Source organism: Diceros bicornis, unplaced genomic scaffold (assembly GCF_020826845.1).
Source record: "Diceros bicornis minor isolate mBicDic1 unplaced genomic scaffold, mDicBic1.mat.cur scaffold_92_ctg1, whole genome shotgun sequence".
In the NCBI taxonomy this organism is placed as follows: Eukaryota; Metazoa; Chordata; class Mammalia; order Perissodactyla; family Rhinocerotidae; genus Diceros; species Diceros bicornis.
Genome location: NW_026691812.1, coordinates 1,720,917 through 1,793,005, shown reverse-complemented (window position 1 = coordinate 1,793,005; position 72,089 = coordinate 1,720,917). Strand labels below are relative to the sequence as shown.

General features: G+C 43.4%; 1 protein-coding gene and 1 long non-coding RNA gene across 2 annotated transcripts; both read left to right on the top strand.

Annotated features, from left to right (window-relative positions):
- Positions 1 to 22,223: 22,223 nt before the first annotated feature.
- LOC131403847 (ral guanine nucleotide dissociation stimulator-like) lies at positions 22,224 to 26,897 on the top strand. The gene is made up of 7 exons (XM_058538100.1): positions 22,224 to 22,266; positions 22,757 to 22,826; positions 24,348 to 24,416; positions 24,840 to 24,914; positions 25,890 to 26,011; positions 26,213 to 26,313; positions 26,602 to 26,897. The coding sequence occupies exons 2-7, from the start codon at positions 22,821 to 22,823 to the stop codon at positions 26,742 to 26,744; spliced, it is 516 nt and encodes a 171-aa protein (XP_058394083.1). The 5' UTR covers positions 22,224 to 22,266; positions 22,757 to 22,820; the 3' UTR covers positions 26,745 to 26,897.
- A 16,988-nt stretch (positions 26,898 to 43,885) lies between these two features.
- On the top strand, positions 43,886 to 70,375 carry LOC131403849 (uncharacterized). Its single transcript, XR_009219570.1, has 3 exons — positions 43,886 to 44,077; positions 47,721 to 48,044; positions 70,346 to 70,375. It is a non-coding gene; the product is annotated as an uncharacterized LOC131403849 (long non-coding RNA).
- Positions 70,376 to 72,089: the final 1,714 nt, after the last annotated feature.

Below are 72,089 nucleotides of genomic sequence, written 5' to 3'. Positions count from 1 at the left end.
GGAAAAAGATGGATGGAGTTATCTAGATTGATGTCCCTGAAGATCCTGAATCCCCAGATTCCCCTGAACCCTCTGAGCCTCCAAAGGTAGCCCACTCCTTTCCATTATGCACTAACCTCCTGTCTCCCACTTGCTTGGAGATGATGCAGAGGCTGCTTCCCCACAAGACAATGTTCACCCACCCACCTCCATCTCAGTGGGGTGTGGATATTCAGGATCTGCCCTTCCTGGCCACCAGGACTTTAATCCCTACAACTGTGATTTAATCTCAAAATTAGGATTAAGTCACAACATAACCCAGCTGCTGACACATTGAGGCTGACAAGGGAGCAAAGGGACTATGCCCCAGGGAGCTACAAAACCTACCCAGCATGGACCAGCATAAGTCAGGAGAGCGTGTGTGAGACTGGAGTCTAGGGTGCTTGATCAAGAGGACTGGAACATAAGTTGAATAAGGGAGAGTCGATCTATTTGCAAGCTCTTTCCTAGGATCCAGGATTCAACACTTACTCATCAAGAAAATGAATAGGCAAGCTACAGATTGGGGAAAATATTCTCAACACATGTATCTGACAAAAGACTTGTGTCATGAATATATAAAGAACTTCTACAACTCAATAATAAACAGACAATCCAACTTTTTTAAAAGGACAAAAAACTTGAGTAGACAGTGAACAAAGAAGAAATGGCCAGTGAACACATGAAAAAGTTCTCAACATCATAAGTCATCAGTAAAATGCAAATTAACCCCATGAGATACTTCCACACACCCATTAGGATGGTTAAAATGAAAAAGACCGACAACACCAAGTGTTGGTGAAGATGAGAAACAACTGGAACTCTCATATTTTGGTGTGTAAAATGGTACAATCACCTTAAAAAACTGTTAGGCAGTTTCTTAACTGAAACCCAGCAATTCCACTCCTAGGTATACATCCAAGAGCAACAAAAATTTAGGTCCACAAAAAGCCTTGTACAAGAATGCTTGTAGGAGTTTCATTCACAATAGTGCCAAAATTGAAAACAGCTCAGGCGTCCATCAATAAAAGAGATAAACTATGGTATGGTCATATAACAGAAAACTACTTTGCAATAAAATGGATTGAATTATTAATAATCATAATTTGCCTTTTTATTCATATATCACATAGTGATTAAATCTCAACCTCTTTGAATCCATTCCCTCATCCATAAAATGCAGCACCTTCCTTGCTCACTCTACAGGACTGTCATGAGGACCAAATTGGTTAAAGTTGGGTGAAAGCTCTTGAACTATGTGCTTCACCTTGGAAATATGGTACAGTGGTATAGTCCTAGTTCCAGAATGCTTTAGACTTGCTGTCAAGGAGTTGTTATTTGTGCACTTATCTTACAGTCACATGTCATCATGCCTTGAGGGCAGTAACTTTTACAATTGGCTTTCTTTCACTGGTATTTTGCCTTATTTAAAAAAATATCTTCCCAACAATTTATCACAAATGGTCAAGCAGATTGCACACTAAACACCCAAATACCCACCACCCACATTCTACAATTGCTAACATTTTGCTATATTGCTTTCATCACTTATTTATGCAGATATCCTTCCATCAATCACTGCATGATGGGTCAGTTTATTTTTTATGGTATTTCCTTCTCTTCTCCCTTCTTGACCACATCCTTGATTCTTACCTCTTTGAAGCGTTTCTTTGGCAACCCTGCCTGAAAGTAAGATTTCCAATCTCTGGGAAATATAGTCATTTTACACTGATTATGTCTGCCATGTATGGTTACTATTTCATGCACTTACATCTTATTTCTCCACATAAGTGGTTCTGAACCAGGGGTGATTTGTACCCGCCAGGGGACATTTGGTAATATCTGGTGATATTTTGGTTTGTCATGATGTCAGAGTGAGGTTCTGGCATCTGGATACCAGGTTTGCTGCTAATCATTTTATAATAGACAAGGCAGTCCCCACAACAATGAATGAACCAGCCCCAAATATCAGTATTGCCAAAGTCAAGAAACCATGCACTAGATGAGTTATAAGTCCTCCAGCTTAGCAGCTGAAGGACAAGTGCCCATTGAAATACAAACCTGGAAAATACCCAAAAAGAATGTTAAATATGTGGTTAGACTGAGAGTGACCAGTCGCAATCTTTCCACCCATGATTTCATTATTCTAGGACACAAGTTACTTTATTCAATAACACTCTGTGGAAACTTCATGACTCCTGGCCTGTGTAGGTTCTGAAAGGGTCTTATTTTCATTGTGGTCCATGAATTTTTTTTGCAGAGACAACCCATTTTGAAACACATTCATCCAAGCAGATGCCTTGTGAGGAAGAGTGACCGGTGTGGGCTTACCCATAAACTGTGTCTCTACCCTCCGTTTCTGCTCTGTGGTTTGTTTCTGAGCTGCACCGTATGCTGCTGATTGAACACCCTGAAGACGCAGAGTTAGCACCACAGCCGTTTCTTCTTTGTCTCCAGCAGTTCCATAGGCAGTAACGTTTGCGAGGAGATCAAAAGAATTAGCTATCCCCTGCCATAAAATATAGAAAATGTCACTAAGGAAAATGGAAAGAGATGCCTGAAACTGAATATTCTGTGCCCAAGACCTTTCTCTAGAGATTTGGAACTAAAGAAACACCTTCCTTGGGGATGCTTGTCTTCCTACATATCGAGATGATGGGTGCATTGCAACAGAATGCTTGGGAAATCAACGCAATTGTTCAAACCTAGTAGGAAGTAACTGTTCTCCTGTTATCGGGTCGCTTCTCGAAAAACTATGGATGAATACAGCTCTGCCTTCCTGTCCCACATTCTGTCCTTTCTGTCATTATTTTTCATGTATGTGTTGCTTTTCGTGTTCACGGTCTCCCTGTTCTGCTGTCTGCTATTCTCTTACCAAAAATATTCATTGTTAACCAATTGAGTAAAACAACAACTATATTAAAAACTAGTAAAATGAATAGAGTTAATCAATATGGTAAAAGAATCTGGTGAAATATCAGAGACTTCATGTATTGGGCCAGAAAAGAACATCTGTTTTCACCTGTTTACCTACTGAATTAAGCCAAATACTTATACATCTGTGGGCTTCTAGATTGAGGAACTTTTAGGGGGTGGGTGGAAGGAGAGAGAAGCATAGTATCCTCAGTGCAGACTCACAGGCCCTCTTTTGGAAATAGTTTTAACTATTAAAATCTCTCCGAACCTCCCGTTCTCCTAGTGATTTGGATACTTATTCTGTATGTGCTCCCTTTTCCTTCGAAAATGAACTAGGATTCCAGTGATCTGGCCTGCTAGCCAGATGATTGAGAGGAAACCCTGGGAGCCATTTGTGATGGTTCTCAACCACCCTTGTATATTAGAATCATTTGACAAGTTAAACTATATAGACAATAGGGCTCTAACCTCAGAGATTCTGATTCATCAGAGACCCAGGTATAAGTACATTTTGTACAGCCTTCCAAGTGTTTCTAATGTATGGTCAAGTTTGAGAATCACCAAGCATGAAAAGATATTAAAATATTAGAAAGGATTTCAAACCTTTAAAGAGAGTGTTGCATTCCCATTTCCACACCTGTTTGAGAGCCTCACTAAGTCAGAGCAAATCCATTTACTGTTATTCCGATAATTTGTGAAATTCAGCTAGTAAAACACACACTAGAATGGCGATTTGGACATTTTCTTTATACCACAGAGATCTGGGCTTCATAGAAATATGTGTATTTAACTTGGGCAGCCAAGACTTTGAGTGGCTGATAGTTCATGTGACCATGATGTTGACTTAAAGCTAATTATGCATTTATAGATGGTTAGTACAATTTGCCAGTAGTTTTCTCAGAACAAGTCAATATGTAAAAATCAAAATCAGTTATAAGAGATTTAGTATCTGAATTGACCACTTGAGGGATATTTTCTGGCATTCAACACATTTAGTATTAAAGAAAGGCATGCTCAACTGAGATTCAGAAAAAAAGGAAAATTTTTAATGCCATGACCTATGAGTTATTAAAAGATATAAAGCTGCATTAATTAAAAATGTTGTTCCTGTTAGGGAAATATGAAAATAGGTGAAACGAAGAGAGCAGAGAGTGTAAGAACTAAAGTCATGTGTGTGGGATGCCCAGCTCCAGGGCTGCAATAGGGCTAATGGTCAGTTCCCCACCCAATTCACAAAAAAATTGCAAAATAGTACACAGAATTTCTATACACACCGCACCATGTTTTAGTTATCACATTGCATTTTGAAAAGTAGCATTTTACATTAGCGGGTATCTAACGAATAAATAGAGCTGGTACATTTAGGTTCGTATTTGGAAAAATATCTACCACACAACATATTGAAAAATGTTGCGAGAGTCTTAAGTATATTCTATGTCTGCCCCTTCTCATGCCCAGTTCACAAGATGATGACGGTATGAAACTCACTTGGACTTCACAGTCTCTGGAAAATTTATTTTTGCCAAGTTGAGAAGAATTAGGGTTGATTTCTAAGAATGAAAAATAGAAGAGAAGCTGGAGAGAGTTACTTCCTCAAGGTCAGGAACTATTTGACCTTACAAGATGAAAAAACGTCTCCCCATTTTTCTTCTCAGATTCCTGTCGCATCAAGTATCTAAACGTGAGACAGGATCAAGTTTTCTAAAAAAAAAAAAAAAATGTTTTGGAGACCCAGGGAAACAGAGTAACATTAATGAAGAATGTTTACCTTCAAATGTTCCTGAATATTTCTCTCAAACTCCTTATACCATCTCTATAGACTATTCCCTATACTAGCCACGGTCCCTGTTTTATTATATAAAACAGTGTAACCTATCACCAGCATTGGTGGGCAAGAATTCTTGACATGATTTTTATGGCGTGTCCCCTGCCACCTTTTTTGACTACTGTTGTAGGTTGGGCTAAGGCAGTGCTTCTCAAACTCTGGTGTGCATCAGCACTGCCTGGAGGGCTTGTTCAAACACGCTGCTGGGTCCCATCCCCACAGATTTCAATTCAGTAGGTCTGGGGTGGGGCCTGAAAATTTGCATTCCTGACAAATTCCCAAACATTCCACTCTCCTGGCTGACAGGGATGCTTCTGCTTCTGAAGCAAAGGCAACTCTTACCCAACTTCATTAGTCTCTTCTCCTACCTGAAAGTGAAAATATCCAGTTATCAACTTGCACTCATTTCCTGACAGGACCGTTTACAGAAGAAACCCTTGCTTCCTTAGCTTTCCTCAAAGCCACGTGGCATAAGGCCAGACACTTCAATAAGCCCCTTCTAGCATCTTCTTACTGAGACACTGAAGCTTCCCAATGGGAGGTTCACTTTGCTGCAGCACATTAATAAACCTAACACTTTGGACATCATATGCATTCCTGGTGGTCCGCAGGCACTGGGATTTATTAATACTTACCCGTGCATTCTTCCTCTTCACGTGTGAAGTTTGACTTTCCCTTACTTGGAGCCAAACCAGGTTGAGGGGTACGAAGGTAGCTTCCAATTGGATAGGTCCAATAATTTTGGGGTGGTCAGTCAGTGGCATTCATCCTCATCTGTGGAATGGAGCAAACAGTTCATAATCAAACCAGCTGAATGTATACGCTCCACCTATCCATTGGTAGTGGTGCCCAAGACGTTTCTGTGGACTCACAGCATCAGAAATATTTAGAGATAATTGTTGAAAATATAAATCCCAAAGTAAATCTCAGACCCAGTAAAATGAATTTCAGAGAAGTTGGGACTCAGAATCTGATGTTTTCAGAAAAACGCTGGGTGATTTCATTCAGCATACAGGTTTGGGAGCCACTGATAAGGACAGCTGGACTGAAGAGATAAGAGATTTTCCTAAGATATTAAGAGCTTAAAAATTATCCGAGTGTATGTTCTTTGGGAGAATTCTTAGCAGTAACAGCCTGCTGTGCACAGAGGCAATAATTCTCCAGTATCATAGAGAGAATCAAAATGGGAATAGAAGACTAACCTGTTCATACAATGTCCACATCTAGGACAGGGACTGGATAAATGGGAAAAGTCAACTGTTATGCTGTTACAATTCCCATTTGTTTCCTGGGTTTTAATTTGATAATGTGCACAGGCTTCTCTATCTGCTTAGTAACGTTTCCAACTATGGATGGCCTTGGGCTTTGATTGAAAACCCTGGTCTATTAGGCTGTTATTGCAGAATGAGTTAAGACTCTAAGGTGTGGACTACTTTCAACATTCACTGTTATTTTTTTAAAGCAACCAATAAAAGAGAAAAATCAATTGTAGGCCTGGTGTCACGTTTCGGTTCTATGACCTGTTTTCTTCCTGGCATCTTTGCTCACTTCGGTAGGTTTTCTCTAGAATTTCACGTCATATTCTAAGGAACTGGTTCAATTTTGCTGCAACTACCTCTGTTCTGATTTTCGAAGGCTGTTACTCTATTTGGACTTACCATTGCAATCTTCTGTGCCATTTGTAAAATTCTCCCTTCCAGGACATGATATAAATCCTGTGTCAGTGGTAGATTCATAACCCTTTGTGATGTTATTGCACGTTGCATTTGGGGGACAAGTAGTGGAGACATTTTCACAGTCACAACAACCGTTAGAGTGGAGGAGAGGATAGGAACTCTGTTTAGACCCTGGGCTGCCTCAAGTCAACTTGAGTCTTGGTTACTTGAATCCTTTTATGTGCTGAGTGTGACACTCGGCAAGTGGTACTCACTTTGTAAACATTTGTTCAATGGATGATCAATGAACATGATTGGTGTTGCCAGCTTATGTTACTAGAAAAAAAAATTTTTCTTTCAGCAGGGACTCAAACTCTTTTGGAAAACATTGGAGCAATCCTCTTGAACTGTCCTACTCAAGGTGTGGTCTCTGGACCAGCAGCATCAGCATCACCCGGGAGCTTGTTACAAATGCAAATTTCCTGGCTCCACCCCAGCCCTACTGAATCTAAGTCTGGGTCCTGGGCTAGGAATCTGTTTGAACAAGCTCCCCAGGGGATGACGATGATGCTCAGGCTTGAGAACCTCTGCATCTCAGCTGCTTCTAGAATAAAAGAGTTCTCTGATGAAAACCCTAAGAATTTTTAATAAGACTTGATTTAGAATTTCTTGACCTTTATTTCATTCTTTTACATCAACTCAGTGAGGTGTCATGAGTCACCCTGTCACTATTTAAAGCCATGGTTTTCCATCAGCCAAAATTCCCAGGTTTATATTGGACTTCTTACACCTCAGATTGTTTTCAACACCAGTTCTATTTCTAGTTCTTCCTTCTTTATCACCTCACCAAACCTATGACTCATTTTCTCTCTCCTCATGAAGCTTTCTCTCTAATCCCCTCCATCTCCTCTCCTTTTCCCAAGATCCAAGTCCCTTTCATATCTTCTTATCCATTGTCCTATCTCACACCCTTTCTCCATGATGTCTGGAAGCAGATGGCTATGATTCAGGGGGCAGATTTATTTGTATAAGATTTAATTTTTAAATTATTTTTAATTTCATTAGTTGTGATATTGAAACTTTTGTATTTAATCCAAATGAGATAAAATTATAAAGAAAGAGATTCATCCTCTAACATATGATAAAGTAAATACAAATTTTTAAAAATGTGTGCCAAAACATGCATCTAAATTGTTCACCTGGGAGATTATGTACTCATTTAAATAAAATCACTCCATCTAATATCTTTTAATTCTTTTCTCTTCATTTTATTTTCCTTTTTATTTTTCTGGTCTTCTTCCTTTTTTCCTCCCTCTTCACACCTATACAATTTGTCCTTGGACTTTATTACTGAGAAAGACAAGAAAATTCACTTCATTTTCACTTTTTCTTCCAAATAGTATTTTTGAAAAGAAATAAAAGACATATCATCTTCAACTGAAGAAGAAACAACACTTTGAATACCATTTTGTATGATTTCTGACATTTCACTTTGACCAACCACCTGGGGAAAGGATGAAATGATCTGAATCCATTGAGCCCCTATGTAAGCCCTGAGTCCTGAACTCACTAATGCATTGCTTCTGCAGGCCTCTGAAGAAGTGTTCTTCATTGCTGGTGTGCAATAGAGAAGTCATCTTATTTCCAACATTATGATCAGTGTTTGAGTCGGAGGAAATAGAAACAACACTTATTGTGCACTTATTCTGCCGAGTACTGAAATAGGCAGTTTACTGGAGTTATCTTACTTAATCATTGAAGCTGGCCTCTTCATACAGTAACTCTTAAAGCCATTTTAGTGACCAGGAAAATGAGGTTCAAAGAAGGGAAGTCACTTGCCCCTGGTCTCCCAGCTGGTAGATTGCAGGACGGATAGAGTCTGGCATACTAGGGAAAAACCTTCATGGAGGCTATTACAGCACCATGTTTCAATGTGCACGCGCATGATTGTGGACACACAACAGCAGTTGTAATGGGGTCTCATTTTAGGTTTTCCCAGGAGAAACTACTGATGGATAATTCTGGTCTTTAGATTCCATGTAATTTTCAAATTATATACAAATATTTTGCACCCTCTTATCTTCCTTAACAGCTATAAATCCATATCCTTTCTGAATCTAAATCAGCTTCCATTTTAGCGAGTAATGGAATACTCAAATGCAAATACCGTAGATTTACTTTCCAATGAAAACCTATACATGCTCATTTGATTAAGGTGTTATTTTTAGGGAAAAAAGAAGTATATTCAAGTAGACAAAAGAGCCATATATATTCTGCGAAATATTGCAAAAATGTTACCTATTGTAGCTGCCCCTCTATGGCCGCAGGAAGTGAGGAAACAGTGAGATTCCTCTCTTCTGGTTATAAAGAGTGAGTATCAGAAGCATTTGAAGGGTCATGATTTTTACATAATGGAAACAATGGACAAAATGCCATTTTGCATTATTTTGTAATAAAGTTACTTATTAATAAAGGAGTGAAGCAATGTGCCTTCTCTCATTTTGCCATTAAGAATCTAGTTAAATGAAGCTTTGATTAAAATAACGCCTATCACTACTAAGCGTTTATCACACATAAGGCATCCCACAAAATGACATTCAGGTGTTCTATTTATTTTATTGCATTTCCTCAAAATAGCCATAGCATGTAAATATTATCATTCCCATATCAAGTTGAGGAAGAAGCAACCTAGAGAGGTTCTATATTCTCCCCAGGTCATCTCTTGGTATCTATGGGAGCAGAGGTTCAAACTCACGATTGTCTACCTGTAGATCAAATAGCGTTGGCCTCCATTCTCTGTGTGATATTCTCTTCATTACTTAAGAAGCTCACTTACCATCTCTATGCCACACTTTCTCCATCGGAAACAGGTTGAGGACAAGGTTTGTCTTTCTTACCTCCAAATGGTTGTAGGATAATATAAAATCACACACAGGGACGGTGTTGAAAACCCAATGCTGTAGAACTGCAAGAGGTACTAACCACTTCCTTCACCATCAACAAACCTTGGGTTGAACACTTTTGAATCTCAACGAAAGCAAGAAAGCAGTAGAGTCCTGAGAGAGAACAAAGATAATTTAGGTTAATAGCTGGCATCCACAAATGCCTTCTGGGTCTTGGAGTCGGCCTGGGGCTGACCTTTTTTGCCATCCTGCACATTGCAGAGTTCAGTACTGTTTCTTAGTTTCCGCCAAACCAGGTGCAGAAGTTCAATTAGGGAAATACAGTGTGCCACTGGCATAACTCCAACATTTCCACTCTAGCCAACGGTCTTTCACATTTTTGATCGTGGAGAGACCATTATAAGAGTGGATAATTGGCCCTTGGGAATCAGATTCGATGTTTATTAAGGGACTGTTTCCTAGGAGTTTCATTCTTTAGAAAATAAAGTATTGCCAAAAAAAAGGCAAAACACGAAAGTTGGACAGAAACTCAAGAGTGAAACAGAGTCAACAATTAGAGGTGTATTCTTATTTAGTTGGGATTGTCACCAATGTCACATTTTAATGACACAGGATTTTAAGGTGCATGTCAGATTAAGTCTGGTGGCTAGTACTTGTGAAGTCTCAATTTTATGATGCCATCTTTGCCATTATTATTTCCTTGACCTTTTCCCTCCCCTCACCTTTACCTCGACACAAACACATACACACACACACAACCACCACCACCATCAACAACAGGGGCGCATGGATGACACAGGATGGATAAGGCGATGCTGCAGCTTAGCAGACTAAAAGAAGACGAGATGATAACAGTGATCTGAAGACAACTGTCTTTTAGGTGCAGCAGTTTATCTGCAGGCTTGAACTGCACGTTAGATCATTTTCTGTTTGGAGTGGGAATAAGCTGCTTAAGCCCTTACCCCAGAAAAGCAGCACTCCTCTTGTAGCCAGAGGTTTGAGCGCTGTTTCCTGACAAAAGTCAGAGACACACCTGATCCCTTATTTCTCCCACCTGTTTCATAGAATCTTCAGCGATGATGGTCTAGTCATGTAAAACAATACACAATTTTCCTTATTACCAAAATTGCATGATCATTTTAGCAGAAAATCAGGTAAGCAAAGAGAAAAAAAATGAAAACTGAGTCAACTGTAAGTTCATCTTTCAAAGATATTCCCTATTAATATTTTGGTGCTTTGTCTTCCAGCCAATTTTCCTCTTATGTAGATAAACATAAAAATTTCATTTCACAACGTTGGTATCCTATAATAGCTAAACTTAGTTTTTGCTCAAAAAATAGACTCCGATTTGATTTTTAATGTCTAGAGTACTTAATTTGAATTTATTATAATAGCTTTAACCAGCATCCTATCAACAGACACTTAAGAGTTTGGAAAATTTTCAATATTATAAATCAGCTTACATGGAAGGTCTTCTTTGGTTCATCATGCATTGGACAAGGTCCCATTTTTCTCAGACATCAGTGGGGAAGGGCAAGTCGGACCTGATTCCAATAACCTTGTGACGGCCTTTTCCCCGGTTAAGGACTCTTGAATCACAAATATCTCCAAAATTTCCAGCATAATAGTTAGAGCTCCGCATACCACTATCTCTGTCTCCTCAAACAGCCCAACATCTTCACCAGCTCCTGTGGCCCCAGAAAAACCACAGTGACACCAGGGACCTCTGCTACAGCAACCAGTTTTTCTGGAAACCACTCCAACCTGGAAGGAAGAGAATAAATCCCTCTTTTTCTGCCTCTGTTTTATGTTTCCTGTGTGACACGACCTCTGCCATTTATACTTGTATGACTTTCCAGGGCTGCTGTAACAAAATAGCACAAAGCGGGTGACTTAAAACAAAAGAAATTCAATCTCTCCCAGTTCTGAGGCCTAGAAATCTGATATCAAAGTAGCAGCAGGCGCTTCCTTGACTCCCCCAGCTTGCGGTGGTGGCCGCTAATCATTGGTTTCATTGGCTGCAGCTGCAACAGTCCAATCTCTGCCTCTGTCATGAAATGCTGTTTCCTCTCCAACCAGTCATATTGGATTAGAGTCCACACTAATGACCTCATCTTAACTTGATCACATCTGCAAAGACCCTCTTTCCAAATAAGGTCACATTCATAGCTTCCAGGGATTAGAACATCAACATATCTTTTGGGAGACACAATTCAACCCATAGCAATAGCCTTGCTCCAAGTCAGGAGAGGTGGGTTTGAGTGTGGGAGACCATAAGTTTATGAGGTGGTTGCAAAACCTAGAAGACTCTGCCTCAGCCAGAGTCTCGTGTGTGTGTGTAGTTGTGCATCTTGCAATTCCCAAGTCAGTAGCCATGTAAGCCTTTCATTTTTTTATCTTAATATATTTTATTTAACCCAACATCTCCCAAGAATTATCATCTCAACATGTAGTTAATATATAATTATCATTGAGGTATTATACATTCATATTTTTATATAAAAGCTTTGAAACCCATTGTGTATTTTACACTTACAGCACATCTCAATTTGGACTAGCCCCATTTTAAATGCTCAATGGTGACATGCAGCTAGAGTCTACCAGATAGGAAAATATGGTTTAAAAAAATAGATTTTATTTCTTATAACGTTTTACAGTTATAGGTTTATCGTTTTAGGTTTACAGAAAAATTAAGTGGAAATTGTAGAGAGTTCCTATATATACCCTAATTCCCCCCAACATAGTTTCCCTATTATTAACATCTCATTAGTAATCTATATAATTTATATAACATTATTACTGTAACATTATTAACTACAAAGTATTAACTTTAGTGTGGTACATTTGTTATAATTCCTGAACCAGTCCAGATACCTTATAATTAATGAAAGTCCATAGTTGGAATTAGGGTCACTCTTTGTGTTGTACATTCTATGGGTTTTGACAAATGCATAGTAATATGTATCCGCCATTACAGAATCATATAGAACTATGGTTTCACTGCCCTAAAATCCCCTTTGCTCCAGGGCCATAGAGGTGTGTAAGTGTGACCTTTGTCTTAGTCATAGATGTTTGGGGTGATGGGGAATACAGGGGCTCCTTCCAGCTAGTATCCTCTGCTTTAGGGTGAGGCAAGGGAGGAATTTCTCACAACAGCATTAATAATGGAGGAAACCAATGTTGAGGGTGCAGAAGTGGATCATCACAACATATTGATCCCGGAATTAACATGGTTAAAAGAACTGAGGAAAAGGAAAGGAGGTCAATTTTTAGAAAATCAAAATGCAACTTTATTTCTGCATTGATCTTGAGTTACTGATTTGGAATCTTATAAATTCAGCATGACTATTGATTCCCCAGGCAGGGACTCATGGGTTTGTGGTGTTTCTGCACTCATGATTGGTGTGCAGCCATGCATGGGTCACACACAGAATGTTCTGTGGCTGCCCTGGGCCCTGGGTGTGTGAGTCTGTCCCTCCCTATCTTGCACTTTGGAGGCATTGATGCTGGATTGTTCTTGTCTGAGCCCTGAGTGGCATGGGCCCTGTCTGTCACCTTCACCTTACACCTGACATCGCCTCCTCTGATGCAGTTCATTTGCATCACTGCAGAGGTTGTTCATGCAAATGGCTTGTTGACTCAGGCTTGGGACCCAATCTAGCCAAGAGCAGATGGTCCCTGGAACCTTGTTATCAATGGACATGGATGAAATCATAGAGTTTAGGGATACCAAATAAAGGAAATGTGCATACCTCACTAAGACTCTATACACTCGTCCTTGGAGATTACATCCTGTGAGAGATGCATAAACACAGTCTCCTCCTTTCTTCCTTTTCAGGCACCTGAGAATGGCATCAAAGTAGACATGGTTTCATGTCTCCCCATCCCACACAGCCAAACCTGTGGAAATTTGTACAGTTCCAGCAGTGTTCCAATCTGGGCAGAAATTGCACATGTTGTTCCAGTAAGGGCTGCTAGAGACTTGCTCTCTCTCCTACAGGTATAATTTGGGATGTCGTTGCCCAGCCCTGAGAGCCAAGTGAGTGAACTCTCCAGTGTCCTCTGTTCATAGTGCAGGACATTATAGAGATCAACTCCCAAAGATATGTTGGGTAAAAAATGGTGGTTTCTGTTGATTTCCTCAATGGCAAAAACCAAGGCCACAACATACTTATAGTTCTTGTACTGAAACCTGCTGAGACGGATGGGGCTCCTTAGGGAAAAGACTCAAACCACAATTATCTTCAAATCCAATGTAATCACTTAATTAAGGAAGAATGCCAAGCCAACTCATTCCATCTGTGGTAACAGCTCTCCTGAAGCCTTAGAATTTATAGCTAAATCAAGTAACATCACCTGGGCTCTGGAACATCCTTACTGAATTCCACACACGTGGAGAAAAGTGATTAAGTTTATGAGAAAAGTTTAATGAATGGAAAAGCAGATCACATTCAGAGTGCGTTTTGCAAATGGTTCTTTGGTTCAGGATCCAAAATGCTTGTTCATTTGAACACATCATCAAATGCTTCAGAGAACAGCAATAATATCAACATGAGATTGGAGGTAGCCCTGGGGAGGAAGAGTAATAACTGAAGGCTCTGGGACAAGCAGAGAAGCACGGCATCTGTGGGTTGAGAATGGTGCAGCAGAAGGCTGGCAATCAAACTGCCTAACCTTCTGCCCCATGAAACTCGTGTATCTGCCACTGTCAACAACCAGGCAGCTAGGAAGAGCTTCAGAGCTCCCATGAAGAAGGAATCACCGTAAGGCAGGAACATCTGGGAGAAGTTTGAAGGAGTTAAAACTGAAAACACTTAGGAGTCTAAGAGACACAGCCTTGTACAGTTTAAAAATTGAAAATGTGATTACCAAAACTGACTCAAATAGAAAATAAAGAGAGAATATTATACAAATGTGGCCATGTGGTTTCAAGAGAACATTTGAGAAAAAAATTCCAAATATCCACCAGGCCTGGAAGAATTTACATGGGGCATTGCCTGCACACCAACTTGGCCAGGAACAAGGTCTCCTGAGCTGGTGTGAATGGAGAGCAGAGGGCGAAAAGAAAAGCATTCAGCCTCTCATCCTGCAATGTGGAACAAGCTCTCCCTCCAGCATCCAGGTGCCTGAAGCTGCGGGGACACATGAGTTGAGCTTGACTTCTGCCCCCAGGAGACTCACACCAGACCTTCCCTGACAACACACCTGTCATTATAAATAACATGTCAATACATTTGAACATTTAGATGAAATTCACAAATTGCCAGGAAAATGAAAGTTACCAAAACTGTCTCAAGAAGAAATGAGAAATCTGAATAGTCCCATATCTAAAGAAGAAACTGAATCTATAGTTTAAAACATTCCCACATTTCATCGTGGCCAACACCGCTGCTGGCAAATTCCACCAAACATTCAGGAGAGAAATAATACACATTGACTCTAGCTTTTCCACAGAACAGGAAAAATGGGAAAACCTTTTTGATTCATTTTATGAGAATAGCTTAACTTTGCTACAAAAATCTTACAAGGTCATTACAGGAAAGGAAATTTACAAGCCTCTTTTTTTCTGGAACTAAACTCATGTATTCGTAAAAAAAATTAACCTTCCAAATCCAGCTACATATTTGAAGCAGGCCACAACATGACCAAATTTGCTTTAAGCATTGCCATTCAGTGTGCTACTTCCTGAAAAAGGAGAAATCATAATCTGGGTAACTGCGGTTAATATCTATTATATATATCATGTATAATCTACTATAAACAGAACTGGTCATGTTCTGTTTGTTGGCCTGGGTGGTGTTAACACATGTGTACACTTTTTGATAACTTATCAATCTTTACACTTGGGTTTGTGCTCTATTCTGATTGTATGTCATATTTCAACAAATATGTTTATTAAAAAGAGAAAATGAAAGCACAACAACGAATGAAAAACACAACAGTTATCCAATTGAGAAGTGCCCAGAGGACTAACCAGAAAGTTTGGGGAAAACAAACCGAAACAGACCTAACAAGTTAAAATGCAGAGTTATTTAGCGTCAATACAAACCGTAAATTTACCTTATTGAAGGTGAAATTGTAGAGATATACACATATGCATGTGAGTATTCTATCATGTATACATACACGTATATGATATACATAGGTACATGCATTATATATATGTATGAGCGTTTGTGGAGACACACGCACATGTTTCTCTCTCTATATAGAACTTATAGGGGTATATATATGTGTGTGTGTGTATCTATACATATACATACGGCTGCTCTGGAGAGGGAGGGAGGGACAGATGTTTACTGACCACCTACAAGGTTTCTCAAACTTAATTTTTCCAACATTTGAAATGTCATTTTTTTAAACTTAATATATGTTTCAATAATACATTTGTATTTTAATGTGTTATACCAGTATAATCCCAGCATTTTTAATTTGTTCACTAATGGCAGAATTCTCCAGCTTGTATGCATTCTCTTGATGCTGTGATGTAATAGGCTGGGCGCTGACAGCCTCCCTTTTGTATTCCACAAACCTCAAGTTTGTGGTCTCTCTCTGGCCTGCAGATTTGGACCAAGTTTCTGCACGTGCTCACTAGCTGTCCTCCAAAATTCACTCTAACCACCACTGTTGGGAGCATACACAGGGAAGAAGCCCTAGGGTGGAGGCGCGTGTATGTGAGGCACGCAGAGCACTGGGGGTGCCTAAGGGCCTGCTGGGGAGATCCATGCATGAGGCATAGCCCACAAGTCGTGGGAGACTTCTTGATGGAGTGCTCAGTGCAGTTACAGGATCCACATCCTTTAAAGCCCTCTAAGAGTACCTATCTGCCAATGCCCCCAAACTCTTCAGCCCATCCACACTCATATTTTTGTGCTCCAACAGAGGGCTGGGACTTCTCTTCTTGAAACCTGGACTTCCACAAAGGCCCTCTCCTGTGTGTCATGATCTAAGACAGTGTTTTCAGGGGTTTCCATGCAGCAGCTGAAAGGAGCTTGAGCTGGTTCACAGGCCACTGTAGGGTCCGGAGCTGGGACCGAGGTCTGTCTGCCTATTACCAGATGCATGGGTGGGTGAGACTCCCTCTGTGTCGCCTGCCATATGGTGCTGGATCCCACTTCTCCCACAAAGGCACTTTTGTCTATGGATGGATGCCAAAGCATTGTTAGTGCAGGAGTAGAAAAACAGGAGGTGTCTTCTTCCACCATGATGCTGATATCACTCTCCTTCTTTGAATTACAGAGATTCCAATTTGACTCAGTTTTTCAGGAGCCTGTTATTTGCCTACAATTCTCTACAACGTCAGACCCTCCCAGGCCCACTCTATGAAGGACATAGAAAGAATGTTCTCAGATCTACTTACAAGGGCCAGGCAAATAAAAGCCAACAAATTGGTTCTGGTCATTCTGCTGGGAACAGAGGGCAGTGGTAGTCTCATACATTCTGGTTTGGAAGAAGGCTTCTTGTTCTCTGTGGATGAATAAACAACAAGAAAAGAGAGCCTGTGGTAGGTAAATACATGCTTGATTCATCTGAAAAGCTCATCTCCTCCCCTTCAACTTGAAGGTTAGTGTAGGGAGAGAGCACGGGTTGTTTCCAATGTTCACCTTCTCCCTTAATATTCAGAACAGAGAATCAGTTTTATTTTGGGTGGCAATTCAACAAACTAAAAGATAAAATTCCTAAGCCCTCTTGCATATAAGAGTGACCAGACCAAATTCAGGCCAATGATGTGTGACAAGAAGTATGGAGTGGGGGTTTGTGGAGGCTGCACAGGTGGAACTGACATAGATGGAAGGGCCAGCATTAGACACATGTGACACCAATCCACAGGTGTTGTAGGTATTATCTCATATACACCTGACGATGTTCCTAGAAAGCTGTTTTTAGCACCACCCCCATTGTGCAGGTTGGGAGACTGGGGAGATCTTGAGAGGCACAGTGGCTTTTCCAGGACACAGAACTGGTAGGATAAAAGAGGTGTGACTTCAGCTCTGTCTCCTCAAAGCTGGCCACTGGTTCCCCTCCCAAGGAGCTGTGGGGAGGGTGGTCATGGATATCTGTGTACAGTGATGGAGATGACATGGGCAAGGAGGGAGAGCAGCCAACAGTCTACCGGGGGCTTTGAGTGGGTCTGATTGAAGGAAGGGGCCAAGTAATAGAACCTTGAAGAAGTGACCTCACTTCCTTGGTGACAGCCCCCAACAGAACTTAGAACTCTGGTTACCAGGCACCCACACTGTAACCACAGCCTCCTGTCCAGTTCATTTGAGTGGAGACACTCGACACAGCAGGATGTTCTCGTGTTGTCCCGTGACTTTCCGAGGTTCTGGCCCCCGGAAAGCCAAGAATGAGAGCATGTTAAGTCGCTTTAGACATTGGCTCAGCCCTCACCTCGAATGCCTGTGGCCTTTTAGCAGGAGGAACCATCAGGTAACAGCGTAGCCCAGGGCAGCCCACTCTAGGTCAGGACACAACTGTGATCCCAAATGGACAGCCCCACACCCTTTGACCCTCAGTGTGTGTGTGTGTGTGTATGTGGGAGGTGGAGTTAGAGAAGGTAGTATGAGGAGGAACCACCCTGAGCAGGAGCAGGTAGCTAAATGGTGGAGATCTGGTGGTGTGTCATGTTCATACTGAAGATCTTGGCTTCAGGAGAGGAAGGTGAGTGCTGGGGACCAAGCTCTTCTACCAACATGTGAATCCCAGGCCGTCGAGGTTTCATCACATTCCTTCCTTGATGGAGACTATGCAGATGCCCCTCTGTGTCTGAACTGTGGTGGGGTTTCCCTCTGTGGCGAAGTCTAGGCAGGCCCCTGATGCCTCCTGGCCTGACTTCTGGGCACTGTCGCTGCAGAGCTGCACCCAAGTGATGGTTGAGGAGCTGGTAGATGGTTTCCAGTTCACCATCTCCCTGGAGAGGACACAGGCGCACCAGCCCATCAATGAAGAGGGCCGGTCTGAGGTGAGTGTGGGTGCAGAAGGGTCTTCATACCCAGGACTCTGAGATGACCAAGGCACTACTAGAATGCAGACTCAAATCTGAGTCTCCCCTGGAACCCCCTAGGGTTTTCTCATTAGAGTGCTCCACAGTCCCACTCCCAAAGGAATCTGGACCTCCACTCCTTCCCACCAGCTACACAGGAGGGTAGAAAGTCACCTCAATCCTCCCGCTGGTTCACCATGATGTCATTGAGTGTATGTACCTCCTCCTCTCCCTCAGTGTGAGGATGAGTACACCGTGAATTTAAATGAGGCCTGCAGGATGCGGGCCCTCCAGACAGGCATGATGAAGAAGCTGACAGAGTCCATCACACCAGCTTTCCTGAGGAGGAACATCTCTAGCTTCACCACCTTCGTGGTCAACTACTTGGCCTTAGACACATCCCACCAGGTCCTGGACCAGCTGTTTACTAGGTGAGTGGCCACTCCCTCCTCAGCACAGTGGTGACTCTGCCCCCTGCCAGCTGCGTGTCCTGGGAGTGTCAGCAAATCTCTCTGAGCCTCAGTTTGCTCCTCTGAAAAGTAGGGTGGGAGAGGATAAATTTCATGGGGATATTGTAGGAACTAATGGGATCAGCCATGGCGGGTGCTTACCTGGTGCCTGGCTCTGCAGAGAGGGCTGTGGACGTGCTGTGGTTGTTCATGGTGTTTATTTCTCTCTTCCCCGTGAAAAGTAGTCTGCCTCAGCCATCTCTGAGATGCGGCCTTTCTGAGTTTGGAAAAGCACATGGAAACCACCCTGTCAAGGAGTTGGAGATTCCATCCAGCTGGTCCTGGTCCTTTTCCTTGGGGTAGCCAGTCAAGGATCTCTGGGGCAGCAGAGAGGCCCTAGGCCCACTCAGGTGTCTGGGATGGTTCTGGGTGGACTACATTCAATAAACCATGTAGATTAAGCATCTACTGCATGCAGGACATTTGGAGACAGTAAACCCAGTGAATGAAGGAGACACAATGCGTGGCCTCAATTTCCGTCTGAGAGTCAGACATTGACATTAGACATCATTCGCAGGTCTTGTCATCCACCTTCCATCCCAAGGGATGCCCTCATAGCCTCCTTTACATCTGGAGGCATCTCCCCTTATTCCAGCCAGGAGGGCAGAGCGCAGGACCACCTAAAAAAGTGAGTGGTCTTTGGGTGCAGAAGGACGGCCTCCTGTCTCTAAAGAACAAGCTGTGGGGGGAGAGATGGAGGCTGTGGCTGAGGGGAGCCTGTCAGAAGCCGCATTTCACGCATCTTTTGATTCCCATGGGAAGGCAGAGGCCCGGTGGCTTCCACTCCAGGAGGACAGGAGTCAAAGAGCTATGGATGGGTGCCAGGACCCCTGGGAACCAGAGGGGTGGCTGGGCTGAGTTCTCCCCTAGAAACCCATTCCCACCACAGACCCATTTGAATCTGCCTCCCCTTCTCCACATCTACCGCTTCTGACCACCGCCTCCAGGCCCAGAACAGGAGGCGTGTGAGCAACCTGGTCACAAATCTGTCTCAGTGCTCAATCCAGTTGCACAAGTGCATGGAGTGCTGGGGTGGGCTGTGTCCCAGACCTTCAGGGGAAGAGTGTCAGTGGGAAGAGAGTCACAACAGACTCTGTGTCAACCTGCTGGATAAGCAGGCCTGCCACTGCCAGGACAGCCTCACAGGGGTCAGGGCTGCCCTGTGGCTCTCACCTGGATGGAGAGGGGCAGGCATAGGGCCCAGCCCCAAGCCAGGGTGCCTTGGGTGAGAAGTGTGGAGGGAAAGGCCAGGCCTCTGACTCTGTTGCCCAATTGCCTCCCCCAGTGCCATCTCTTCTCTGGTGGGAACCTGCCTGGACCCAGGGCAGGATTTCTGGGAGCCCCTGCACTATCCCTGCTTCAGCATGAAGCTGGCCTCTCTGCATCTCAGCTTGCCTGGCTCGGGGCTGCAGGGCCACGCCTACCTTCTCCAGGTCCAGCTGGAGCATCCACGGCCCATTGAGGCAGAGCTGGAAGGTGAGGCGACTGCAGTCTGGGATGACAATTTGCAGAGTGTTCAGAGGCTTGGTTCACTTCAAGGCAGTGGGGTCTTTCCTGGCTTTGACAGGCACAGGGGAAGTCAGCTACTTGAGTGAAACTGTTTCTTTCTCTTGCTGCAGTACCATCTCCAGAGTTGCCTCCAGCTCCAGAGCCAGAGCAAGGGCCAGCTCCACGGCTAGATCCAGCTCCAGCTCTAGTTCCACCACCTGTGCTAGAGCTGGAGCCAGTGTCACCTCCATCAGTCCCTCCAGGGCCAGAGACACCACCGACGTCAGCTCCAGCCCCAGTGCCAGCTCCTGAGCTGGAGCCAGCTGGACCATTGGCTCCAGGGAGAATCCTCCCTCCACCTGGAGAGATAACAGCAGAGCCAGATCCAGCCCTGGAGCCCACCTGCCCCTCGGACCTGAGCACCAAGAAGCTGCTGAGAGAGGAGAAGCCTGACTTCTTGGAGTTCCCTCCCCGGCTGGTGGCAGAGCAGTTGACACTGATGGATGTGGTGAGCAGCGGGGCTCTCAGGGCAGGTGGGGCCGGCCTTCCCCTGTGCCATCAGCTGCCCCAGACCTGCCATTTCCTGATCTAGAATCCCATGATCTCGGTCCAACCTCTTGCTTTCCCACTTACCCTCATGTGACCTGAGCAGCCTTCTTAACTCTCGAGCCTTTGCTGTCCTCATGTGGACAGGAGAGATGGACACTGAGAGCATCTGCCATGCAGAGTGGCTGTGCAGATGGATGAGGTGGAGCAGAGAGGAAGTTGGGCAGAGTCTGCTCTTTGCTGGGGGTGGGGAGCTCACTGAAGTGCTATCAGGTCCTCGGGTAGAATACTCATTTGCCCGAGAGGCCTCAAGAGCCTCAGCACTTATTAGGCACCTCATATGTCCATGACTACATGGCAGACAATCAAAGCCCGTGGTTGTTGCTGCCTTGGGGGAATGTGCATCTGAAAGAGGAGTCAGACCCCAGGATAATCAGAATGGTTGGAAGATTCCCCTTGAGATGGTCAAGCAGGAGCCGAGTTCTGGTGCTTGGAGGAAGTGAGACTGGGCTGGGAGCAAATGTCACTATCCTGCACCACAGTATCGGGTCCTGAGTCATCCTGTGCTGGGTGCTCTCAGGGGACACAGGCAACACCCAGGGACTCCCACAAGTCTCAGGCCACATTCTCAGCTTCCTGAGCTCCAGCTCTCACCACTGACCCGGCCTGGGACTGGGGGCTGTGGACACTGAGCTGGGATGTGGCAGGGTTGGGTAACACTCCCTGTCCTCCCCAGGAGCTGTTCATGAAATTGATGCCCCGCCACTTCCTGGACTCCATCTGGTCCCAGTGGGACAACAGGGCCAATGAGTTCCTGGCACCCACCATTCGTGCCACCATGACCCACTTTATCAGAGTGGTCAAATGTGTCATCACCACCTGCCTCGGGGACCCGACCGTGACAGCCCAGGACAGGGCCAGGTTGGTGGAGCTCTGGATCCAGGTGGCCAAGGTAAGATGTGGGAGGCCCTCTGAGCCCCTCTCTGGAGTCGTGGGAACTGCCCCTTCTCCTTTTCCAGCTGTCAGGATTGAAGTTTGTGGTCTGAGCCTTTGCACAGTCCTTAGGCCCCTCCTGCCAGTGTCTCAATGACCTGACTCCTGGTCCCAGTGGTGGGATGCTCACCCCTTCCTGGGCTCCTTCCTTGGCTTGAGCTAAAATCCTCCTCCCTGAGAGTGTTCCTCATCAGGGTCTAGCTGTGCTCTTCTCAGGTTTCCAGAGCCTCTGTCTCATCCAGGACAGGGGACGTCCATGAGGTGACCAAAGCCAGAGGAAGCAGGGCTCCAGCTCCCCTCACAGCTCATTCCCTTCCCTTCCCCAGGAGTGCAAAGGCCTGAGGAACCTTTCATCACTCCATGCCATCCTCTGGGCCCTGCAGAGCCCCTCCATTCAGCGTTTAAAAAAGACGTGGGGACGGGTGTCCAGGTGCGTAGGCCTCTCTCCATGCGTCACCACCTGGGTGAACCAGACACCCCCCACAGGGCTGCCACTGCCCTTCAGTAAGCTGGGACATCCTGGGAGACAGTGAACCCTGGGGACAGGGTCTGACCTGGTTGGGAGGCTTGGAGTCTTTCTGGAAACTTAGGCCAGTGGTTCTGCTTTAGGAATCAGTTTCCCTAAGTGCCAGACCCTGGCTCGAACTAAATTGAACATTTTCAAGGGTTTGCTTTGCAGCAACAGAACTCTCTGTCCACCTGAAATCAAGACTGTTTAAAACAGATTTGTTCAGTAGATAAGAGAACGAAGGCCCCAGGTGACAACAGGAGAGCTCCCTCCCCAGTCCCAGAGACCTCAGGGCTCAGAGCACACATTGAAAACGCTCATCCAGGCTGTCTGGATAATTCTGGGTTTTCAAACAAAAGGGATTTACCCTTAAACCACCCCACAGTGTTTCTTTCCTTTTTTCCCTCCTCAGGAGGAACTGCCAAAAATTTAAAACCTTGTGCAAAACGGACCAGCGGGAGAGCAGGAAGCTGCTCATGGAGGTGCGTGGAGGCTGGAGATCTGGAAGGAGGGGAGGGGAGGGGGGAGGAGGGACCAGGCAGAGTGTGCTTTGGCTAGTTTTTCACTGAAAGTTTCTCTGAGACATAACGGTCTGTTTTGTCCAGATTGACAGGAAGCAGGTGGTGTGAGCTGCAAGGGCAGGTGGGGACTGTTTGGGGCAGGAGGCCTTGGTCACGGGATAGAGTGGTGTTTTTTGGACTGTTCCAGGAGGTGAGGAGCTGGCAGAATGAGCAGGTCTCTAGCTTCCATGCGGGCCCATCAGCTGGCCCTCATCTTCCTCCAGGCTGGCGGGTGGATGGAGTGGGTGGGGGTTCCTTTCCTCCTAAAGCAGCCCGGTCTGTCCTCAGGAAGCCAGGTCCCTGCTGCTCCTTCTATCTGCACTGCACCTCTCAGGGAAGGGCACTCTGCCTGCCCCAGGGACGGGCACTGTGTGGTCACACAGGCCAGGTGGACACAGGGGCTGCCCAGCCTTGGAACGAATGGTGGATCTGGCACAGAACTGTGTGCTCTCTGGGACTCTGCACTCTATCCCGATAGTGGTTACTGCTGAAAACTCAGTGAGAGTCTCCCCAGGTGACTTGTTGATAAGGATACACCCCAGATGGCAATGAGAATTATCGGGGAACCTACAGATTCTTAATGGACCTTCCTGGCAGGACATTAGAAGGTTCCAAGTAAAAAAGGATGCAAATGTCACCATCACCCAACGCCCTGGTCACCCCCTACACTGTCACTCAGATGTGGCACAAGGGGGTCCCCTTCCTGAGTGAATGAAGGAGGAGTTCTGTGCAGGGACCATCCTGAGGGGATCCTAGGGAGCTGAGGCCTTTGGCATGGCCTCAGGTCCAGCTGGAGTCAGAAAACCCCAGGGGTTGGGACAGGCAGAAGCCAGTTGGATATGCCCCCTGAGACACCTTGTGCCTCCCGATCCATGGCTCAGGCTGACTGAGGGCCTCAACACACCCCGAGAGTCCAGAGGACAGGGCCTTGGTCAGAGGTGTGTCTGGAGGAGGAGTGAAGGCCGGGGGCCAGGGCCTCTGGCTGGGAGGGGGAGTGGTCTCTCCTCTGTGGCCCCTGAGCAAGTCACCACCCCTCTGTGGGCCTCGGTCTCCTCATCTGGGAAATGGAGGGAGATGATCTGTGGTGCAGGCCTCACAGGGGTGATGAGGTACAAGGGGGAGAGGAATGTGCAGCGGCTTTGTGCTCCTCCTCCTCGAGGGGGGAGGGGAGAGCACTGGTGACAGTCAGATGACACAGTCCTCAGGGGACCCTGGGAGGCATGGGAGTCCTCCTCACACTTTCTTGAGGAGGAGAGAGGCTTAGGGGCCTAGGCAGGCCTGAGGGCACAGAGGAGGGAGTGTTGGAGCTGGGAGTGATCTAGAATCAGATCACTCTGGAATGGGAGCCGCCATAGACATCAGATGTCCAGGGTCCAGGATCAGGGGCCTGGGAGACACGGGGAAGGTAGCATGGCCTCCCTGAGCCTGTCCTTGACCCTGCAGGAGGTGAACTCTGTGTGGGCCACCCAAGAGATGGACCCCCAGGGAGCCCAGGAGAGGCAGCAGCAGCAGGTGAGGGGGCCTGAGGGGGAGGGTCCAGGTGTCAGAGGAGGGGGTCTCACCCCTCACGGCTGGAGGCCTCCCCAAGAGAGGGGTCCCTCCTCCTCCAGCCCAGCTCCTGGAGCCCCAGAGCCTGAAATGCCTGCCCTGGAAGTGACCAGGAGGAGGCCTGGAATGGCTGGGCGCAAGATGGATTTGCGGGGGGAGTGGCAGGGACCGCACACCCTGGGATTTGCCAAAAGCCGCCCCTGGTAGCTGACGGGGGACGTTGGGTGGTCCTGGAGGGTGCAACAGGGGGGAGGCTGCTGAGGGTCCTAGGCTGCTCTCTGTGGGAGTCTGCGGTGGGCAGGAGGCTGGGGTGAAGGGATTTGGGGGAGGGTCCATGGGGGCACCTGAGAGCTGGGACTCATCCCCACTCCCACCCTGATTTCACAGGGTGTCGTCCCCTTCCTGGGCACGTTCCTCAATCACCTGAAACTGCTGGACATTGGGATGGAGGATGATCTACAAGTGAGTGAGCCTGGAGGTGGGGCCAGGGAGCAGGATCCTGTGGTTTGGGAGGCGAGAGCCTTGCACTGGGCCCTGAGCTCTCTGTACCTGGCAAACCTCCTCTCATGAGAGCATCATGGCCACCCCTGGGAGCTAGGGAGTCAGAGTCAGGCCCGTCTTAGTGATGCGTGAATGGAGGCTCCGCGTAAGCCCCCTACCAGGCTCTCAGGACTAGTGAAGCTCATAGCTGCCTGCCTGCAAAGCTGCAGGAGGCTGTGTCTGAGCTGGATTCAGCCTCCCCCTTGGGCCCTGCCCCTGGGGGAGTGCCATCAGCCCCTGCAAGTGAGGAAGCACATCTGTGGTCCAGCTGTCCCTTTTTGCCTGAGGCCTCAGTCTTCCCGTCTGTCATCAGAAATGGGTGGGCTGCAAGGTCTCTGGCTTCAGCTCCCCTGTCCCTCCTGCTCTGGAGCCCAGAGCCTGGCCCAGTGTCAAGTTCTCTTTGTGGAAGGTCTGCCCTCTGCTGGGCCCTGACATTCCTGCAGCCTGAGAAGGGGTGGGATGGGGGCTGGTTATGGGCTTAGGGGGCCGTTACTGATGGACATTGGCTGTCTCCCTTCCAGGGAAATCTGGTCAACTTCCAGAAATGGCGTGAGGTCAGCAGCTGTGGGGAGGGTGGGGAAGTGGAAATCACAGACCTCCCGTGGCAAGATGTCACGTGTCCTCATCCCTCGGGTCTTATATTTGTTGGGACAGTTAGATGCTACAAAGCTGGGAATCCCATCACGTTGGCGGGTGCGGGAGGGGCTGGCATCAAGGACACCTTCCTGGATGAGGAACTAATTCAAGCCAACTGTGAGGACAGGCAAGTCCTGAATGGAGTGGGAAGGAAGGAGGGTTCCCGAGTGAGCACAGACCCCAGACCAGATCCTCACTCCGCACAAGTCCCTGGCAGGGTTCCCCACCCGGGACCTGTCTGCATCCTGTCCTTCCTCCCAGAAATACAAAGTCATTAGGAAGATCCAGCTGCTCCAGCAGGCTGCAAGTGAATATGACCTGAATCCCGAGGAGCGATTTGGGGCCTGGTTCCAGGCGATGGAGCCCCTCAGTGTTGATGAGAGGTGAGGGGCACAGGAGTTGGGTGAGGGCAGGCCAGACTCTCTCGGCCGGCCGGCTGCAGAGCGTGGGGCCTGGCTCCCTGATCAGCCCCAGACCTCATTGCGTGGTGACCCATGGGGCACCGGGACTCAGCTGCTGGCAGGCTCTGGGAGGGACACCTGAGGTGCGGCTCCTGGTAGCTCACAGGCCACTCTGTCCTGTAGCTACTGCCTCTCCTGCCGGCTGGAGCCCACACACCAGAAGACGAGCAAAATGCGGCTCTTCAGGAGAAAGAGGAACCGGACATCCTCCAGTTCAGGGCCGAGTGAGTGTCAGGAGCAGCAGCGACTGAATCCAGGGGCTCAGTACAGCTTCGGGCTAAGCATGGGCCTGGATCCCAGCTCCAGTGCTGGCCAGGCCTGGGACAGGCCGCTCCCCTCTCCTCTCTGGGACTCGGTTGCCTCCTCTTAAATGAGTGATGCTAAATGATGCCTCCCCCATCAGGGACAAACGAGGTGCTGTTGATGGACTGAGCACTCGGCACAGGGTTTGGATAAGAGTGTTGTGGGGCAGGGAGGTGTGCCGTGAATCTCAGGAAGGTTCCCCAAAATAGTCTGTTTCTTCTCTTCAGCCACCGTGCCCTTGGCAAGGAGCCATAACCCTCTGGAGACCACAAGTGCAGCTCCTCCTGAGCAGCAGGGCCACTGGGACCCTCGGGGTGCACCGGGTCAGCTCTTCCCCCCCCACCCCAAGTGAAGGAGGACATCTGAAGACTTTCCCTGGTTTCCCCTAAAGCCCCAGGCGGAGGGCACGACCCCCCTCCAAATCCCTGACATCTGCACCCCAGGGACTGTTTATCCATTGAGGAGGAGCATTAGTATATGTTTAAGAGTAAATATCAGATTTGAATGTTGCAGTAAGTTCTGTTTCTGTCACAGCCTGGGTGTTGTGGTGTGGTTCTTTCACTGCTTATGCTCATGTAAATGAGACACAGAATCTCACATTCCGCCTTGAATTAAGAACTCATGTATGGTCAGAGCTTATGGTATGTGGGAGAAGGGAGGACGGCCAGTCCCCTCCCTGGCTACTGAATGACACCCTCAAGTCCCCCTTCCTCAGAGGACAGGTGCATTTCAGTGTGGTTCACCTGGGCCAGGAGCAGAGACAGCCCCTCAGATCTCCCTGGATGTAGAGGTTGGAGGGACTTTCCCAGGCAGAGCAACAACCACTGAAATGTAGATGTCTTTCAAATACCACTTGCCAGGACCATGTCCTTCCCCAGGGCAGCGGCTGTCTTTCTACAGCTTTCCAGGAAGAAGGATGTTTTCTGCTTCTCCCATTGAGGTTTCTTTTGACCAACTATTGGAAGTTACCGTTTTCTAATCAGTCTCTAGATTTGCATCAACACTAAATGAGGAAAAAATGTAAAAAGATAAAAGTTTGCATGTGGAAAAGACAAGGCCAGAGGAAGACCATGTGCTGATGGACTAAGGGCCGACAGGACATCCCCATCAGGCCGCCTCTAGGGCTCCCTGTTCACCCTTCGCCTAGATTGGAATCCTCCTGGGATCCTGGCCCATGCCATGGAAGTCCTTTTCCCACTTGTTTCATATCCAGAGGAAAAGATTCGTGAGGCAGCTTTTAAACCTACAACAGGACTTTCTTCCATAAACCTCGCCACTCCCTGTGAACTAGGATTTCCAGCAACCCCGCATTTCCTTATATGATTCTTTTTGGGCAGAAATTCCGTAGAAGGCCCCCAGCCTCTCTGTCAGGTACATCGTGGCCATTCCTCCCTGGCTGGGCCTGATGGATCGGGGTGACCTCTGGTTTGCCAAGATAATAGACCTTAATCCTGGCCACTGAATGACCCACACTGTCCATTGCTGCCTAGGGTGACATCTGGGACCTTGGTGTTCTGAGGTCCATGGTCTCAGACAGTCACTAGTTTACACACTCAGTCGTGTTGTTACTGACTTGTCCCAAAGGGGCAGCTGGGCCTGAGCGCATAGAGCACGTAGCCCCTGGGATGACTGTGTTCTTTTCCCCAGTCTGTGCTGTGGTTATGTGGATGTGTGTTACAGGGATGTGAAACTTGCCTGTTGGGAGTTTTGAAAGATGAGGCACGAGAGGGGCAGGTATAGGAGTGGGTCCAGCAGGGGAATGCAACCCATCTTAGACAACACAGACACAACAGACACAAACTTACCAATTAAAATACTGAAACGCTTCCCACATGGGTGGTAAACAGACACTACTCTGAGCTCACACCCAGAATCCACCCTACGACTAGGAGCTAAAGGGTTACCACCTGGCATTTTGAACATCATGCCCTGGAAACACCCTGTAAGACAAGGGCCATTGTCTTGAATTCCTTGGTACTTCTTCCCCCTCCTTTCTGAAGGCTGCAAGTGTCACCCAGGGACGCCTTTTCAGTTCAGCCAGATGCAGAGTAGAAATCCTGGTTCCCACAGCACAGGCCCTTCCTGCCAGGGCACTGCCATCCAGGAAAGAAAGAATTCACAGCTCGGTGTAGACATGTAAACACACACAGGCATATCCCACCCAAACATCAAGATGCATGAACTAGTAAGAGAGTAAAAGCCACTTCAGAAACACATCAAGCAATTGCAAAAAAAGGGTTTTTTAAAGATCCTGACTCCAATAAAATGCAAAACCAGGAAATCATCTTGAGAAAACTGGGGGACTTTGGATACTGACCAGATAGTTGATTATAGGAATGACACTTTTATTTTTGTGTGTGATAACATTAGTGTGTTTGTGTTCAAAAAATCCCTCATCTGTAAGAGAAACTGAAAATATTTATAGCTGAAATGATGTGCTCTCAGTCATCTCAGCTGGTTAACTCTAGCGGGGTGGGTGTGAGGATAAACGAAGCCAGATGGTATACGAGTTGATAATTTTTGAAGCAAGTGACAGGTTCACAGAGGTTGATTTTCCTCTACTCTGAGATTTAGAGATTTTTGAAAACTTTCAGAACACAATTTTGATACAAATAGTATACTCGGTGTTCACGTTACAATGTTACAAATTAAAACATTGATTGAAAATATAAAGGAATGCTTCTCCTTCATGACCTAAGGAAGCTCTCTCTCAGTCTCGTTCTGTGAATGACCTGATGATGCCACCAACTGTTCACTTACCACATGTTTGTGGAGTAATTCCTATGTGCTCTGTGCTGTGTGCAAGGCGAACACATTTCCACGACTCTGGATCTAGTGTGGGAAGGAAGGCAATGAGTCTGCTGCCAAGGTTCTCTACGGGGAAAATAATGCCCCCAGGGGGTATGCTCATTTTTAAGATTCCAAAATCAAAGCTACACAGGTTTGCCAGGTAACAAACAAGAGATACTTAATTCATGATACAGAAATGACCTATGTCTGAATTAACACGTGACAAAGAAGAGAAAGATTGATGGATTTTATGTTAAAATTAGATGCAAAATCATAGTTCTGGCCCCTGGCCTAGTGGTTAAGTTTGGCAAGCTCTGCTTTGGCAGCCCACGTTCTGTTCACAGGTGTGGACCTACAACACTCAGCAGCTATGCTGTGGCGGTGACCCACATACTAAGTAGAGGAAGATTGGCAACAAATGTTAGCTCAGGGTGAATCTCCCTCAGCTAAAAAAAAAAAAAAATTACATGCAAAATCAGAATAATTTATGGAATCAGATTTAATATATATTAAAAGATAAATCTCATTCAAGTAGGTATCATCTCTTCATTGAGTTAACACTCAATGAAAAAACAGATATAAGTTCAAAACACTAATTCCTCAGCATCGATTATCCTATCAATTTTAATATAAAAAGGAAGAAAAATCATGGTAAATAAAAATTGATGTTATCATGAAAGGTAAAGATCACGACGGACGTTACAAAGAGATGCTGTGAGAGTCAAGCCTGTCTCATGGGGAATTTCTCAACCACATCACTCTCTTTTTCTTCAGCACCCATGTTGCTTTTCTCACTGTGTTTTCAGGATGCCTTTCTTGGCTCCTTGCTCTCTCTGCCTCCCGGGCAATCTCGTCTGTCCTCGAGGCCACAGTCACTCCCTCCCATGCTTTTCTTCACTTTCTGTGTCTGTCTCCTGATATCTCCAAAAGATGCTCGTTGCCTGCAGAGGGGCTATGAGAGACCCAGACCCAAACCAGGACTCATCTCTGCCCAATATGGACACTGGCCAGGGGTGGGCTCAGGGCTGGTGTGCAGACCCCTCAGCTCCAGCCACGGCCCAGGGATTCACCTGGACCCCCCAGTGCTACTGTTTTTAAGGTATTTGTGAATCCAAAGGACTTAAGAGTTCTCCTTCACTGCTGCAGGCCTGGAGTCCCTGCAGTCTCCTGTATCCACAGACTTGCTGGGGATTCTCCAAGGTCTCCTCCCATTGACTGCACATGACCTCACTGCCAGGATGGGAAGTGATTCTAGTAACTGACCTCTGGAATATACAGCTGCTCAGCCTTCAGACTGTATAGAACTTCAGTTTTCTACTTGGTTTTAGTTTCATGGTCTCATTGTTTCTACTATGAAGTTAGGACATATTTTTTGAGCTTTCTCTTTAAAAACAGAATAAAATGCAAAATTGGAACAAAGAGGAGGATGAAGACTACCATCCATGGAGAATGTTCGCAGCTCATTTGGATATTGCACCCTCTTTCTCTCCCTGGAGAAATGTGTCTCAAATCATACTGTCCATTACAATCATTGCAGAGTTTTTATAACTCAGATTGCTGGAACTCAACCCAAGTAGGTCTGGGGAGGCAACGGAGAATTTTCATTTCTAAGACGTTCCCAGCTGATGTTGATGCTGCTGATATAGGCATCAGACATTGAGAACGGGATTCTGGGACACTATCAAGCTGATGTGTCACTATCAGTGCAAATCCAGACCAACTTGCCTCCTCCGTCTTGCTTAAGGATGTTATTCTCTTCCCTTCTCTATCATTGACAACTATACACATGCTGGTACCCTGTAACCTACGTTATTGGGACACAGAGATCCAAGGACTCCATAACTCCTTTGAGTGTCCCATCTCTAATGAAATCACGCACTCTTCCACCCTTAGATACTCACTTCCACACCCAGAGCCTGTTTTCACCCAAAATTCTCCTGCTTGTAAATCAGTAACTCAGAAACACCACATTCCCACCACAAATTTCCACATTTCTAGTTTTTACACAAAGAACTCTACCGTATACAACCATTCTTTAAGAAAATAGATTACTCCAGTTAGAGTATCTTAACAAGGCTCTCTTCCTTCTCTCTTCCTACTCCTCCCTATTAATCTTGGATTCTGTGGTCCATCATTTCAATAACCCACTGACAACGCTCCCTAATTCTTTACTCTCATCATATCTGCCCTGCAAGCCTCTGACTTTGGATGATTCCAAATTCCTGCCATGCCATGTTGACACCTGCACTGAGGATCACCGCTGAAGAGAGAGCACACGAGGAGCCTGGGGGTCCCAACAGAGAATCAGCAGCAACCAATGGGCCTCCATGCATTCTCTAACGCTTCCTGAATGCTCTGTTAATTTCTTTCCATTTCTTGAGTTCCATAAAACTGTTTTCTCTTGACCTACTTCATATCTCACAGACAAATTGTTAACCACCACACAAGAACTATTTCACACTCTAGTCATCAGATCTAGAAATTTTCCGCATAAGCAATTCATTTATCACACCATTTCTGTTGTTTTATACAGATATATTTCTTTCTTAGCTAAAACCATTCTGATTTTCATCTCATCTTTCCATTTCAATGACCTCATGCTTTCAATATTCGCAGTACTTTCAATCACCTCCCTACTGGGATCATGCCTCATGTTTCAAATATGCACAAATCTCTACCATCTACAAACCAATCCCTCATCCATTGTTCCTAATGCCCCTCACCCTCGATGTCCTCCCTCTCCTCCTCCTGCCAGGGACTCATTGTGAAAAGTTCACTTACATCCCAATGCCTCTGTTTCCACACTGGCAACCGATCCCATGTCCCCCTTCTGTGGATGCTTCTCTTGCTTAGCTCACAGGTCACGGCTCTTACTATTCCAATGTGGCCTTTTCATTATTTGTCTGACATGTCCTGCAGTAGCATGTGACTTTGTGGCCTTCAAGTTCCTTTAGAAAGCTCATTTGTCCTTGGGATCCACCAGTGCTACACTGTCCTTCTCCTGCTCCAAACTTCCTGAGTCACTTGTTGGCTTCTCTTTATAACCAACCCACAATGCCTGATGCTTCCCAGAAGTCAGCCCTGCTCTGACATCTGCTGTCCACCTGCACCCTCCTACTAGGCAATCATATCCATTTCACTGGCTTCAAATACCACTAATGAGCTAAAAATGTTCAAAGAATCAGCACAGATCTGACTCTGCCCCCCAGACCCAAATATGTACCTGCCCACTCAGCCCATCAGTGATGACTCGACTCACAGTGTCCAGGTTCCAAATTGAAAAAAACACTTTCCCAAATAATTCACTTCTCTCTCAGTGTTCCCAAATTCACCTGTTTGTGCTAATATCCTGTCTGTCCCTGAGTGTCATTCTGGACACTCTGCCACCCCACATTCATATCAATGACCCATCCATCCACCCTCCTGAATCCTCCTACAGATTCTTCACTTTTGAATCATTTCTAATCACCTTTCAGAAATGACACAAAATACCATTCCCACACAGTGACCTCTCCTGCTCTAGCAACCTAAATTACAAAACTCCATTTTTCCTCTTTGTTGATATTTTGTTCTACTTTACTTATATGTGCATCATCTCTTTCTTTCAATATTCAGTTCTCACTAAATGGGATACTCCATATAGACATGACTAATGTAGATTTTCTAGATGTTTCCCTCAACAGTGTTCTCATATGGCTTGGCACACAAAAAGAGCTCGTATATTATATCTGTCTATCTATCTATCTACCTACCTACCTACCTATCTAATTCAAATACTAAAAGTTCACTTCCTGAAATATTTTAAACCCATCCACTTAACTACATTTATGCAAAGATATCAAGTTTTTCTGGTATACTGCAATAAATTGGCAATTACAGCTTAAGATTTCCAAATCCTCTCTCCCTGTAATCAGCCTACGAGATTCTACTTACAGTGATCTGTTTAAAATGTAAAACTGATCAGTTCACCTTACCTTTTAAATCCTCAATTTCTGTCTTCAGCAGATATTTTTCCTGTTGTCCTATCATAATTATTAATACTACCCTTTTCATTCCTCAATATGTTCCAGTTTGGAGAGAAAACTATTTGGTCATTCTATTTATAGAGCACCTACTACATGCAAAACTCTGGTGTAAAACCTGTGATCTACAAAAAAGCTAAACAGACTCACCGCCCCTGTTTGACCTAGTCTTAACACGAGGAAAGACATAATAAACTGCAAAGAATTTATAACATGCCATGTGGAAATAACCACTGTGATGACCTATAGGGCAGAGAGAGAGAGTTTGAGCTTGAGTACATTTCTAAAGTTAGCTGTGTTTGTGTGTGTGTGTGTGCGCGCGTGCATGTGCTGATCCATGCTGCCAGGATAGGATGAGTTGCTTTCTCCTGTGGGGTGGGGGAGCCTCCTTTGCTTTGCGAAAGTTCCTCTCTGTGCACCTACTATGGACTTTGTCATCCACGTGTATTAGTCACGGTTGTCTAGAGAAATAGAAATAGAATATATATATAAACATAGAGATGTGGAGATGTATTACAGGAATTGGTTCACGAGGTTATGGAGGCAGAGAAGTCCCACAATCTGCCATCTGCAAGCTGGAGAACCAGAAAAGCTGGTGGTATAACTCAGCTGAAGTCTGAAGGCCTGAGAACCAGCACCTCTAATGTCCAAGGGCAGGAAACAATGGGTGTCCCAGGTCAGGAGGAGAGAGTGGACTCACCCTTTCTTTTCCTTTGTGTTTAAACTAATTCTTGCTCATATAACAGTATTTTTGATGTTTCATATAGGAATTACAGCTTCCTTTCACATTACTCAACTTATTTACCAGTTGTAAACTTTATAAGTTATGTCCCACTCAAATAATAGATTTTCTCTTCTTCTCTAATATTATTTACCTCTTATTCTTTTGATTCTCATTTTTTCATGACTGCGCTCTCCAGTGCCACACCGAATCACAATAATGTTTGCCAGGAGCATTTTCCTCTTCTTAAGTGTAGCGTAAACATCAGATAAATTCCTTGTCAGGGCAGAGCAGGCATCTAAGAGAGAGAAAGTAAAAACGTGCAGGGGAATCACTTCTACCTAGAAATCAACAGACTTGCTTCTCTTGGCTGTTTGGAGCTGGAGATGCTATGACAATGTGGCCAGCTGAGAATCAGAGGATCTCTCTCTAGTCCCAGGAATTAGTCCTGGTCAAATCTCTTAACATCTTTAGACCTCATTTTCTTCACCTGTAACATGAAGAGTTGGATGAGTCTTTTTGAGGTCTGAAATCCAGTCATTCCAAGATACCCTTCACCCAGATACACTTAACAAAGATCAGAGAGAATTTTTAGTTGTCTTCTTCTGCATCAACATTATTATCCATATCACCACTTAAAGACATATCAAATGTCTACTTTTGCATGACACTGATAAAACAGGTTCCATACCAAATTGCTGTTCATTGGGATAATAAACCTATAGTTAATTGTTTAGAGGTAAGTATAGAGATGGGCCCTGCTGGAACCAGCAATCAATGGGCCAAAAAGTCTTGCTTTATTTTACAGCAAGGCTGTGGAAACATTCCCTAATACACCAGAATTCTTCTGTACTTCGAAAGTATGAAATAAATGGGAGCCTTGAATCCATGGTTACGAGTTAATGAGGACATGATTTTTAAAATTATACTAATGATGCCATTTGCCTAGTATGGGGCTGTTCTCTGGTGAGTCAAGAGCAGATGTATTCAAGGCCACTTTCATTCCTTTAATAAATATTTACTCAGTCCCTACCATTTGCTGCAAGATAGCAGTGATCTACCCTAAGAGCATTTATATTCTAGTAGGGTGACACAGACCATAAACAAAAAGAGAATCTTGAGGTGATCAATAAAGTTACATATACGTCAAACATTTTTCATTCTGGACTATTTTTCACCCTTTCCCTTCTTTTACTCTTTCCCAGAACTCTAAGTATGGACTTGAAAACCCAGAAAGCATGGGTCCCATGTTTCTTCTCGCAACACCCCTGTTTCAAAGACATAGTGTTTATCATCTGAGAGTATGTCTCTTTAAGACTAAGTTCCTATGAATCAGCATTATTTCATCGCTTTCTTGAGAAGACGGATGATATTATGAAGGGAAAACAAAATATCATATGGGATTTATACTCGAAATGATGTTTCCACTCTAATTGTGTTATTTAATGTGGTGTGATTTGGGGCAAGTCAGTTACTCCTTCAGAGTCAGTGGTAATAATACCCTGAAAAGCATTCTCTAGAGATTAAATGAAACAAAGTATGAGAAACTGCTTTGTAAATTGCAAAGCAATCTATTTCAGCTTATTTTTTCTAATAATATTTTCATTTATCCGATCCTTTTTGACTCTACGCAACCTGCCTAGACTGAGTTTTATCATTTATTCAACAATAATAATGGGTCAAAATGGTTGAATATTAGAAATTTCATATTGTTCAACTTAATTAACAGGCCATCACAATATTTAATTTGGTTATATTTACAGTTAAATTTTTCATGTTGCCTTACCATGTGCCAGGCACATTCTAGGCATCTGACACGTATTCACTCATTTAATCCTCACAACAATGCTATGGAGACAATACTATTAACCTCTATTGTATGGATGAGGAATATTAGAGGTTATATAATTGTCCAAGGTCACACAGCTGGTACCCAGGAAGTCTACCTCCAAAATCTCTTTTAGGGATCCATTAGAGGTCGTGGCGCTTACATTGTGAAAGGATCACCCTGGTTTCTGGTTGGTGAATGGACCAGAGGGGGCTAAGCAAGAAAGCACATGACTACTGAAATGATCCAGGCAAGCAATTCTGAATACAGGATTTCTTTCCTTTTTAAGGCTGAATAATATTCCATTGTATAGATGCCCCAGATTTTCTTAATCTTTTCACCCACAGATGCACAATTAGGTAGTTTCCATCTCTTGGCTATTCTGAATAATATTGCAGCGCCTTTGTCAAACGTTTTCCTGGCACTTAATGAGTTTGAAAATTTTCTTCTTATACACATTAGTTACTGTAATGAACTACCTTTCTAAATGTCTAAAGTTTAAATATTTGTCATTCTACAGAAATACCTTGCCTAATCATGTTTTGTGTTGTTATCAGTTCATGAATGATCTAAGATTTTTGTACAAAAACTTGTTATAATGGCTTTTTTTGCATGTATTCAGGAACCTTGCATAATATGGGTATTCCCTGATTCTTGATTTTTAGTAGAGTTTTCTAGTAAGCCTTTAGGATAGGAAATATCTTCCTAGATGTGAGGCAGAGAGGAGAAAAATAATAAAGTGATTGTTCTATTTAATTATATCAAAAGGAAACTGTCATTTTGCTAAATTGTTTTTACACGCCCTTTGCTTATTTGTAAGAATGGCATATATCGTTTTATTAATGAAAAGAAAATTCAATAAACAATTTTAACATAAAACAATATCTATTGAGAACTTATATGAAAATTTTAGCAATATGCTGTCACCAATTTCCTCATCTGCAAAATGGAGATAGATAATACCATCTTCCTATGGGTTGCTGTGAAAATACTCAAGAGTAATATATGTAAAATGCTTATCACCATGTCGGTTGGAAAGTGATGCCCCATTCATTTTTCCACCGGGATGATGAGAGCTTTTTTTTTGGCTTGAAGTCTGTAGTTTTCAAAATATGTTCTACTGTTGTAAAGTGAATCCTTGTAACAAATTATTTGTAGAGTTACAGGATCCCTTTGGAATACAAATTCAGGCTCCCGTGTGTGTGCGTGTGTGTGTGTCTATACGCACATCTCTCAAATAATACTTCAAGCCTTATAATGAAAAGCTACCTTCCCCACTCTTGACTCTGGTTCCAAAAACAACTTTTTAAATTTTCTGGTTGAAAATCTGTATTTCTATATTAGCTACTCATACACTTTTTCATTTTTCATCTTTTGACTATTTATAGTTTCTTTCTTCTCTGAAAAAATCAGCATGAAGAGTTCTTACATACATTAAAAACATAATTCCCCTTGCCCAATATAACTATTTAATGAATTAGGATAAATCAAAATTCAATGTCTACTGTTTTATGACATAAGTGTTTACCATTTTATAGCATACGAATCTTATCCAGAGATGTGCTACATCAGATATTATGAACACATTTTCTTTCTCACTTTTTCCTTTGACCTTTTAAATGGTAAAATTCCCTTATTTCTTTCTTGTCTTCCTATGGATTCATCACTAGTTCATCTCCTTCCACCAGAAATTTAAATCTCTTTTCAGTAACTTCTGACACATGAGACAATTCATGGGCTTCAGGTTTTGCTTGGGGACCTCACTCTTGGGCTTGAACATATACACAGGCCCACATATACACAGTATGTCTGGAAGGATAGAGGAGAAAAGGATGTTTATCTCTGTGCAAAAGGACTGGGAGACAGTGATAGAGTGAGAATATTTTACTGACTTTGCACCACTCTTTGAAGTTTTCCTATACGTGCATCTACGACGTAGTGGCCTCCCTCCCCCCAGATTTTTAAATTAAAATTAAAATAGCATTATATCCTTATCTACTGTCTTGGGACAGTAAGTTGTAGAGAAATGTGAATATATGACCCAATTTTTTAATGAAATTAAGAAGAGCAAACACGCACAAAAAATTTATAATTCTAAATATGGGCACATCATTCTATGAGGCTGTATAAACGTGAGGAAAGGAATGAAGAAAAGCTGTTCAACATCCAGCTACCTGTACAGTCTAGGGGTCCACGTAAAGCCCCGCCTCCAGCCCCGCCCCTGGAGCTGATTTCCTCCCACTGTGAAGTCGGCCAGACTTATTCCAGCCCCACCCCCGCCTCTTCCCGCCCCTGGAACTGGTCTCTGCACAGCACTCGGGCCTGGCTCCGCCCACAGCCTGGTCCCCGCCCCTTGCCCCGCCGCCCTTTGTCCCCGCCCACAGCCCCGCCTCTAGAGCTGGTTTCCACCCACAGCCCCGCCCCTAGGCCTGGTCCCTGTCCCTGGTGCTGACCCAGCCCGCGGGCCCGGCCTCACATTAACTCTAGAAACTAGACACCTCCCCCGAGGCTGGGGTGCGCGGCCCCGCCCTGCCCCGCCCCCTGCCCCGCCCCCCACGCCGCCTCAACCCAGAGCCCCCAAACGTCCGTCCTCCCCGAAACTCCGTCCTCCCAGAACGCCCGCCCGAGACCGGAAGCGGAAGCGCGGGCGGCGCCGTGGATGGAGCGGGAGTTCTGCGCGGTGTGTCCAGTCTTCTCGGCGCGGACCGCATTCCCGTGGACGTTTGGCCGAAGGGGCGAGGCGCGGTGAGTGGCGGGCGGTCCCGTCTCCGGTCGCGGTCGAGGGAGGGGCCTGGGCCGCGGGCAGCCCCGTCAGGGCCCGGCGTCCCTCCGTCCCCCCGGAGCCCCGTTTCCCCGGGCTGTTCGTCAGGGCGCCCGAGGCTGCTGTTCCTCCCGGCTCCGGGCGCCGCCGGCCCCTCCTCAGAGTCCCCGTCACCGTCCTCCGTGTGATTTTGTCCCCAGGGGGCTTATCCGCGTCTGGAGGCCGTGTTTGGGTTGTTACTAATGGGGGCGCTCCTGGCCTCTAGAGGGGGAGGCAGGGATGCTGCTCAGCATCCTCCGGGGCCCAGGACGGCCTGACAGAGAATCATCCGGCCCCAGATGTCAATGGTGCCGAGGGTGGGAAACCTGCTCCAGGGCCTGAAAATCTCCCGAGCCCTGAATGAAGTGTGGGAAATGTTTATAAGTCAGCGAGTCACTTACAGGGTCCCTAAATGACAAACTTGTTTAAAGGGTCTGGGGTCACCAAAAAGTCTCTGTCCAGCCAAGTGAGTTGAGCGACACAAGTGCACACAGCACGAAGCTGCTTCCTCCCATCTTGGGGAGCAGGTGACTGGATAGGAATCGGGAAAATCCAGTCTCAGCCAACAGTTACAGTTAAATCAGTTAATACAAAAAAGAAAAGTGAATTGGGTGGCCTTTCCATCCAACACCCTATAAAAGGCCTCAAAAGCTTGTTTCCGTTTTTTTCCCCCCTCAGACACGGAAAGCATCCGTGGAGCTCAAGTTTGAGGTGAAAGCAGGCTCAGAGTCCACCTGTCCTCGCTGATCCATGGATTTCTGTGTGACCAGGTGAGTACCCTGTCGACCTGGTACCAGCAGGTTCCGGCAGCCTCCGCTGTGCAGAAGACCTGCTAGTGGGCTTTCCTGGGCTCAGGTTGTCACCACATGGACACTGAGAGTGAGGGTATCTTGAGAAAAATTATTGATGTTTGATGGATTATATTCAAGTGAAAGATGGTAAGCTGTGTGTGGTTCTGTGTGGTAAATATTTCAGTAAGTACAGTTATATGCAAATAAAAACACATAAAACAAGTATAAATAACTGCAAATGTGTATTATAGTAGAAAATATAGATTTACCGGCATTGCATAATACTCAAAAGTCAGGATTTATATATAATATAAATACAGAAATGTTTTGCATGTGTATGTAGTATTAGAAGACGTCCCATTAAATATTAGCAGGGATACTCAGCAACATTCCTTAGACCCATTCAACTTGACTTCTAAAGTCCTATAAATCCTCTACAAAAATTTGAAATATAGGAGCATTGAGGGAAAAAGATGATTGGAACTTCTTTGTATTAATAACAAATTTAACATTGAATTTGCCAGTAGCCAGATTTATTTTGAGCATTTTTTTCTTTATGACATTTCCAATCATTTCGAGGAGTACTAAGCAACACTGTAGATTACAGTGCAGGGCACTAGTCTCTAAAAAGACTGTCCTCACCACCTTGCCTTCTAAAGGGAATTAACTTTGTTTCTTGAAATTTTTCTGAAATAACGGTCTGGTGATTCACGTTGCAGAGAATCTTGTTAAGTAATTTTGTATTTAGTTGTTGGCCTCTACTAATTGTGTGTGTGTGTGTGTGCCTTTTTCATTCTAGCTTTCCTGTGATGTTCTTGAGGGGAATGTGTGCTTGTCATGCAATAGATAGTCTTTGAGTGTATAATTTATGGTGACCCACCATCCTTGTTTACTCAGGACAGAGGGGTTTTCCAGGACACAGGACGTTTAGTGTTCAAACCAGGGCAGTCCTAGACAAACCGGGATGGTTCCTCATCTGATGAGCCAGGCCCTGGGCCACATGCATGGGGACCTGGAGAACCAGAGAGACCATGTCCCACCTCCGTGGAATTTATATTGTATTTGGGAATTTGGATTTTAGACAGTTAATGATGAGAGTGATGTGGGAGATTGGCACAAGGTGACTCAACCTGAGGGGACAGGGAAGCCCTCTTGAGAAGGACTGATATTTAGCTTGAGAGCTAGAGATGGGACTGGATTTAGCTAGTTGGAAGGTTAGACTGGAGTGAGGGTGTGGGAGTGTGTTCAAGAGAGCGTTTCAGACAGAGGGACCCGCATGAGGACACCCCTGAAGCAGAGAGCCTGGTGTGTCCATGAACTGAGAAGAGGGATGGCTGAGCCGAGTCAACACAGGGTGAGGGGTGTGAGCCACGCCAGCGAGGGGGGACAGGCAGGACCAGATCAGGGGTGACTTGGGACTCTGTTCTAAGACCAGTGGGAAGACTCTGGAGAGATGCGAGTAGAAGGAGGATGTGATTAGCGTTTGGTCTAAGCACGTGGGTTCAGATGGACTTCATGTTTAAGAATGTAGACTTAAGAGGCGAGATGGGAGGTGCTGGGAATAAGATGAGGAATAAGGTGACTGTTCCCTAGGCCTGGGTGATGGCTGTGGAGCAGGAAAGAAGTAGAAAGAAAAGACCTTGGAGTGTAGAACCGAGAGAAGGTAACGGTACTTTCTTGCCTGCATGTGTCAGATGGCACAGGGCACTGACTGTTCTCCTCGCTGCTGTCCGTGCAGACCTGCAGGCGCCCCCTCACCCAGGTCTGTGTGTTCACCCTTCTTTGTCACTCACAGGCCCCCCTCCACATCCTAAAGGAAGTCAGGCCTTACTTGTGAGGGGGTTGTCTCACATGGGAGACACCGAGGAGAGCCCCTCCAGACATCAGAGCAGCCCCTTCAGCCTCTCCCTCAGCCTCCTCCCTTCCCCTCTCTCGCTTTCCACACCGAGAAGGACCCCTGCTCAGTATTCCATGTCCCCAGGTTCTCCCTCCCCCAGGCTTGAGAAGGGTGGGGCAGCCACTGGGGTGGACATCATCTGCACCTTCCACTCTGACCCCCGCTGGTCCAGGGCTGGACAGAGAGCGACTCTACTGGGAGCTGAGCCATGAGACCCAGGGCGTCACCCACCTGGGCTCCCTCACCCTGGACGGGGACAGCCTCTACGTCAGTGGTGAGGGGCTGTGCTACAGCCACACTGTCTCTCCCAGTCAGAGTTCTGTGTTGCCTCCGTTGCTCTAAAGTGAGCTATGATCCATCTCTCTATGCTCCTGGTCTGGGATCAGTCTTCTCATCACTGTGTGATCACTGGGTCCAGCCACCTTCCATCTCGTTGCCTACCCCCTGATCACCCCTCCCCTCTTCCCCTCTGCTTTCCCCACAAAGCTCCCTACATCCTCCCTCTCCCTTAATCCTTTATGTTCACCCCAGCTCTTGTTCAGCTCCTCTTGCCTCCTCTCCACAGATTACACCTATGGAGCCGCAGCCCCGACTACCACCAGTGAGTATTCCTGGCCCTAACATCCTGGGTCCCGTCCGCATTTGGGGTTGGGGAGCACTTGTTCTCCTTCACCCGCTGTCCTTGATGAGGGAAGCACCTGGAAGGGCCCTAATTCATCTCTTCTCTCCCTCCCGGGTTCTGGTGGAGAGTTCCAGCCCAGTGTGAGAAAGCCTTAGACACAGACATGTTCTCCACCACATTCTGACCCCACGTGGTTTTCACTTTAATTCTCCTAAAGCCCCGCCCTTGGTCCTCCTTTTCCAGGTATCCCATCCGTCTGTCCAGTTTTCTGCCCATCCATCTGTCTCTCCTCCGAGTTCAGTCTCTCTTGTTCACATATCTCTCTCTCTTGGGCTCCTCTCATCCACAGGCTTGCTCATCCCTCTACTCACACAGTCACCCCTCCCCTCACTCTCATGTATGCTTCACCTGTGAATGGTGGTCCTGGGACAGCCACTGCTGGAGCCCGGGTGAGCCTGGGGGCTCCTCCCACTCTGTCCCTCCCTGATGACAGCCCTCGCCACAGCTCCCGAGCCAGCCACCACGTCCCTGCATACTTCATCATCACCTGTGCCACCAGAAGCCACCACAGGTGTCTGGGGGCCCCTTTTCCTTCCCAAGAGAAGCTCTCCGGCCCCACTCCTCCACCAGCCAGTTGTGATCCAGGAGCTGCGAAGCCAGGGTGTGAAATTCTGGTTTTAGGGCAATCATGCTGATCACAAAGATTATACCGACGGTTCAGTCTAAGGCCAGCCCTCAGAGAGCCCCGAGTCTTGTGAAATTAACACACCATTATAGTACAATGTGGGAGGTTTCGGGGAGAGGCGCCTGGCGTAATTTGGAGGGGAAGAGCTTGCTAGAGAAAGTTTCACCAGAATGGAGTCTTTGAGAATAAGTAGGAGGGACCCTGGCAACTAGAGGATGAAGGGTTTTCCTGGCCCAGAGGATTCCATGATCAAAGGCTCCGGCCAGAAACAACATGCCCTATGGGGAGAATTGAAACGAATTTGGGTTGCGTGAAGCATGAAGTTTAACCCGCAGTAGATGGATAAAATGAGACTGAAAGGTCAGCAGGAGCCAGATTGAGTAGAGCCTTGAGTGCCAGGTCAAGAAGGTTGAACTAAACACTGAAGGCCATAGGGAGCCATGGGTGGTACTAGAGCAGTGGTGGCCCTAGTGAGGTATTCATTTCAGAAAGATTCTTCTAGTGGTGCATGTAGAACATCCTTTAGACAGAGCATCCAGTGAGCCTGCTGGGGTGTTGATCCGGGTGAAGGAAGTTAAGACCTGAGCTGGGACAGGGATGGAGAGGGAGTGTATGTGAGGACCGGTGCGCAACTGGAATTGGTGTTACTGGGAGGGAGGAGGAGCTGAGCAGATGTGCTGGTTCTGACTTGGGTGACCACACGGGTGGGTGGTGGTGCCCCTGGGAGAGAAGACGACAGATGATAATGAGTGCAGGACTCTGGTGTGGTCTCAGGCCAGATTTCAGTGATGGCCATCGCTCTCCCTCTCGTCTTACAGCTTTGGGGCACAACCTGAAGACCCTCACAGTCACCTTCCCCATCTCTACCCTCTGGTATTCATCAGACAGGAGCAACGGCTCAGCCACGTTCAACTCCACTGAGAGGGTCCTGCAGAGCCTGGGGAGACCCTGGTTCCAGCAGCTCCTGTTGGGTTAAATCCCACCCAGCCCCTCCCCCAATCCCTGTCCCTCCTGCTTCTCCTCCTCCTCCTTCCTCCCCAGCTGGATCCTTGTTCAAGAAGAGCAGCCTGGGCCTCTTCTCCTTGAGTTGCAGACTGTTCTCCCTCAGGTGAGACCCTCCCCTGAGTATTTGCCCCTAATGACCACTTTTGTGACCACCCCTCTCTCAGTCTCCCCCCGTCCTCCCATTTCCTCCTTCCTGTTCTGGCCCCCAGCCCAGAGGTTTCAGGACCTCTCTCTAGAGTCCCCACATCCCTCTCTCCCCAGGCCTGAAAAGGATGGGGATGCCAGCAGTGTGGACACCGTCTGCACCTACCATCCTGACCCCGTGGGCAACCAAGCCTCTGTGCTGGGAGCGGAGAGTCTCCACCTGTCTGCTCTTCCTCTCGGTGGCTCCAGGCTCTGCAGCCCAGAGTTTATCCATCCAGAGAGAGCACCAGCTACATTTCCACATCATCAGCTGGAACCTCAGCAACCCGGAGCCCACATCCTCGGAGTACACCGCCCTGCTGAGGGACACCCAGGACCAGGTGGGATCTCCCCTCTCGCATCGCTCCTTGCCCTGAGGGCACCGTCATTCCTCCGTCTGACTTACATCTGTTAAATGATTGTTTCAACCCTTCACTTTCCCTGCGTGCCTGGGTTCTCTCAGTGTCCAGAGGTGATGTCCTAGCTGCCTGCCCCATTTCTCACATGGGTAAACTGAATCTCAGAAAGGGGATTATTGTGCCTAAGGTCACACAGTGAGTTAGGGGCAGAGCCAGGATTTGAAGTCAGGTCTCCCTTGCCCCAAGGTCTGTGATCTTTCACTGGCTCCAGTGGCCCCCTGCGTCTCCAGGAGACCTCCATCTCACCCACTCTCCCTCGCGTTTGTTCTACGTCACCAAGCTCTACAGAGGCAGCCAGCTGTGAGACATATTCCACTCCTGCCTGGTCACTGACTTGATGTGGGTTGAGGAGATTGGAAACATTGGCTGAGCTGGTGGCTGATGGCTCTGAGCTCCTGTGACACATCCTTGATCTGGAAGTCACTGACATGGTGCCCATTCTGCCCCACATCCCTGTCAGCTAATCCTAGCATCTCCTTCCATAGGTTTTCGGGGGTTGAGAAAAGCATTAACATTTGAGGCCACCAACCTCCAGCATCCTCCTCCTCCTCCTCTTCTGGAAAGGTTCAACAAATATTAGCGGTCTAACTGTGCTCTCCAATATTGGAGCCACTAACCAGATGGGGCAATTAAAATTTTTTATACACCTATTGGGATACGATGCACATATTGTGTGTGTGTGGGGTGTATTTTTTAGGTTTTTCTAGATACAATATCTTCTCATCTGCAAAACAAATAGTTTTACATCTTCCCTTCCAATCTGGGTCTCTTTTATTCCTTTTTCTTGCCTAATTGCCCTCATCAGAGCCTCTGGTGCCTGTGATTAACATGCGAGATGAGGGAAGACATCAATGTCTTGTCCCTGGTCTTAGGGGGAAATTTTCAGTCTTTCACCATTGAATATGGTGTTATCCATGGGTTTTTCATCGATGCTGTTTATAGGTTGAGAAAGTTTTTTCTATTCCTAATTTGTTCAGTGTTTTCTTTTTTAGACATGAAGGGTGCTGTATTTTGTGAAATTCTTTTCTGTATATGTGGTTGAGATTGTGTGGTATTGGCCGTTATTCTATTAATATGGTGTATTACATAATCAAGTTTTCAGATATTAACCCAACCCTTCAACTAGAGGTGAGAGATTAAGATGTTCTCAAGTCTTTCCTGGGCGTGCCACACGCCTGAGCCCTTGTGGTCTTCTAGATGTCCGCAAATACCCTGGAGCTTTTCAAAGCCCCCTGTGGACATCTCATTCCCCCAATTTTTCTTCTAAGTTGTTGGCTCACCTCTTGCCTGCCTCAGCTGGTATCACTCCCTCAGGCAGCTACAATATAAAACAATTAGCCCTGATTGTTTTTAGCAAGTGCCCTGGGGACAGACTTTTCTCCCTGGGCAAGCTCTGAGTCTAGTAACGACAAGCCCTGAACATGGGGCGTTTTCGGGGAGCTGCCAGGCAGGTCAGCTAGTTGCAGTTGGGTGGGAAGGGGTCTTTTCAGAGCTCCACACCCATTATGGCTGCTGTGCTGCGGGTTGTCTCAGCCACCATGGTTCTGAGACTGACGGTTTTCACAGTTATGGAAGATGTTGTGAGAGCAGGATGGGAATAGCGCAAGTTATAGTGCCACGAAGTTTGCTCCCTTTATCAAGATTCCACCGTGTGTCTTCACTAAACCCTCCTCAGATTCTTACAAGCCTTTGATTAATTTCTAGACTTCTGAAAAGTTGATTTTGACCATTTTTACCAGTGTTCTCATTGTTTGTATGCATTTGCAGAAGTCCTTACTCCAAAGTTTCAAAAATGTTCTCCCTGTGGTTATTTATTTATGAATTAATTACTTTAAATGAAATTACATGAGAAATTCAGTTCCTCACTCACACACACTAGCCACATTTTAAGTGCTTGATAACAACATGGGGCTAATAATGAGTGTATTTGGTAGTGCAGACAAATGTTTACATTATTGCAGAAAGTTCTCTTGAACAGGACCCAGAAGCAGGGAATCTAGATTCAGGGTAGAATTCCAGACACTCTTGTTCATCCTTTGTGCCCTTCCAGGTCTGTCCCCGACAGTAACCACACTGAAGTGGACTCCCTGTGTACCTTGCCGCCTTGGCACAGAGACTGGACAGAGTTGCCATCTATGAGGAATTCCTGCAGCTGAGCCAGATGGTACCCAGCTGCAGAACTTGACCCTGGACAGGAAGAGTGTCCTTGGGGATGGTAAGGCTCCCTGCTCATTGGGAAAGGAAGTGAGGCCTTTCTGGGGACTCTGGATGCCTGGGGCTGAGAGAGCATTGAACCTTCTCAGGCTGGCAGGAGGTGGCATAGTCCCCCAGTCTTTACCCACCGTTGAGAGAGAGAAAAGGACACCAGTGTAATATAGGAGGCCCTCACCTTCTCCTAGACAGTCTGTGACCTCATACTAGTCACCTCCCCTCTCTGGACTTTTGTTTCCTTATCTCTGCACTGAAAGCCACTGGGCCAGATGGTCAGTGAGGGCCTCCAGCTGTGTGTGAAGCAGACTTACAGGTTTGGGGGTCATGTGGTTAGTGATCCACAGGCTATAGTTTGCCAAGTCCCACTCTAGATGAGCACCAATGCGCTAGAACTTTCTGCAGTGGTGGAATGTTCTGTATCTGTGCTGTCCAGTGCATAGCCACATATTGCTGTTGAGTGCTCGAAGGACGGTATTGGGACTGGTCTTTATTGTTACTGAGTTTTAATATTACTGAGGTACCAGAATTTTTATTTTATTTAACTAAAATTAATTTTAATTCAAAAAGAGACTTGTTGCTGCTCCATATCAGACAACACACCTCTAAGAGGTTGTCTCGGTAGAGGTACAAGAAGGGGGACATGCACCCTCCCCCCAAGCCCACTGGGTGCTGTGTGTCCTACCCTCCTGGAGTTTATGTTGTAGCTGGCAATAACAAGAATAGAGAATTGAAAATTATCAATTAATTGATGTGAACAAACTCATACTTGCAGGCGGAAATCAGAGAAGACTTCCTGCAGGATATTACATTGTAGGTTAATCCTAGAAAATGAATATTAAGCAAATAGATAAAGGAGAAGGGGATGAATGTGTTTCTAGGCAGAGAAGAACACTTCTGAGTGGGAATTTACAAATTTAGAGAGATCCCATAGGCTTGCCAACTGTGATGACCCATTCTCCCCCCGGCCGTCATAAGAAAGTCCAGCTCAAATTCAATCCTCTGTGCCCAGAGTTATGAATTTGGTTTAATTTACTAAACTTTTGTTCTGTGATAATGGTCTTGGATTTTGTAGGAATGTGTGCTCACGTTTTAGAGATGGAAACTAAAATGGGGTGAAACATGATGATGTCTACTTGACTTTAATATTTCATTGAAAACATGGGATGAATCAAGGTTGGCAAGTGTTAATAATTTATACATTGATAAAATATTGTTTTAATTGGATGGAATATACATGGTTAAATCAGATGATGGATGTTTATGAGACTGTTCCCTTTATTTTTCTGTGTCTAAAAAGTTCTGTTAAAAAGAGTGAACCACACTCACATGCATTCTCCATTTGATTCACTTCCAGAATATTCTCCCAACAGAGATGACACCTTGACTGAGAAGCCTGGTAAACCTGCAGGAAGCCCCAGCCCACAGTAGGGGGCGAGTATCTTGATGCTGTGCCTCATTGAAGAGAACCATGCGCACAGGGTCTTGGATGATGAGGAAAGTTGGCCAACCCTTGTCAAGGACAGTTGAGGCACAGTGGGGTCAGCAGGAGCCCTGGGGCGATGACAGGAGGTGGCTCACCCCACCATTTGTCTCCCCAGACCTCCCCTTCTGGGCCCTCATCCTCATCTGCTTGGCGGGAATCCTGGTGCTCATCACAGGCCTGATCTGCTGTCTCCTGGTAAGCCATGATGTATTGCTTGTCTTCTTACTATTGGGTTATAAGAGCTCTTTATATATTATAAATACACGTCCTTTTCTAGGGATATGTATTGCAGATGTTTTCTCCCAGTCTGTGTGTGGCTCGCCTTCTCCTTCACAACATGAGTCATTGGGTAAATGAAAGTGACAGTCATCATGAGATTCCACCACACTTGAGGATGGCTAAAAGTAAAAAGACTGACTATAGCAAGTGTTGAAGATGTCAAGTCACTGAAACTCTCATCGAGTGCTGGTGAAAAATAGCTTGGATGCGTCTTTAATAATTACATACGTCTATCCAGCCATTCCTCTCCTAGGAATCCATCCAAGGGAAATAAACTCATATGTCTATACACAGACTTCTACATACATGTTGATAACAACCTATTTATTCTAGACAAAAACGGAAAACAACCGAAATGTCCATCTACTGGTGAACAGATACACAAAGTGTGGTATATCCCCACGGTGGAATACTGTTCAACCATAAAAAAGAATGAATTATTTTTTTTCTTTTTTAATTATTTTATTGAAATTATAAAGGGTGTTAACATTGTGTAATATCGGGTGTTCATTATTATTTGTGAATTTCTGTATAGACTGCATCATGCTCACCACCAGTAGTCTAACTATTATCCATCACCATGCATATGTGCCCCTTTAACTCTTTCACTCAATGCCCAGCCCCCGTCCCCTCTGGTAACCACTAATCTGTTCTCTTTATCCCTGTGTATGTTTATCTTCTGCGTATGAGTGAAATCATGCATATTTGATTTTGTCTGGCTTATTTCATTTAACATCCTACCCTCAAGGTCCATCCAGGTTGTTGCAAACATGATGATCTTGTCTTTTTTTTCTGGCTGAGTAGTATTCCATTGTATATAATACATACCACGTCTTCTTTAAGCATTCATCTGTAGCAGGGCGCTTGGATTGCTTCCATGTTTTGGCTATTGTGAATAATGCCGCAGTGAACACAGGGGTGCATAAATCTCTTTGAATTGTTGATTTCAATTTCTTTGGATAAATACCCAGTGGTGGGATAACTGGAAGGTATGCTATTTCTATTTTTAATTTTTTGAGAAATCTCCATAGTGTTTTCCCTGGTGGCTGCGCCAGTTTGCATTCCCACCAGCAATGTGTGAGCGTGCCCTTTTCTCCTTATCCTCTCCAACATTTGGTACTTTTTGTCTTGGGAATTTTAGTTATTGTGACAGGTATAAGGTGATCTCTCATTGTAGTTTTGATTTGAATATCCCTAATAATTAGTGATGTTTTACATCTTTTCATTTGTCTGTTGGCCTTCTGTATATCTTCTTTGGAAAAGTATCTGTTTGTATCCTCTGCCCATTTTTAGATTGGATTATCTGTTTTTTTTTGTTGTTGGGTTGTATGAGTTGTTTATATATTTTGGAGATTAACCCCTTGTCAGATATATGATTTGCAAATATTTTCTCCCAGTTGGTGGGTTGTCTTTCCTTTTTTTTTTTTTTTGGTGAAGAAGATCAGCCCTGAGCTAACATCCATGGTAATCCTCCTCTTTTTTTCTGAGGAAGACTGGCTCTGAGCTAACATCTATTGCCAATCCTCCTCCTTTTTTTTCCCCCCAACATACCAGTTGACAGTTGTATGTCATAGTTGCACATCCTTCTAGTTGCTGTATGTGGGACGCGGCCGCAGCATGGTGGGAAAAGTGGTGCGTTTGTGCGCGTCTGGGATCCGAACCTGGGCCGCCAGTAGCAGAGCGCGCACACTTAACCACTAAAGCTCGGGGCCGGCCCTGTCTTTTCGTTTTGTTCATCGTTTCCTTTGCCTTGCAGAAGCTTTTTAGTCTCATGTAGTCCCATTTGTATATTTTTTCTTTTCTTTCCCTTGCGTGAGTAGACATGGTATTGGAAAAGATGCTGCTAAGATCGATGTCAAAGACTGTACTGCGTATATTTTCTTCTAGGAGTTTTATGGTTTCAAGTGTTAGATTCAAGTCTTTTATCCATTTCGAGTTAATTTTTGTGTATGGTGGAAGATAATGATCTACTTTCATTGTTTTGCCTGTGGCTGTCCAGTTTTCCCAACAGCATTTATTGAAGAGACTTGCCTTTCTCCATTGTATGATCTTGGCTCCTTCGTCAGAGGTTAACTGACCACAGATGTCTGGTTTTCTTTCTGGGCTTTCAGTTCTGCTCCATTGATCTATGAGTCTGCTTTTGTGCCAGTACCATGCCATTTTGATTACTATAGCTATGTAATATATTTTCAAGTTAGGATTGTGATGCCTCCAGCTTTGTTCTTTCTTCTCAGGATTGCTTTGGCTGTTCGAGGTCTTTTGTTATTCCATATATATTTTAGGATTCTGTGTTCTATTTCTGTGAAGAATGTCATTGGAATTCTGATTGGCATTGCATTGAATCTGTAGATTACTTTAGGTAATATGGACTTTTTAACTGTGTTTATTTTTCCAATCCATGTGCATGGAATATCTTCCCATTACTTCAGGTCATCATTGATTTCTTTCACTAATGTCTTATAGTTTTCATTGTATAGGTCTTTAACCTCTTTGGTTAAATTTATCCCTAGAGACTTTTTTCTTTTTGTTGCAATTGTAAATGGGATTGTATTCTTGAGTTCTCTTTCTGTTAGTTCATTATTAGAGTAGAAATGCAACTGATTGTGGTAAGTTGATTTTGTACGCTGCAACTTTGCTGTAGTAGTTGATTATTTCTAATAGTTTTCTGATGGATTCTTTATGGTTTTTTCTATTTACAATCATGTCATCTGCAAACAGCAAGAGTTTCATTTCTTCCTTTCCAATTGGGATTCCTTTTATTTCTTTTTCCATCCTAATTGCTCTGGACAAAACCTCCAGTACTATGTTGAATGGGATATGTCCTCTTGGTGGAAAGTCCCCTTTATCATTATATACTGCCCCTCTTTGTCTCTCATAGTCTTTTTTATCTTGAAGTCTGCTTTGTCTGATATAAGTATGGCAACACCTACTTTCCTTTATTTGCCATTTTCTTGGAGTATTGTCTCCCATCCATTCATTCTGAGCCTGTTTGTTTTTAGAGCTGATATGTGTTTCCTGGCAGCAGCATATCGTTGGGTCTTCTTTTCTAATCCACCCCACCACTCTGTGTCTGTTGATTGGAGAATTCAATCGATTTACATTTAGAGTGATTATTGATACATGAGGGCTTAATCCCACCTAATCTATATTTCCATTGTTCCTCTTCCTTTGTGTTTCTGACTACCATTTCATTTTGGGGGTTTTCTGTGGCAGTTTTCTCTATTTTTATGATCCAAGGCTCTGCTCTGATTTTTTGTTTGCTGGTTACTCTGAGATTTGTATGAAGATCTCATAGATGAGACAGTCCATCTTCTGATAGCCTCTTATCTCCATTAGCCTAAGCAGGTTCCATCCCTTTCCTCTTCTCCTTCTGAGTTATTGTTGTCACAAGTTATTCATTTTTGTGTTGTGCATTTGTGACTAAGTTGAAGTGTTTATAGTTACTTTTGATGCCTTCCTTCCCTTCTTCTTTTAAGTTATAATTAAGTATTTGCTACCCTGTTGTGAAACAGAGCTGTAGCTTTCTGATTCTGTCTATTTATCTCTTTGCTCAAAGCTTTGTAGACATTTGCCTTCTTTTTGTTTCAGGTATGAGGGCATTCTTGATCATTGCTTGTATGGGAGATCTCGTGGCGATGAACTCCCTCAGCCTTTGTTTATCTGGGAAAACTTTTATTTCTCCATTGTATCATAAGGATCATTTCACTGGATAGAGTATTCTTGGCTGAAAGTTTTTTTCTTTCAGTATTTTTAATATATCATTCCATTCTTTCCTTGCCTGTAAAGTTTCTGCCAAGAAATATGCTGAAAGCCTGATAGGGGTTCCTTTGTAGGTTATTTTCTTCTGTCTTGCTTCCCTTCACATTTTTTCTTTGTCATTGTCTTTTGCCAATTTTACTATTATACGCCTTGGAGAAGGTCTTTAAGCATTGATGTAATTAGGCGTTCTGTTGGCTTCATGTATTTGTAAGTCCGGTTCTTGCCCAGGGTTGGGAAGTTCTCAGCTATTATTTCTCTGAACAAGCTCTCTGCTCCTTTCTCCCTCTTTTCTCCCTCTGGAATACGTATAATTCTTAGGTTGCTTTTATAATTGCGTCATATATTTCTCCAAGAATTCCTTCATTTTCTAAAAATCTGAGTCCTTTCTCCTCGTCCACTGGAAGCATTTCTATATTTCTATCCTCTAAATCACTTATTCTTTCAACCATGATATCAGCTCTATTTTGTAAGGATTCTAGATTCTTTTTTATCTCATTAATTATGTTCTTTATATCCAGAATTTCTGCTTGTTTTTTTTTTAATAGTTTCAGTCTCTTTGATGAAGTATTCTTTTTCCTCATTAATTTTATTCCTGAGTTCATTGAACTGTCTGAACATTCTTGTAACTTGGTGAGTTTCTTTATGACAGTTATTTTGAATTCTCTGTCATTTAGATTCTAAATTTCTGTGACTTCAAGGTTGGTTTCTGGAGATTTGTCATTTCCTTCTGCTCTGAATTGTTACTGTAGTTTCTTATGGTGTTTGATGAACTTATCTTTTGCCTGCGTATTTGTGCTAGTATCAGGTCGCAGACTGGTGAGGGTGGGCCTCTTTACATAGTCTATGGAATTGAATGCTAATCTCTTCCACAAACAGCCGTGTGAACACATCCAGAAATAATGCTTAACTAGCTTTCTGGGCATCCCTTAGCTCTGTCAAGTTGACACCTGAAATTAACCAAAAAGGGTCAAGTTACAGAAGTGAGATGGGGGGATCTTTCACTGGGTCAGGAAGGGAAAGGACTGAGGTGGTTTTGGAAGGATCTGGAATTTTCTGGACTTTCTTGAAGAGCTTTGATAGAGCAGTCTTAGCAGTCATGGGGAAGGAAGCCTATTTCAGAGGGTCAAAGAGTGACTGAGAAACAGAAGGGCAGAGAGGGAGTGGAGGTGCACAGCTGTGCCTTGTGCCTCCTGACAATGGCCTCTGGATTTAACACAGTGATGGCTCCCTCCCGGATCCCACAGCTTTGGTGTGGGGCTGACTCCTCCCTAGGACTAGGGTGTTCTAATTCCGCAGTGTGAGCTAATCTGCATATTCCAAATCCCCAATGTCCTAGGAATGGGGTGTCAAATGGCCCTCTCTGGTCCAACAGGATCCAGGCACAGGACCCTTTATGGGACAGGAGGAGGAGCCGGGTGTACACGGGCTTCTTACCTGCCAGACCTGGAGTTCTGGGGAGCGGAGCTGAGCTAAGGGAGTGGTCTCCCTTAGTGCTGTAATATTCCAGCTGAATCAGGTGAGCCATGAAAAGCAGAGTGCCCATCTCTAAACTGCTCACATTTCCAATAAAAGGAGCATCCATTTGAGTTGGCTTTTTTGGAGAGAAGAAATACCTTCAAGCTCCACTGAAGAAAACTTCAAGCAAGAAGACAGATGTGTGCCTAGTGTGCAGTGGCTTTGGCTGTGGATTTGAGCCATGTCAGGAGAGGTGGTGGAGCTGTGAGCGGAAGAAGCCCCACGGCAGGAGAGGCACCAGACGAAGACACCCCAGCGTTACACGGTGGGAAGAGTTCCATCCTGAGAGGACAGCCTGCAGCTCCCAGGATCTGAGTAGTATTCATAAGACCAAGGCAGCCACTGTAGAGCCCAGGCTTATCTCCAAGGGGTGAAGTGACCCGTGTTCTGGAGGGGACACCTGGTTAAAATAAACATCCTGGCAAGGGGAAAGGAGTCATAAGACTATCCTGAAGTGCCCATATTTAAAGAGGAGATGACTTAGGTTGGAATTGCCAGGAAGCAGATCCTGAGACAAGGATTTGAGTATAAGTAGTTTATGTAGGAGGTGGTCCCAAAAATCCCAGATAGAGGAGAGAGGAAAGTGACAGGGCCGATAAAGAGTGTGACTGAGTAGGTTACCTCTGTGAGCAGCTGGAGCTCAGTCCCCTTGGAAGACTGTAGAACATGCCTCAGAGTTATTGCACACGGGGGTGGGAAAGGGAGGCGTTTACCGTTCCCCTCCCGTCTGTCACTGACTGAGTGTTGTGCCTGGCTCCACTTCTGGCAGCTGCACAGCAGCGAGGGAAGTGCTCCGGCCAGGAGGCATGGGTGCTTGTAGGAGGACACTGTGGGCATGTACTGGGGTGGTGAGGGCCTCAGGGATATGGGCCTGGCCCTGTCATACTCGCTACAGGAAAGAACAGTAGGGGAAGGGGGTGAAGGAGTTGGGTTCTTACTTAAAGTTGTCTGTATAAGCCTCAGTTTCTTACCCTTGCTAGCCCACAGTGCTTCCTTCACCAACAGTCCCCTTGAATCACTGCTCAGTTATACACAGTGCACAAGAATCTCCCTAATGTGGGGCTCTGAGCGGTTGCCCAGGTTTCTAATACCAAGCCATTGTGCCTTCATGGGGATGGTGACCCCTCAGCTCTGCCATCCTCAAAGATGTGACTTCATTTGACCCAGAGCGACGACAAGTCGAAAGGTAGTCTCTCTGTGTTCAGCTGGACCTCTTTTATCTTAATAGCTTTTAATTCATGTGTGTTTCTATTCAGAAAACAATTAGAAATTAAACTGAATACACAACCAGTTTTTCAAGTCCTGGCCCTAAAACTAGATCTGCAGGCCTGTTTTCAGGAGAGGGTAGTAACTGCTCTTCTCTCCAGGCTCGCTAGACCATGAGCTCCCGTGGGGCAGGGCCCAGGGCCCCTTCCCCTGCTACACCTGGTGAGTGAGAATGGCCCGCTGACTTCAAAGAGGGAGAGGAGACAGCTGTTCTCTTTGAGCCAGGTGTGCATGCCTCCCATTTCACATGGAGTTAGAGGGCAAATGAAGTTTGAACTCTCCACATCCTGCTTCCTTTTAGGGGTGCCTTCCAGGTGGGTAGTGGGGAATGTGGCTCAGATTTACAGCTAACACTTACATTGGTCTTACTGTGTTTCAGGTACTAAGGTCTTTATATATGTGTGTATATAAATATTTATAAATATACACACAAACATAAACATATACACACTCTCATTGCAACAACCTTACAAAGTAAGAACTATTTTTGTACCCATTTTACAGATTAAGAAACAGAGGCCAAAGAAGTTAGGTAACTTGTTCCCAGGTCACACAACTGGTCGGTAGAAGAGCAGATCTCAGCAGACTGGTTCAGAGCCTTAATTAATAAATATATCTACTCACTTTTCAGTTACTGGAAGAAAGATTTCACTTAGGAAAATGATGAGAGGGAGCCTTTCTTTAAGGGATTTAGCTTCTCTCGTAGTCAAGAAAGAAAATAACAATAAAGTCTTACCTTTTGTGGAAATGTTTGGCTACCCAACTATCGTTCCTTTCGCCTTCTCTGTGGTGAAATTATGGGACAAGTGTGTTAGGTGTCAAGGCTCTTACAAGCGAGAAAGCTGTGTTCATACATATAGGTGCACATCTTACAGTGGAGTGATGGGGAAGAGAGGAAAAGTGAACGAGAATGGGAAAAGGAAACATAAGTCGATTTTGCATGAGGCAGATAAATTTTGTGAGTAACAGTTTCTTTTCTCCTTTTGATAGTACAAGGGATTACAGAAGCCTCCACAGGAGAACAAATATTGATTTCTTGTTCTTTAGAAGACTTTCCAAACTTTGTGTACTTATGTTCTATGAAATACTGTATTAGTAGAAAAGGACAGCCTGCTTCATATAGTCTGAAAAAAAATGTTAGTGCCTAGAACTTTTTTTGGAAAGGAATCTAGCAATAACCATCACAGTTAATAGCCATATATACTTTATCCCAGCAATCCAACTTTTGGTAATCTATGCTCTAGGAATAGAAGCTCTAGTTAATTTAATAATGTTAATATAGTGAAAAAAAATTAAATATATGAGGAAGGAATGGACAGGTGGTTAATCCATTTTAGGAAAAAGGAGCCTGCCTGTGGATGAGATTGCTTTTTTAATTGTGGTAGAGTATGAGTTGCTTTTATCTTTACTCAGGTCTCTCAGAATTAGAAAATGGAGTTGGTCTTCTGTCTCTCTGTGGTAATTCTTTAGTGAACAGGGAACTCTAAGAGACATAGTTATATCCTGAGTCACCCTATTTGGGAATTTCCGAGCAGATACAGGGCATATTAAACTGTATTATAAAAGAATGAGCAGTTACCTTGATATTCTCAGACACTTGTTAAGCTTCTGTTCTTTACTTGAAACCAAGACTTAACTTGTATTGTTTTGATGAAGGCAGTTGCTTTGGCCTAGAGGTATTGGGGAAAATGTTGAACAAAAAATGTTCCATCATTTTTTGAAAATCACCTACTGGTACAATTTAGGAATGCTGAATTTCTCCTGAAGCTTCTGTCTGCTTTTCTACTCTTCCCATTTACCCTACAGGGACTTGGTTTTATTTATCAGGTACAAGTTCCATTTAGAGTCTATTTTAGTAGATCTGGTTTTGTACTGGTTGTATTTAGTAAGAAATTAGACATAGACTTCAGATTCATTATTAGGGATTTTTATTTATTTTTTCAAAAAAGCTATGGTTCAGTAACACAATTTGAGTTTAAATGATTCAGTTTTGAGAATTGTAGCATAAGAAATGGGCACTGGAGTGCTTGTGTCTGGGTTTGAATCCTGTGACAGAGAGCAAATTGTTCAACCTTGCTAAATCTTGTAAGAGTGGGGATAATAATAATGGTTGTTTTGAAGATTAAAAAAGGTAATAGATATCTGCTTGACATCTGGTAAGTGCTTGACAAATGTTCACTGATCTTGTCACCACCACTCTTACCACTGTCACCATCATCACCATCTTTGTTCTCCACTAGGTTAGCCATACTTTGGTCCTGGCTTCTTGCCGCTGATCTAGGATAGTGGAGAGGCCAGCTCTGGGGATAGAGAGGCTAGCTATGAATTAAAGAAATGGGAGGTAAAGCCCCCTGGTGGTAACAACTCGTAATATATTGATTTTATAGTGATTTATCCTACAAAATAACTTAGAATACATCCTTTGAAGCCTAAATTTAATGGATCCATTTTAAAATTTAGATAGTTCCAATGACTATTGGATTTAATGGCCAGAGACATCTCTTTGTGGCCTCAGTTGAGAAAATTTGGTTGTGTCTATAATCTATCACAGTGGCAAAAAGGAAAGAACAGTTACAAATCACATTGGTGTGGTGTCTTAGTTGGCTCAGGCTGCCATAACAAAATACTACAAACTGGGTGGCTTAAACAACAGAAATGTATTTTCTCCCTCTTCTGGAGGCTGAAAGTCCAAGAGCACGGTGCCAGCAGGGTTGGTTTCTGGTGAGGCCTCTCTCCTTGTGTTGCATGTGGCCACCCTCCTCTGTGTCCTCATATGGCCTCTCCTCTGTGCCTGTGCGTGGAGAGAGAGCGATCTCTGCTGTCTCTTCCTCTTCTAAGGACACCAGTCCTATCAGATTAGGGCTCCACCCTTATGACCTCATTTAACCTTAATGACCTCCCTAAAGGCCCTGTCACATTGGGGATTGGAGCTTCAACATAAGAATTTGGGGCCAGCACAATTCAGTTTATAACACATGGTAAAGTAAAATAATTCCTTCAGGATTGTTATATGTGTTTTTATTAAGGGATATTTTTGAAATCTTCTTAATGTAATTTAAGGACTTGTTTATGTGGAAACTAAAAAGTGATAATTATACTGTGTGAAAAGCTGAAAATTTAGTCTGACAGCTCTGTTTCCATTCTACATTCACCTTGATGCTTCCCAATTCCCTTGTCTGGGGAAAAAATATATTAAGAAAAAATTAAAATTTCCTCAGCATATTGTAAAACGAAGTATAACAAATATTTTTTCAAAGTACAGTAGTGGTCAAGATCCTCTTGCTTTGAAAATTCCGGTTAGTAATTATTAACCGAGACATCATTACAATAATTCTAAACTTGCTGATATCTCCTTATATATGTCCCCTCTTTTCCTCCAGCAAAGAGGAATGCCTGATTGAAGAAGTCACCTTCTGTTCCTTAATAAGTATTTTCAGTTGTCTTTGTTTGCTTTGCTATCACTTTCCCCAACTCTCAATATTTTTTAAGAAATTGCAGATGGGTAACTGTGACAGGAAAAGGAAGAACTGAACTAAAATCTTTGATTATAGATTTACCTCAAGCACTCAACTACAGAAAGTAATAGGAAGGCGTAAAAAAGTTGATCATTATGTCAGATCCTTAAATTCTGATACACGGTCCTTCTTTCGGCAATAACATCTGTCTCTCAAAAACCTGTCAATTCCTACTATTATTCTAGTGTCAACAATAATGTGAAACGCGACGTTCTCTCTTCAGCTTCCCTGGTTCAGAAACTGCTTTGAGAAGACACATAATTATGTTCAGAATTTTAAGATTCAAGACCACCCTATTTCCTGTTGCTAAGCACACAAACTGACAGACTATTTTAAAAAAGAAAAGAGACGCCTGTCTTTGTGCCTGTTCTCGGCAAGTGGGAAATCTGCCAACCTGCAAAAGCCCAGCTTGTATTTTGCTAGAGCCAATACTTTACTTTGCAAATGTTGAGCCCGTTCAAATGTAGCATTACCTTATGGTGAGCAGGAGTTAATTTTTGCAGATTTCTTGTACATTTTTTGTTATAAAAGTTTAAAGTATTGCTGGTGGGAATGTAAAATGGTACAGCCACTTTGGAAAACAGTTTGGCAGTTTCTCAGAATGTTCAACATAGTTACCATATGACCCAGCAACTCCACACCTAGGTATATACTCAAGAGAGGTAAAAACATATGCACACAAAATCTTATGTGCAAATTTCAAAGCAGCAGTATTCATAACAGCCAAAAAGTGGAAACAACTCAAATGTCCATCATCTGATAAATGGATGAACAAAATGTGGTATATCCATGCAATGGAATATTATTTGGCCGTTAAACGGAAGTACTTATAACTGCTACAGCATGGATAAACCTTGAAAACGTTATGCTGAGTGAAAAAAGCCAGTCAGGGGCTGGCCCAGTGGTGTAGCGCTTAAGTACACGCGCTCTGCTTTGGCGGCGCCGGGTTCGCAGGTTTGGATCCCAGGCACAGACCTATGCACTGCTCATCAAGCCATGCTATGGTGGCATCCCATATACAAAACAGAGGAAGATGGGGACAGATGTTAACTCAGGGCTAATCTTCCTCAGCAAAAAGAGGAAGATTGGCAACAGATGTTAGCTCAGGGCCGATCTTCCTCACCAAAAAAAAGAAAAAGAAAAAAGCCACTCAAAAAAGACCACCTATTACACCTATTGTATAATTTTATTGATAAGAAATGTCCAGAAGAGGCAAATCTTTAGAGACAGAAGGTAAGTGGTTGCTAGGGCTGGAGGTTGGGGAGGATGGGGAATGATTGCTAAAGGGTATGGAGTTTCTTTCTGGAATGATGAAAATGTTCTAAAATTGATTGTGGTGATAGTGGCACAGCTTTGTGAATAAACTAAAAAACTGCTAAACTATATAGTTTAAAAAGATGAATTGTATGATCTGTGAATTATGTCTCAATAAAACTGTTTTTAACAGTTTAAATTAAGTTAAATTTGTTAAATTGGAAAAAAAAAAGCCAAGAAGACAATGTTCATTTTCCTGGCATAATCCTGTACAAACAGATTTTGGGTAATTTCTTTTTCCTGTGTTTAGATTGATCTTTACATAGGTATAAGCATACTGAATATATAATTTTTTTTTCATTTACCATATTTAAGCATTTCCCTTGATGTGACATAGTCTTCATTTGCCTCATTTTTATGACTTCCTAGTCTTGCCTGTTTTGTTGTCATATAGGTCGCTTCCAACTTTTCATGATTATAAATAATGCTGCAAATGAACTTGTTTGTCCACGTAGCTTTTTTTTTCTGTTAGGTTTATTTCCTTACAATGTTTCCATGTAGAATTATAGAATCAAAGGCAACAAGGATATTTAGGACCCTTAATGTCTGACTCTTTTCCAAGAGGATTCTGCCTGTTTATTCTGCTACCAAAATGCAAGAGCTTCTGTTTTACCTATCATTCATCAATACTGGGGGTTATAATTTTTTAAGTGAACTTTTCATTCCAGAATAATTTTAGGTTTGCAGAAAAGCTGCAAAGATAATATCAAGATTTCCCTTGAATCCCTTACTCAGTGTCCACCATTGTTAACCTCTTACATTATAGTGCCACACTTGTCAAATCTAAGAAACCAACATAGGTACATCACTATTGACTAAACTCCAGACTTTATTCAGATTTCACCAGTTTTTCTATTAATGCCTCTTTGCTGTTCCAGGACCCAGTCCAGGATTGAGTGTTATAATTTTAATTTTAAAAAATTTAATGTAATGGGTATAAAATGATATTACATTATTGTCAGTCTTGTTTTTTGTTTTTTTAAGCCAAGTTTTTAAGGGAATATTTCTAACTATTTTGTTTGATAGGAGAAAGATTGGAAGTTAATTTCCCTCCCAATAAACTTAGTTTATCAGGGCTGGCCCGGTGGCACAAGCGGTTAAGTGCGCGCGCTCCGCTGCAGTGGCCCGGGGTTCGCTGGTTCGGACCCCGGGCGCGCACCGACGCACAGCTTCTCAAGCCGTGCTGTGGCAGCGTCCCATATAAAGTGGAGGAGGATGGGCATGGACGTTAGCCCAGGGCCAGTCTTCCTCAGCAAAAAGAGGAGGATTGGCAGACGTTAACTCAGGGCCCATCTTCCTCACAAAAGAAAAAAAAAAACTTACTTTATGAAAGTATTATTCCTGTCACTTGAAAACTAGAAACACACTTCTGTGGTCTTCCTGCCAAAAATGCATAACCAGAATGTAACCATGAGGAAACATCAGTCAAACACATATTGAGAGACAGTCTACAAAGTAGCCAGCCTATATTCTTAAAAAGATGTCAAGGTCAAGAATGACAAAGACAGACTGAGGAGCTGTTCCAGATTAAAAGAAATTTAAGAGACATGACCCTAGATTGGATCCTGAACCTGGAAAAAAGTTGGCTACAAAGGAGATTATTGGGCCAATTGACAAAATCTGAATGTGGACTGTGGAATGAAAAATAAGATTGTATCAATGTAAAATTTCCTGATTTTAATCATTGAACTCTGCTCATGAAAGAGAATGTCCCTGTGGACATTTGGAAATACATACTGAACTGTTTAGGGGGAGAGAGGGAAGATGTCTGTAACTTACCTTCAAATGGTTCAGGAAAAAATAGTATGCATATATATAAACATACTCACATGCATGTATGTAGAGGGAGAGAGAATGATAAAACAAATGGGGCAAAACATAAACAATTGTTAAATCCAGCTAAAGAGTATTAGGGAAGTTTCTTGTATGATTCTTGCAACTTTTCTGTAAGTTTGAAGTTATATCAAAATAAAAAGTTACCCCTCTCCCCCTCCAAAAAAGTAGAACTTTTTTCCCTATTGAGTCTCCTAAATAATTTTCTATTTATTCCTATTGGGTCTCAGCAGATCCTCAAATACAAGTTGCCTCTTTTGATCCTTATGGGGGAATAATGCACCAGACTGATTTTTATGCATAATTAAGGGTAATCTTTTTATAACTCCTGATTTATTACATGCCACTAAAATATAATGTTCTCATTAATTAGTGTATTACTAGAGTTTGTTGAGGACCCAGAGTTCCATATTCTAAAAAGTCTGGAATTCTTGGCAAAATGGCACTTAATAACTACTTGGTATCACAGAGAATTGTAACTTCTCCTGTTTTTAGGAAGTACCCACTGTTAACCGTGCTTTTTTGAATTGGTCATTGTTTTCAGTTCCTGTGGTTACGGAAGCGTTTACTGTAAGTTAAATCATGGTTTTGTGCTACTTTTGTTGATCGCACCGGTTACCGTTTAGACTGTTGTTGTTTCTCTCCAGTTCTTGGCTCTCTGCATTCTTTGTCCAGTGGAAATGGGCCTGGAGTCTTCTGCCTCTCTTAGTGGGTCAGAGGAGTTTGAGAAGTACTGGTTGCAAGGAGTAACTCAAGGCACTTCCTTTGGCCCTCCCAGGTGGCTTTCTCATCTCTGAGACAGGCCTACACCTTTGCTTTATGTCTTGGCCTTTAACAGACCAACAAAGACGGAGGGACTGCTGTGTACTCCCTGAGCTGGGTTAGTAATTTCTCTGGTATTGGTTCATCAACACTCCCTAAATGGGTCTTGAAAGTGAAATATCCAAGGCCTTCCAAACTCACAAGTCTGGTCACTGATTTGCCTCAGGTCTTCACTAAATGACCGCTATTGTGTACCTACTCTGAGTCCTCACATGCAGCTAGCTGAAGCTCAAGCACAGTAGCACATCACTTGGAGCCATCTTTATAAATAACTTATTTTGAGAACAGGAAAAATGAAAGTAGTTGTTACATTAGGGTACTGGTAATAGGTGATTTTTGCCTGTTTTAAAATTTGTCTTTGTTATTATATCAGCTTTTCAATTACAAAAGGAATAGAAGACACATTGTATCACAAATACTGTTCATATTGATAAATCAGAATGTTGATTAATATAATTTTGCTAATTAAACCATATGGTATAATGGAAAACTCTTAGGAATGACGTAATGGCCTCTTTGGATGGTGAAATTGCAATATCCTATAAGGCAATCTTGACCCAACAATTTTATTTCTAGGAAGCTGTCCCACTAATATTCTCACGTTTGCAGATAGACATACACTCAAGGATATTGTTGCAGCATGGTTTGCAGTGGTAGATGGTGGGAAACAAACCAAGGTCCATCAAAATGAGACTGGTTAAATAAATTATGGTGCATCTATAGAACAGGATAATATGCAGCTGTTAAAATTGCAATATAGTCTCTTTGCCAGTCCAACAAGTAAGAAACTTAGAAGTCACCACTCCATCCTAACAAGTAAAAACACAAACAAACCAAAAAATCAGCAACTCTTCTTCAGTCTGTCAGAGAAGTGAGATCATAGGGCAGTCCACTACTCCTAAAATTGGAGGGACTGCCAGGTGCATAGAGAAATCACAACTTACCAGAACAGAGCTGAAACCTCTACAATAACCAGTGCTGAGGGAGAGAAACCTCAACTGTAACTGACAAATTGCTGGAGGCTCAGTGTAAATAGGTTCAAGAGATTAAAAACTCCAGGGGGACTAGTCATAGGGAGACTCCCCTCTTTTGTGAGTTTACAGGTCCTCACAGTGAACATCGGAGAAAAATTCCCTCATAATTCAGGTAGAGGAATGGGGAAAAGGAACCATTTTTGAAATGCACTAGAGCATTCTGTTCTTAGCAGTATCTGCCCTCAGGAGAAGCTATTTAACCAGAACCTAACTGATCTAGGGGAAGGGAAATACCCAACTCCAGAAGGCCCTAGGCTTCTATGTGGAGAAAAGGAAATAACCAATTCCAGCCCCTTCTAGCCTTGAACCTAAAATTGCTCTAAAAAGATGATGTCTTAAAAATCAATTGACTTAGATGCATGGATTTATTTCTGGACTCTCAGTTCTGTTTCATTCATCTGTATGTCTGTCCTTATACCAGTACAGACTAGAATTACTCTAGTTTTGTAGTAAGTTTTGAAATTGGGAAGTGTGAGTCCTCCAACTTTGCACTTCTTTGGAAGATTTTTTTGGCTATTCTAGGTCCCTTGTATTTCCACATGAATTTTAGTATCAGCTTGTCAATTTCTGCAAAAATGCCAGCTGGGATTTTGATAGAGATTGCTTTGAATCTGTAGATCAGTTTAGGAGTATTGTTGTCTTATCAATATTAAGTCTTACATTGCTTGTACACAGAATGTGTTTCCATTTGTTTAGGTCTTCTTTAATTTTTTTCTTCAATGTTTTATAGTTTTCAGTGTATTTGTCTTGCACTTCTTTGTTAAATTTATTCTGTTGTATTTTATTCTTTTTGATGCTATTGTAAATGAAATTGTTTTCTGATGTCAATTTCAGATTGTTTATTGCTAATGTATAGAAGTACATTATTTCTATTTATATATTGATCTTGTATCCTACAACCTTGCAGAACTTGTTTATTAGCTCTGTTTGTTCCTTGTGGAGTCCTTTATATAAGATCACGTTATCTTCAAATAGAGATAGATTTACAGTGATGCGTCACGTAACGATGGGGATATGTTTTGAGGAATGCATTGTTAGGCAATTTCAGTGTTGTGCGAACATCATAGAGTGTACTTACACAAATCTAGGTGGTATAGCCTACTACACACCTAGGCTATATGGTACTAGTCTTTTGGAACTACCGTCATATGTGCAGTCCGTCATTGACTGAAACCTCATTATTCAGCACGTGACTACTTTTTCTTTTGCAGTTTAGATGCCTTTCGTTTCTTTTTCTTGTCATACTTCCTGGCTAGAATCAGCAGTACAGTGTTAAATAGAAGTGATGAGAGCAGACATTCTTGTGTTAATCTGAATCATAGGGAGAGAGCTTTCAATCTTTCACCGTTGACTATGATGTTAGCTGTGGGTTTTTCTTAGATGCATTTTATCAAGTTGAGGGAGTTCCCTTCTATTCCTAGTTTGTTGAGTGTTTTTTGCTTATCATGAACATGTTGGATTTTGTCAAATGCTTTTTCTGTGTCTATGGAGATAATTATTCAGAAGGATTGTCTTTTATTCTATTAATATGGTATATTACATTACTTGATTGTCATATGTTGAACCGACTTTGCATTGCTAGGATAAATCCTCCTTGATCATGGTGTATAATCCCTTTTATATGTTGCTGAATTTGGTTTGCTAGTATTTTATTGAAAATTTTTACATCTATATTCATAAGAAATATTGGTCTGTAATTTTCTTTTCTTGTGACATCTTTGTCTAGTTTCAGTGTTAGGGACTGGCCTCATAGAATGAGTTGAGAAGTATTTCTTCCTCACCTGTTTTTGGAAGAGTTGATGAAGGATTAGTGTTAATTATTCTTTAAATGTCTGGTAGAATTCACCAGTGAAGCCTTTGGTCCTGGACTTTTCTTTAGGGGAAGTTTTTTGATTACTAATTCAATTGCTTAACTTGTTATAAGCCTATTTAGATTTTCTATTTCTTCTTGAGTAGGTTTTGTTAGTGTGTGTCCATCTAAGAGTTTGTCCAGTTCATCTAGGTTATCTAATTTGTTGGCATACAATTATTTTTAGTATGCCTTTATAATCTTTTTTATATCTGTAAGGTAGGTAACATAGTACCCATTTTCATTTCTGATTTACTTAGTAATTTAAATCTTCTATTTATTTATTTATTTATTTATTTATTTTTTTGGTCAGTCTAGCTAAAGGTATCTCAATTTGTTGATCTTTTCAAAGAATCAACTTTTGGTTTTGTTGATTTTCTGTACTGCTTTTCTCTTCTCTAATTCATTTATTTCTGCCCTAATCTTTATAATTTTCTTCCTTCTGCTTGCTTTGGATTTAATTTGCTCTTCTTTTTCTAATTTCTTAACATGGAAGTTTAGGTTACTGATTTGAGTTCTTTCTTCTTTTTTGATATAGACACATACAGCTATGAATTTCCCTAGTCTAAGCACTGCTTCTGATAGGTTTTGGTATGTTGTGTTTTCCTTTTCATTCATCTCAAACTATCTTCTAATTTCCCTTGTGATTTTTTCTTTGACCCATTAATTATTTGAGTTGTTTTTAAATTCCCACATATTTTTGAATTTGCCAAATTTCCTTCCTTTATTGATTTCTAATTTCATTCTATTGTCAGCAGAGTTCATACTTTCAATCCCTTTAAATTTATTGAGACTTCATTTATGGCCTAACATATAGAATGTTCCATGTGCAGTTGAGAAGAATATGTATTCTGCTGTTGGGTGGGTTGAGTCTTCTGTATATGTCTATTGGGTCTCATTGGTTTATAGTTGTTCAAGACCTCTGTTTCCTTATTGATCTTCTATCCAGTTGTTCTATCCATTATTGAATGTGGGGTATTGAAGTCTCCAACTACTATTGTTGAATTGTCTATTTCTCCTTTTAATTCTCTCAGTTTTCGCTGCAGGTATTTTAGGGCTTTGTTGTTAAGATATGTGTAGATATATAGATATAGGTATAGATATCTGTTTCTCATTGTTATAAATTTGTCATAAACTGATCCTTTTATCATTATAAAATGTCCTTTGTCTCAAGTAACAATTTTGTGTCTTAAAGTCTATTTTGTCTGATATTAATATAGCCGCTCTAGCTTTCTTTTGGTTACTGTTTGCATAGTATATTTTTTCCATGAGGCTTTGTTCATATACCCTTTTCTGTCTCTTTGCTTGGAACCTCTTTGTGTCTTTGAATATAAAATGAGTCTCTTTAGACAGCATATAGTTGGATCATGTTTTTTATCCATTCTACCAGTCTCTTACCTTAATGGTAGTATTTATTCCATTTAAACTTAATGTCATTATCGAAAAAGTAGGATTTGCGTTTGCCATTTTGCTCTTTGTTTTCTCTATATCTTTTTTTGTTCCTTTAATCCTCCATGCTGCCTTCTTTTGCACTAAATATATATTTTCTAGTATACCATTTTAAATCTCTGTCATTTATTTTGCTGTGGGTACCCTACTGTCATAATTAATATCTTAGCTTATAATAATCTAGTTTGGATTAATACCAATTTAATTTAAATAGCATACAAAAACTTTGCTCCTATATAGCTCCATTCTTTTCCCACTCCCTTGTGATGTTATTGTAATACAAACTATATCTTTATATCTTATATGCTACTCATCAACATAGATTTATAATTACTGCTTGATGCACTTGTCTTTTAAATTATATAGGAGAAGAAGAAGAGTTACAAACAAAAAATATATTTATGCTTTGTTTTATATTTCCCAATGTAGTTACCCTTACTAGTGCTATTTATTTCTTACTATGAATGTGAGTTACTGTGTAGTGTCCTTTCATTTCAGCCTGAGGGATTCCCTGTAGTATTTCTTGTAAGGCGGGTATGGTAATGACAAATTTTCTCTGTTTTTGTTTAGCAAGGGATACCTCAATTTCTCCTTCATTTTTGAAGGAAAGTTTTGGTAGATATAGAATTCTTGATTGACAGTCTTTTTCTTTCAGCACTTTGAGTATGTTATCCTACTGCCTGCTGGCTTCCATGGTTTCTGATGAGACATCAACTGCTAATCTTATTGAGGATCCCTTATATATGAGGAGTCACTCCTCTGTTTTCACTTTCAAGATTCTCTCTTTTTCTTTGGCTTTCAATAGTTTGATTATGATGTATCTAGGTAAGGATCTCTGAGTTTATCATACTTGGACTTTGTTGAGTTTCTTTAAAGTGTAGATTAATGTTTTTCGTCAAATTTGGGAAGTTTTTGCCATTATTTCTTCAGAATTTCTTTCTGCACCTTTTTCTTTCTCTTCTCCTTCTGGGACTTTCATTGTGCCTATGCTGGTATGCTTGATGGTGTCCCACAGATCTCTCTCTGTTCATTTTCCTTCATTCTTTTTTCTTTCTTTTCCTCAGTCTGATAATCTCAATTGAGTTATATTCAAGTTTGTTGATACTTTCTTCTGCCTATTTATATCTGCTGCTGAACCCTTCTAGTGAATTTTTTATTCTGGTGATTGTACTTTTCAACTGCAGAATTTCTATTTGGTTCTTTTTTTTTTTTTTTTAATAATTTCTATCTCTTTATTGATAATCTCTTTTTGGACATTGTTCTCATACTTTCCTTTATTTTTTTAGACATGATTTCCCTTAGTTCTTTGAACGTATTTAAAATAGCTAATTTAAAGCCTTTTTCTAGTAAGTCCAACATCTGGGCTTCCTCAGGGATAGTTTCTTTTGACTGCTTTTTTTTTTTTTCCTGTGTATGGGCTTTATTGTCTTGTTTTTTTTCATGTCTCATAATTTTTTGTTACAATTTGGACATTTGAAAATAATAAAATATGACAACTCTGAACATCTGATTCTCTTCCTCTCAGAGTTTGTTGTTGCTGTTTGTTTACTGACTTTCTGGACTAATTATGTAAAGTATTTTTTTGTCATGTGTGGTCACTGAAGGTTCTATTCACTTATTAGTGATCAGCTAATGATTAGACAGAGTTTTTTGAAATGCCTAAAACCAGTAAGTTTCACAGTCTTTGCCAAGGGGCTTTGAGTGTGTCTTCGGGCACACCTTCAGCCCTCATCCAGGCAGTTTACAATTCCACCTTGACCTTTGCTAAGTGCTTGCACAGAGCCTCAGGGTGAGCCTGAGGTGAGAGCTTAGGCCCTTCTCAGGACTTTTCCTGAGCATGCCCAAGGCCTGAGCGTGCAGGTGGCCATCTGGATTTCCAGGAGTGTGTTGGAGCTTTTCAAAGCCCCCTATGGACATCTTGTTAACCAGCTTTTCCTTTTAAGGTTTTTGGTTAGCCTGTTGTTTGCCCAACTGTTATCTACTGCCCAACTTTTATATACAGCCTTGATGTTAAACAATTGTCTCTGATTTTTTTTTTTTTTTTTGTGAGGGAGATCAGCCCTGAGCTAACATCTGATGCCAATCCTCCTCTTTTTTCTGAGGAAGACTGGCCCTGAGCTAACATCCGTGCTCATCTTCCTCCACTTTATATGGGACGCCGCCACAGCATGGCTCGACAAACAGTGCGTCAGTGCATGCTGGGGATCCGAACCGGCGAACCCTGGGCTGCCGCAGCAGAGTGCGTGCACTTAACTGCCTGCGCCACTGGGCCGGCCCCTGTCTCTGATTATTTTTGACAAATACCCCCAAGGAGAAGGCTTTTTGCACTGTGTGAGCTCCAAGTCAAGTCAAATAAAGACAGTCTTGTGAGTGTAGCCTTCCAGGAAACCACCAGATAAGTCACGTAATGACAGTTCTCTGAGCATGGGGCGTTGAAGGAATTCCATCTCTTTTCCACTCCTTCCAGTAGCTGTTAGACTGCTGGGTTACAGGCTGTGGATTTTCAAAGTTACCGCAGACCTGAAGAGTGGGAAATGAGAATAGGACAAGTTAAAGCACCATAAAGTGTACTGTTCCTACCAAGATTCAGTTGTTTTTCTTGAGTAAATGCTCCCCTGATTGCTGCAAGCCTGTGGTTAATCTCCGGAATTCTAAGTTATTTTCCAGTGTCGAAGATGTTTTCCGGTGTCACTGTTTCTTTTATGAAACATAGAATTTTGAGAGGTTCTTATTCTACCATTTTCTCTGACATCTCTGTTCATTTGTTTTTAACATCAAAGTTGTTTCTTTTATTTTTTGGAATAGAAGAGATGGTATATTTGAAGAGAAGCAACACCTGATTCTGTTTCAGCTGTGTTTATGGCATTTTCTGTCTGAACATTTGGGCCTCAGTTTTTCCATATGCAGAAAAGGGGTGCAAATACGTCTCCCCATCTATTCTGTAGGGCTCTGTGAACTAAATGCTACTGTATATGTGGAGATGCTTTGGTCTCTTTGGAAGAAAAGCACTTAAATTCCTCAAGGCTTCAGGGTTGTTACTTCCAGTTCTGCTTCCCACTGCGCGTCCTTGATCAAGCCACTGAACCAATTGCTTCTGTTTCTTTTTCCACCTCTCCCCTCCCCTCTCTCTTTTCAAGGAAGAGACAATGTTCATTCTCCTGATAGACATGCCAGTAAATTTAAATTGCTTTAAATGTATTTAAAATTATTTGAAGATGTTCAGGAAAAACTGTTGTTGTTATTTGAGGTTGACTAGAAATTATGGCTGTTTGCACATATGCAGAATATTATAATGCAATCTTGAATGTGATTATTGGAGGGTTTTTTATATTACACATAATACCAGAAATAGAGTTTTGAAACCTCTGGTAGTCCTTTGTATGCATCTCTCTCTCTCCCTCTCCCTTTTTTTTTTTTGCCATCAGGTACCTTCCTAGCTCCATCAAATCTGAGCATCTCTGAGGAAAGTGGCTAGAACTCACAGCTTTTTTTTTTGGCTTGTGCTAAAATATACATAACATAAAATTTACCATTTTAACCACATTTAAGTGTACAATTCAGTCGCGTTAAGTACATTCACATAGTTGTGCAATGTATGCATTTCTTTTTGAAAAATATAGATTCCATAGTTCCTTGACAATATTTGCTTTGTGAACCAACACTGTTTTTAAAATTAAAGAGTATGGACTATACCAGTTTTTTGCTCATTCATTTTGTAGGAAGCCATGAGTTTTATAAACATGGTAGCTGTTGATTTCAATGGTCATGCTTCCTTTACCTCATTTCATTTCTGAAAACAACCTAAACAACCTAATTGTTCATACACAATACATTTAACTCACGTCTCTTTTGGTGCTGCAGGTTGCAATGCAGGCAGGGATTAACTTGGGGACAGCTGTGTCAAGAGGATTGTATCAACCAGCAACAATCTTTATGGGCCGCCAAATGTCAGCCATCCCAAGCGCTGGAGATGTTAGTACAGAGCAGAAATCTCCCCAACCCACGAAGAACTTCAGAACAATTCCTGACCCATGTTCACAGCGACAGACAGCCAGAGCAGTGATGTGACAGACAGCTATGTAGTCTGCACTAATAGTGGCACACAGTGCTTAAATAAGTCTGACAAAATAGATGGAAGGACATCTCTTCAGATTGGTGAGAAAACGCCAGTCACAGCCAGCCCATTGTCTGAGGAGGAACAGACTCATTGCTTGGAGATAGGAAGCAACTCACGTCACGGCAAGAGTAATTTATCTGAAAGCAAAAAGTCTGCTGAACTCCATTCCCTGTTACGGGGAAGATTACGTCCAGGGAGCAGAACCACTGATTTAAAGTGTGACAGTTCCAGCAGATCAGGGGCATCAGAGGGAGAAATACTGACACGGGAACATATTGAAGTCAAGGAAGACAGTGCCAGACTACCAGTCGCTCCGATATCAGTCTCAGAATACTGTGCATCTGAAAGTAAGTGTTCTCAAGAGAAGCATTCTGCTCAGGAAGGTTTCTCAGGTGGGGTGAGAGGCTGAGGTTGTTTGCTGATTTTTGTTGGTATTTAGTTTTTCTGGGTGGTAGTGGTCTTATGTAAGAACAAAGTGTACTCTCTAATTTTATCTTTTGTCAAAAAACAAAGTACAGTGGTGACTTTGCCAACAAATTCCAGTCTAATGAATTCTTAAATATGTATGTGGAAATATTCTTACAAGCGAATTCTCTGATTTTTAAACTCATTGTTATATTTTTAATATATTTAATAAAATATTTTTAATGAGTTTTTAAATACTGTAATTAATCATGGATTGTTTCTACATGTTTTAACTGATGAATAATCCCACTCCGTGAGGTGGAACGTCTTACCTCGCTTCTCCCTGCACTTAGTGATCAGTAGTCTCTTCATATCCCCTCTTCCAGATCATCCTCCTCACGGGGACCCCGAGGCACAGAAGCCCTTCAGGAAAATGCAGCAACAGCAGGAAGAGGAAAGTCTGAGCAGCAGCAGTGACCTCACAGTTGCCGTAAGTGAAGATGGTCTGATTTTAGAGAGTCCAGAACCACAGCCAGATCCGAGTGACAAGATGGAGGGAGAAGATGGAATAGAGGCCTTAAAATTAATCCACTCTGAGCAAGAAAGAGGTGCCCTATCCACCGAAAAACATAATTGTATTTTGCAAACTCTAAGCTCTCCTGATTCAAAAAAAGAATCCTCCACTAACTCACCAACAAGAGAGTAAGCCATTGAATTTTTTTTTACTATTCTGTTTTTAATTATAGACATTTTTAGAGATCATTCCACTGGGAATGTATTGTCGAACACTCAGTCATGAATGTATAAGTTCCTTACTCATAAATAATCTCTTAGCAAAGGTCTAATTTGCTTTCTTTTCTTTTTTTATAAAATAGCTTTAAAAGTCTGAATATCATTGAAATCATGGTGATTTGCAGTTTATAATTATATCCAAACAATCCCTGGTCAATTCATAAGTCATTCCCCCCACCCCTACCCTCCAGCCTTTTAAGAAAACAAATCATTTTGAAGTTGTGGTAACACAGAAGGTGACAAACGGTTAAACTTACTAGGAATTCAGCTTTAGAGGCTAGGAACTTTGTA

Bases quoted from the DNA above. Each gene is read 5' to 3' on its own strand.
- LOC131403847 (XM_058538100.1), top strand. The intron at 24,417-24,839 runs GTGAGGGGGCCT...CTGATTTCACAG, and splicing joins AGGAGAGGCAGCAGCAGCAG to GGTGTCGTCCCCTTCCTGGG. The intron at 24,915-25,889 runs GTGAGTGAGCCT...CCTTCCTCCCAG, and splicing joins GGATGGAGGATGATCTACAA to AAATACAAAGTCATTAGGAA.